Source organism: Ranitomeya imitator, chromosome 2 (genome assembly GCF_032444005.1).
Source record: "Ranitomeya imitator isolate aRanImi1 chromosome 2, aRanImi1.pri, whole genome shotgun sequence".
Classification (NCBI taxonomy): domain Eukaryota; kingdom Metazoa; phylum Chordata; class Amphibia; order Anura; family Dendrobatidae; genus Ranitomeya; species Ranitomeya imitator.
In genome coordinates this window covers 489,844,937-489,914,296 of record NC_091283.1, presented here as the reverse complement: position 1 = coordinate 489,914,296, position 69,360 = coordinate 489,844,937, and the positions used below count along the sequence as shown (strand labels likewise).

The 69,360-nt window shown below is 44.8% G+C and overlaps 1 protein-coding gene across 1 annotated transcript; it reads left to right on the top strand.

The window, feature by feature from the left end:
- The first annotated feature begins 8,621 nt into the window (after positions 1 to 8,621).
- On the top strand, positions 8,622 to 48,939 carry SLC35B1 (solute carrier family 35 member B1). The gene is made up of 10 exons (XM_069751431.1): positions 8,622 to 8,764; positions 31,293 to 31,508; positions 34,322 to 34,425; positions 35,359 to 35,492; positions 40,007 to 40,037; positions 41,353 to 41,513; positions 42,480 to 42,606; positions 46,418 to 46,524; positions 46,855 to 47,008; positions 48,688 to 48,939. Exons 1-10 carry the CDS (start codon positions 8,637 to 8,639, stop codon positions 48,738 to 48,740), a joined length of 1,215 nt encoding a protein of 404 aa, XP_069607532.1. The 5' UTR covers positions 8,622 to 8,636; the 3' UTR covers positions 48,741 to 48,939.
- The last annotated feature ends 20,421 nt before the right edge of the window (positions 48,940 to 69,360 follow it).

The window sequence follows — 69,360 nt, the reverse complement described above, 5'->3', positions numbered from 1 at the left end:
CATTACACCATATAGAAGCCTATGGAGAGTGCATTATACTATATGGAGGCCTATAGGCAGTGTATTATACCATATGGAAGCCTACTGGGAGTGCATTATACTATATGAAGGACTATGGGGTGTGTATTATACTATATAGAGACCAATGAGGAGTGCAGTATACTGTATAGAGGCCTATGGGGAGTGCATTATACTATATAGAGGCCTATGAGGAGTGCATTATGCTATATGGAGGACTATGGGGTGCATATTATACCATATGGAGGCTATTTATGGGGTAATCATACAGTGTGGGAGCCAATGTGGGGACTTTGTACAGTGTGGGGGCCATCATACAGTGATGGGGCCATCAAACAGTTGGGGCTACTAAGGGGTCAGTATACTGTGTATTGGGTACAATACAGTGAGAGGTCATTATACTGTGTATTGGGTACAATACAGTGAGAGGTCATTATACTGTGTATAGGAGAGCTGTGCAGGGGGAGACGCGGGACATTACTAAGTGTTAAGTGGGCACTTATTGTTATAGGGGAACTCAGATTACTGTGACTGTGAAAGGGGCACACAGAGGGCATTATTACTTTCTAGGGGACCAAACATGTGCACTGTTTTCTGTGGTACTTGCACAGGGCATTAATATATTCCAGAGGGTTCTTTCACCTGTTAGAGTTCACACTGTACCACACAGTAGGTGCAGTAATAGGGACAGATATATCAGCAGCGGCTCAGCATTGGGATACCAGCAGGATAAGGAGTTTGTACCGGTTGGGATTTCATTGGGACGGTGCTGGAAATGTGAGAAATCAATTGTGACTTTGTTGTAAACTTTGCAGACGAGTCGTGGCTGGAAGAAGTTGTCATGTCAGTCTGGGCCAGATGGAAAAGATGAAAAAAGTGAACGATTCCATCAGAAAGAACATCAGCAGTAAGTCATCATCTATAACTGTGCTGTGATCTCTTATATATTCTGCAGCACTGGTATCTACCACTATATGTCACCGTATCGCAGTAATATCAGTGTTGGTCTTTTTACAGAGATTTTTCTTAGTAAAAATCTGTACAGTTTGCTGAGGTTCGTCTGCTGAGGTTCTCCTATACCCACAATTGGGGTGCGCCAACATAGTTGTAATCAGGGTTACCTGGTTAGGGGCCCACGCAGAAGTTTTGCCCCCCAAAACAAAACCCTAGCTACGTCTCTGATGATAATATTAATACATTCAAACTTCATGACATGCACATCTAATATATAATTGCCTAGAATACTACTTCCTGCAATTTGTGCCAATTTCCTGTCCGGAGCTAATGTCCGGAGATAAGTGACGTCAACAGTGTCCAGTGTCTGATTGGTTGCCGCCTGCTGCGAGCGACCAATCAGAAACGTGCCGTACTGTGACACACTCCGCCCGCCATTTTGGTGTGATTTTTGAATTTTTACCTCACAGCAAGTTTCTACTGCGTGGAGGCGGGCCCAGTGACGTTGCTCTTCAAGCTCCTGCCGAATTTCAAGTATATATGGATTCTAGACTCCCGATTCTTTAGAATCGGGCTGCCATCTAGTATACACATATTTAATTAAAAAAAATTTGTGTAAGGGCTTTTCAAGATGAACTTATTAAACTTCCGTGTGCCGCATGCAAAACTGATAGCATTCGGACAGCATGGTAACCAATGCAAGTCAATGTGTTAGATCATTGATGTTCTGTGTGTAACCAAAAAATTGCAGCATTCGCTACTTTGATTCTGGATCAGACTCACTTATTACAAGGCTTACAAGGCTTATTACAGACTCACTTATTATAAGGCCAGGTTAGCACAAGCTTATGGAAAAGATTCTTTTTACTTTCCAAAAAAACTGACAATTCTTCATCGGTATGCCTATTCTGTACATCTGTACGGCATCCGTTTTTATATGAACAATTTAATAGATAATAAAGGACAAATACAGTTTTCTATCTTTACCATTGTTATGTATCTTTTACGCCGCTATCTCATACTTACCTGTCTGGCCGGCGCGCTCCCGAAGCTCCTTCCTGCTCTCCGTCTTCCAGCTTCTTTGGCGCTCGTCCATTCTGCATGCGCAGACGCGCAACTTTCGTTGCTGGGGCTTCTGGGAGGTCGTGACCTGGTGGCTCCACCTCCAATATGGCGGCGCCCGTCCGGTACTTCTTCCCAGCCCCTGCCCTGCTCAGACGCCTTTGCGTCTATTGCGTTTGCTGGTTTTTCGCCAGCATCTCTGTAGGTTCTTTGGCTCCGGTTCCTGCATCCTTTGCTGTGTCTTTCAGTCCAGTGTTCCTGCCATTCCTGTCAGTCCTGCTGTTCCTGCCGAGTCTTCCAGTCCAGTGTTCCTGCCATTCCTGTCAGTCCTGCCGTTCCTTCCAGTCCTGTGTTCCTGCCGTTCCTTCCAGTCCTGTGTTCCTGCCGTTCCATCCAGTCCTGTGTTTCCTGCCGTGCCCACCAGTCCTGTGTTCCCATCGTACCTACCAGTCCTGAGTTCCTGCCATGCCTACCAGTCCTGTGTTCCTGTCTTGTTCCGTCAAACGTGTGTTTTCATCTTACCGGTCAGTACTTTGTCTTTGCTGCCGCCGTCCGTATTGTGCCTCCGCCATATTGGTCTCCTCTGTAGCACCTTCCCCCATCTTCTGTTCTCCTTCAGTCCTTTCCTCAGTCATCCCTTTGGCTCCAGCAGTTGCGGCTTCACCCTCCTTGGGCCTGTCCCTAACGCTCCCTGTACAGGGGGTGGCTCCATCTGGTCCACTCACCCTCGGGGGGTTCTGAAGCCGTGACCCAGAGGGTCCACTTCTCTAGTCCTCATAGTATCTGTGTAAAATGCATGACGTATGGATGGTAACCCCTGTATGATCCTTTTCTTTACACACCCATTGTCTTATAATCAGTGAGTCTGATCCAGAATACGGATCAAAGTAGTGCCTGCTGAGATTTTTTTCACGCAGGCTATCGATTCATGTGTAGAAATGTTCATGTGAATTACCCCACTGACTTGCATTGGTCTGTGTGGTGTCCATATCCTATCAGTTTTGATCATGCGGATATAAAAAAGACACACGGATGGCATGCTGACATAAAAAAACACACAAAAGGCATATGGACATAAAAAATGGACACACGGATGGCATCCGGACATAAAAAATGGACACCTGGATGGTATGCAGACATTAAAAAATTGACATACAGATGGTATGCAGACATAAAAAATGGACACACGGATGACATACGGACATTAAAATGGAAACCGGGGTGGCATGCGGACATAAAAATCGGAAACATAGATGGCATGCGGACATAAAAAGACATACGGATGGCATATGAACATAAAAAAAACAGACACGAATGGCATGCGGACATAAAAACGGACACCCGGATGACATGTGGACAAAAAAACACATGGATGGCATGCAGACAGAAAAAAACACATATGGATGGCATGTGGACAAAAAAACACACGGATGGCATGCAGGCATAAAAAATGGCCACACGGATGGCATGCAGGCATAAAAAATGGCCACACGGATGGCATGCGGACATAAAACCGGACACCTGAATGGTGTGCAGACATAAAAAACTGACACACAGATGACATGCAGACATAAAACCGGACACCCGAATGGTGTGCAGACATAAAAAATTGAAACACAGATGGCATGTGGACATAAAAATGGATAAATGGTATACGGACATAAAAACGGACACACAGATGGCATACGGACATAAAAACGGACACACGGATGGCATACGGACATAAAAACGGAAACACGGATGGCATACGGACATAAAAGCGGACACACAGATGACTACACGGATGAAAAATCAACATTTTTTTCTGGAGGTAAAACGGACGATTTTATATACACTCATGTGAACACGGCATAACTTGTGCAGTGTGTACCCAGGACACCATGGACACCATGACCCTTCAGTCCCTGACATTTGCCCATGAATGACACTACAATTGTGCAATATTTTTGGTGAATTTGTCCTTATGTCACATACAAATTGCACCAAGTTGCCAATAAGAAAAAAAATATTGTTGAAATGACACTTTTTTTTAGAAATGCGCCTTGTTGTGTCAATTCAGCTTATCTGAGAAGGAGTCATTAAGGCGAGTCGCCTCGTACCTATTACTTCCTTTTTCTCTCCCCGGTTCTCTAATATTTAGCAGTGTAAGTTGATGGCTGAGAAAGCGTTTCTGCTTCTGGTTTGTTTTTTTAATTTCTCTTTCTCTCTTAATTAGTTCCAAAAATACCCAGGGGGCGTCTGCTGTGCTCTGAGACCACTCTTTTGAATGCAGAATGAGTTTGCCGTGTACATAGGGGCCTCTGGGAGCAAAGATTCAATTGAAATTGTAATACAACCTCATGATCTGTGTCTGGCTCAGCTTCCCACAGAAACACAGCCGCAGTACCTGCAATGTCACGTCTGTGCCGGCTCCCAAGTTAACTATTACCTGCATGCACTCCTGTAGTTTAGATTTGGCTTCATTCACAATGCGTTTTTTGATGAAAATGTTAAAGCAGATCTGCTCCAAAATCCACATCCTAAGCCAAAATCTTTTTTGTTTCCAATAAGGTTTTGAAAACTGCAAAAAAAAGCAGGCATGCTGCTTATTTTAGGGTATTTTCAGAGCAGAAACTCTCCATGGGTAAGAGAACACCGTCAATTTCAGAGGGATTCTGCCCGAAAAATAGCCCCATAAAGTGGGCATAATGCATAGCAAGGTCAAAATGACATAGCCGTTTTTAAACTGCTTCCCAATTCAGCAGTTAAAAAGTGACGCACATTAATCTGTCTATAAGGGCGCTGTCAGACGACCGTATAAATCGGACCGAGATCGGACCAGAATGCACGGACTGGTCAGTTGGTCTCCCAGCTCGAACGTGACAGCTTGATATATTTTTATGAAGAAGTCATGCTTGGGTCAGGAGACCCTCCGACCAGTCCGTGCATTATGGTCTAATTTATACGGTCACCTAACTGCGCCCTAATTAACAATATAGACTGAAAGCCACCTCCGGCAGAGATGCAGCAAGAACGACAGAGAAGCCACCTCAGGAAAACGACCACCAGCATTCTCCTGAAGAGTTTTGACCAGGAAAAAATTATGAAGTGTACACATAATCCAATTCTCAAAAAAAAACTCAAGGTTTTTGAACTCCTCATAATATTTGGAGAGTTTCTTCCCCGAAAACTCATCAAAAACACCTCAATGTGAACACTCTTTAATGCACAAAAACTGTCAAGTCAAAATACTACAAAAAAAGTTCATAGAAAAATATGCTTCAAAAATCTCTTCAAAAGTGCTTCACGGAAAACATGACTTCCAAACCAAAATTCCCTGTGACTATATTCTCTGAAGTTTCTGAAAGCTTCTTTAGGGTATGTGCACAAGATCTTATTGAACAGTTTTTAGAGCAGAAACTTGATTTTGAGGAGTTTTGAGATTTGAAGGAGGATTTGGAGAGTTTCTGCACCAAAAACTCTTTATGAACTTGCCCATAAAGAGTGCTTGAAGAAGTTTTTGATAGGAATTTTGCAGCAGAATACATGTCAAAATCCTCATAAAAAAGCATTAATGTACCTTCAGAATCTGTACATGGATTTCGGAGAGGACTCTGCTGCAAAATCCACATTGATCAACAGGGCTTCAGAGGGGCTACATCATGTCAAAAAAGTAGTGAAAGTTTAGTTAAACTTTAAGTGATGACTTGCATTCATTTTTTTATAGAAGGAAAGGGTCAGATAGAAGTGGTCATAATGAATCTGGCCTTTATCAGTCGGGTCAGCGTGATCCCTGTGTGTAGAGGGAGGTGACACCGGGGACTCAGAACAGCTCCTGGAACACTGTGACTTATGAAATGAACTGGAACAATGCAAGTGTCTGTAAATGCAGAGAAGAATAGACACTCCCTGTGATATACTGCTCAGGTAAGGCAGAAGGGGGCTGCAATGGGGGCCAGCCATGTCTCATCATAGGTAGAAGTAATTTTCTGCATCGTCTCTACCAGGCAGCCAGTCAGTCGGGAAATTAGAAAGTTAATAATAGAAAAATTGCTTAGATTACAAAAACCTCCAAATGAAATGACCGAGTCTTCATATCTGCTCCTCTGTGTGATGGTGGTTTAAAGGGGCGCAGCATCCGTAGGAAGAACTGGGGATGAGATAAAGTAGATCAAAGGAACCATAACTGATTTACTACCTGGTTGATCCTGTCAGTAGCATATGCTTGTCTCAAAGATTAAGCCATGCACGTGTAAGTACACACGGACGGTACAGTGAAATGGCTCATTAAATCAGTTATGGTTCCTTTGATCGCTCCAAACCGTTGATTGATCACTTCAAAGTTGAGTGCCGGGTTTCTTATTATTATTGGTAACGGTGTTGGAGCCTACCCTGGCACCTCATATAGTGGTGCGCACGGTTCTCTTTCTCAGTTACAAAATAAGAGTAGACCTCCTAAATGTTATGTCTCACCTGACGAGGTGGATCCTCAAAGTCTTTGATCCAGTTGAGAAGATGGAATACAGCAGGCACCAAAATTTGAGGAAGAGGAATCGAGGAGAACTAGCCGGAACAAAGAAGGTTGAAGTAGCTGATGATGGCTAGAGGTAAGCTGGCTGAAGTGTCGAGAAGGCACCTGGAGCTGAGTATACTGGATGGCACCTTGGTTGAGGAACGGCAGAACTAAATATGCAAGATGGTACTTTGAAACTGCAGAGCACAGAATGCGGACAGGGACCTTAGAACAGCTGAGCTCTTTTTAAATCATGACAACCAAAAACAGCCAAATGACCCTGATCAAAATTTCACATACCCTGGTGATTTTGGCCTGATAACATGACCAGAAGTTGACACAAATGGGTTTGAATGGTTACTAAAGGTAACATCCTCGCCTGTGACCTGTTTGCTTGTAATCAATTTGTGTGCATAAAGCTGAGCGAGTTTCTGGGATCCAGACAGACTCTTGCATCGTTCATCCAGCCACTGATGTTTCCGGATTGTGAGTCATGGGGAAAGCAAAAGACCTGTCAACGGATCTATGGAAAAAGGTAGTTGAACTGTATAAAACAGAAAAGGGATACAAAAATATATCCAAGGAATTGATAATGCCAGTCATCAGCGTTCAAACTGTGATTAAAAAATGTAAAAATCAGGGGCTCTGTGAAAACAAAACCACAGACAGGTAGACCACCAAAAATTTCCTCCACAACTGCCAGGAAAATAGTTCGGGATGCAAGGAAAATCCCATAAAAAACATTAGCTGAAATACTGGACTGTCTGAAAACTAGTGGTGTGGCGCTTCAAGATGCACAATAAGGAGGCACTTGAAGAAAAATGGGCTGCATGGTCGAGTCGCCAGAAGAAAGCCATTACTGCACAAATGTCACAAAGTATCTCACCTATAATATGCAAAACAGAACAGAGACAAGCCTCAAAACTTCTGGAACAAGGTAATGTGGAGTAATGAGACCAAAATGTAACTTTTTGGCCACAACCATAAAAGTTACATTTGGAGAGAGGTCAACAAGGCCTATGATGAAAGGAACACCATTCCCACTATGAAATACGGAGGTGGATCGCTGATGTTTTGTGGATGTGTGAGCTACAAAGGCGCAGGAAACTTGGTCAAAGTTGAAGGAAAGATGAATACAGCATGTTATCAGCAAATACTGGAGGAAAAATTGCAATCATCAGCCCGGAAGCTGAGCATGGGACGTACTTGGACGTTCCAACATGACAACGATCTAAAACACAAGGCCAAGTCGACATGTCATTGGCTACAGCAGAACAAAGTGAAGGTTCTGGAGTGGTCATCTCAGTCTCCTGACTTCAATATCATTGAGCCACTCTGGGGAGATCTCAAGCGCACAGTTTATGCTAGACAGCCCGGGAGTTTACAGGAACTGGAGGATTTTTGCCAAGAAGAGTGGGCAGCTTTATCATCTGACAAAATAAAGAACCTCATCCACAACCATCACAAAAGACTTCAAGCTGTCACTGATGTTAGAGGGGGCAATAAACGGTATTAAGAAATGGGGTATGTGAACTTTTGATCAGGGTCATTTCGATGTTTTGGGTTGTCATTATGATTTAAAAAGAGAAAACACAGTAGTTTGACAATAAATGGATTAACCTAACCACTAACCATGAGTGGAGAAAAAGTTTTGGTGTTATCATTCATATTCTCTGGAAAAAGGCTAAGAAAGCAAAAATTCTGCCAGGGTATGTAAACTTTTGAGCACAATTGTAACCTTGCTTAGGGTGCAGTCACGGGTTAATGGTTCACATTACGTCCCCATTGCTCAGCACAGTGATACAAACATCTCTAGCGCCAGTTCATGTGTACATAGATTTCCATTTCTCCCCACAGCTTGTTGTTTGCTATTATATAGTTGGCAGGATCTTCTCGAGTCCTCTGTAAGCAGGAACAACACTTGCCAAAGAAGAGTTACACTGTGGGTTCTGTACTGTATTCACGCAGCTAAATAATGGATGGGTTACAGTCAGCGGCCAAATGTGCACCCCCACCCAAAGTACACAGCTTACGTATCCTCATGCTTCTACAACTTTCCTTAAAGTTTTCTGGCAAACAACCTGTTAGGAGTTTATAGAATCACGTAATTATGACTGACGGTCTCTTCTCCGGCAGTCGCTGTTCACTTCCTGTTCAAGAAGGAAAACACATTTTAGAAAGAATGGATGGCAAAGATGTGGACCTGGGCGTCTTGGATCCGGCTGTTGGTGATGTCAGGTGAGTGGCTGGTTATCAGCATGACATCCCTCTTGGGTAGCTTTATAAGTCCTTGTAGTAAAGGGGGTAGAAAGCTCTATGGAACCCCTTTGTTTCAGAAATCAGTAGTTATCCAAGAACATAGACATCACCAAACCTTCTTAATATGGGCAAAATGTAACACTAGACACAAATGCATGGACGTTTCCGCAGGTATAGGGCCACACTGTCCTGTGGGGTGAGTCAGTTGGGTGCATGGGATGTAGTCGCACGCGGGCCATAGAGCCTAGTGGACCCAAAAGATCCTCGTAGCCCATATTTTTGTACTCAGAATATTAGGTCCAGCCCTTATTCCACATATCCACAAGTCTTAGTTCCTCCTGTTCTCCATGCGCACGGTATCTATGAAGTCCCATGAGCAAATTCCCTCCGATACTTAATATTATACATCTTGCCTTCACTGTGCCTCCGCCCGCCACACCATCGTCAGTGCTCTGCCTCGTCTACCCCCGAGGTGCCCAATTTTTCCATGCAACCCACAAAGGCTCAAATCAATTCTCTTGCTTGCAAAATGATATCTGCATGATCCCGCTTTCTCAGGATGTGCGTTACAGTTTCAATTAGATGGCTCCATAAATGTGCCTTCCATGAAATCACCAGGTTTATATGCCGGCGGCACACAGATGCCTGCTTTAATACAATGGAATGAGAATTGGTAGGGGCGATGTAACGAGAGACCTTGCGGATTAGAATCATATTATTTTAATCCAGCGGTGTAAGTGTAGGAAAAGGCAGAAGTTGCAGTTGTAACTGGTGACCAATAGGGGGCCCCAGTGTTACACAGAATGAGTAGAAAAGCAATAACTGTAGTAAGAGCCATCTTCATCAAAGAGATGCAAATCGATTCTCTGGATTCAGGTTCAGTGGCCACATCAGTAGTCCGTGGCCCCCAGACAGGAACCTTGAAAACTTACTACTACCTGCATCATTCCAAACACCTCATCTAATTAGTAGCCCTGCGCAACATTATGCGTGCATCACAACAAGCTTACTAATCAGAAGAGGCACCTGGGATGCCGGCAGATAAGATACAGTATTCAGGGCAACCATCCACGGCCATGGAATATTGACACAGCTCCTGGACCAGGGTCCTGCAAATCGATTTGCTTATCTCTACTGGATATGCCATAAATGTCTGTGATGGGAATACACCTTCAGGCTATGTGCACGCGTTGCGGCTTAGGCTTAGGAATTTCTGGTGCGAATTCTGCCTCTCCTGGCAGAAAACGCACCTGCGAATTTGTTGCATTTTTTGTGAAGTTCCGCAGCGTTTTTTGTGCGTTTTTGCTGCGGTTTTCTTTGCGGATTTTGTTGTGAATTCTGTGGTCAAGCTCCCTCCTGTGGTCATGAGTGGTACTTCGGCTGCTTCTGTCTATGAGCTTCCTCTGGTGGATGTGAGTGGGGCTGCGGCTTCTGAGTTTCCTTCCTCAGGTGACGAGGTTAAGTGGTTAGGTGCTGCTCTATTTAACTCCACCTAGTTCTTTGTTCCTGGCCTCCAGTCAATGTTCCAGTATTGGTCTTGCTCTCTCCTGGATCGTTCTTGTGGCCTGTCTGCCCTGCATAAGCTAAGTTTTGCTTGTGTTACTTTTGTTTGCTATATTTTCTGTCCAGCTTGCTATATTGGTTTTTCTTGCTTGCTGGAAGCTTTGAGACGCAGAGGGAGCACCTCCGTACCGTTAGTCGGTGCGGAAGGTCCTTTTGCGCCCTCTGCGTGGTTGTTTGCAGGTTTTTGTGCTGACCGCAAAGCTATCTTTCCTATCCTCGGTCTATTCAGTAAGTCGGGCCTCACTTTGCTAAAATCTATTTCATCTCTATGTTTGTATTTTCATCTTTACTCACAGTCATTATATGTGGGGGGCTGCCTTTTCCTTTGGGGAATTTCTCTGAGGCAAGGTAGGCTTATTTTTCTATCTTCAGGGCTAGCTAGTTTCTCAGGCTGTGCCCGAGGCGCCTAGGTCTGGTCAGGAGCACTCCACGGCTACCTCTAGTGTGGTATGATAGGATTAGGGATTGCGGTCAGCAGAGTTCCCACGTCTCAGAGCTCGTCCTATGTTATTAGTAACTATCAGGTCACTTTGTGTGCTCTTAACCACTAGGTCTATTGTGGTTCTGAATCACCAGTTCATAACAGTACTGGAGGCCCAAAGTACTAATGCTTCTCAATAGAGGGAAAAGAGAAGTTCTGAGACCATTTTTTTTTCTCTGTACTGTGTTTTGTCTTTCTTTTCCCCTAGACATTTGGGTGGTTCAGGACACAGGTGTAGTGATGGACATTAAAGGTCTGTCTTCTTGTGTGGATCATCTCACTGCAAGAGTAAAAAATATTCAAGACTTTGTGGTTCAGAATTCTATGTTAGAACCAAGAATTCCTATTCCTGATTTGTTTTCTGGAGATAGAGCTAAGTTTCTGAGTTTTAAAAATAATTGTAAACTGTTTCTGGCTTTGAAACCCCGCTCCTCTGGTGACCCAGTTCAACAAGTTAAGATCATTATTTCTTTATTACGTGGCGACACTCAAGACTGGGCATTTTCCCTTGCGCCAGGAGATCCTGCATTATGTAATATTGATGCGTTTTTTCTGGCGCTCGGATTGCTTTATGATGAACCTAATTCAGTGGATCAGGCAGAGAAAAATTTGCTGGCTCTGTGTCAGGGTCAGGATGAGGTCGAGATATATTGTCAGAAGTTTAGGAAGTGGTCTGTGCTCACTCAATGGAATGAATGTGCGCTGGCAGCAATTTTCAGAAAGGGTCTCTCTGAAGCCCTTAAGGATGTCATGGTGGGATTTCCTATGCCTGCTGGTCTGAATGAGTCTATGTCTTTGGCCATTCAGATCGGTCGACGCTTGCGTGAGCGTAAAACTGTGCACCATTTGGCGGTATTATCTGAGCATAAACCTGAGCCTATGCAGTGCGATAGGACTTTGACCAGAGCTGAACGGCAAGAACACAGACGTCAGAATGGGCTGTGTTTTTACTGTGGTGATTCCACTCATGCTATCTCCGATTGTCCTAAGCGCACTAAGCGGTTCGCTAGGTCTGCCACCATTGGTACGGTACAGTCGAAATTTCTTTTGTCCGTTACTTTGATCTGCTCTTTGTCATCCTATTCTGTCATGGCATTTGTGGATTCTGGCGCTGCCCTAAATTTGATGGACTTGGAGTTTGCTAGGCGCTGTGGGTTTTTCTTGGAGCCCTTGCAGTATCCTATTCCATTGAGAGGAATTGATGCTACGCCTTTGGCCAAGAATAAGCCTCAGTACTGGACCCAGCTGACCATGTGCATGGCTCCTGCGCATCAGGAGGATATTCGCTTTTTGGTGTTGCATAATCTGCATGATGTGGTCGTGTTGGGGTTGCCATGGCTACAAGTCCATAACCCAGTATTGGATTGGAAATCAATGTCTGTGTCCAGATGGGGTTGTCAGGGGGTACATTGTGATGTTCCATTTCTGGCTATTTCATCATCCACCCCTTCTGAGGTCCCAGAGTTCTTGTCGGATTACCGGGATGTATTTGATGAGCCCAAGTCCAGTGCCCTACCTCCGCATAGGGATTGCGATTGTGCTATCGATTTGATTCCTGGTAGTAAGTTTCCTAAAGGTCGACTGTTTAATTTGTCTGTGCCTGAGCACGCCGCTATGTGGAGTTACGTAAAGGAATCCTTGGAGAAGGGTCATATTCGCCCATCGTCGTCACCATTGGGAGCAGGGTTCTTTTTTGTGGCCAAGAAGGATGGTTCGCTGAGACCTTGTATTGATTACCGCCTTCTAAATAAAATCACAGTCAAATTTCAGTACCCCTTGCCGCTGCTGTCTGATTTGTTTGCTCGGATTAAGGGGGCTAGTTGGTTCACCAAGATAGATCTTCGTGGTGCGTATAATCTTGTGCGTATTAAACAGGGCGATGAATGGAAAACAGCATTTAATACGCCCGAGGGCCATTTTGAGTACCTGGTTATGCCATTCGGGCTTTCTAATGCTCCATCAGTGTTTCAGTCCTTTATGCATGACATCTTCCGAGAGTACCTGGATAAATTCCTGATTGTATACTTGGTGATATTTTGGTCTTCTCGGATGATTGGGAGTCTCACGTGAAGCAGGTCAGAATGGTGTTCCAGGTCCTGCATGCGAATTCTTTGTTTGTGAAGGGGTCAAAGTGTCTATTTGGTGTTCAGAAGGTTTCATTTTTGGGTTTCATTTTTTCCCCTTCTACTATCGAGATGGACCCTGTTAAAGTTCAGGCCATTTATGATTGGACTCAGCCGACATCTCTGAAGAGTCTGCAAAAGTTCCTGGGCTTTGCTAATTTTTATCGTCGCTTCATCAATAATTTTTCTAGTATTGCTAAACCGTTGACTGATTTAACCAAGAAGGGTGCTGATGTGGTCAATTGGCCTTCTGCTGCTGTGGAAGCTTTTCAAGAGTTGAAGCGTCGTTTTTCTTCTGCCCCTGTGTTGTGCCAACCAGATGTTTCGCTCCCGTTCCAGGTCGAGGTTGATGCTTCTGAGATTGGAGCAGGGGCTGTTTTGTCGCAAAGAAGTTCTGATGGCTCGGTGATTAAACCATGCGCCTTCTTTTCCAGGAAGTTTTCGCCTGCTGAGCGTAATTATGATGTTGGCAATCGAGAGTTGCTAGCCATGAAGTGGGCATTCGAGGAGTGGCGTCATTGGCTTGAAGGAGCTAAGCATCGCGTGGTGGTCTTGACTGATCACAAGAACTTGACTTATCTCGAGTCTGCCAAACGGTTGAATCCTAGACAGGCTCGTTGGTCGCTGTTTTTCTCCCGTTTTGACTTTGTGATTTCGTACCTTTCGGACTCTAAAAATGTGAAGGCGGATGCCCTGTCTAGGAGTTTTGTGCCCGACTCTCCGGGTTTGCCTGAGCCGGCGGGTATTCTCAAAGAGGGGGTAATTTTGTCTGCCATCTCCCCTGATTTGCGGCGGGTGCTGCAAACATTTCAGGCTAATAGACCTGACCGTTGCCCAGCGGAGAAACTGTTTGTCCCTGATAAATGGACGAGTAGAGTTATCTCTGAGGTTCATTGTTCGGTGTTGGCTGGTCATCCTGGAATCTTTGGTACCAGAGATTTGGTGGCTAGATCCTTTTGGTGGCCGTCTCTGTCGCGGGATGTGCGTTCGTTTGTGCAGTCCTGTGGGATTTGTGCTCGGGCTAAGCCCTGCTGTTCTCGTGCCAGTGAGTTGCTTTTGCCCTTGCCAGTCCCGAAGAGGCCCTGGACACATATCTCTATGGATTTTATTTCGGATCTCCCCGTCTCTCAAAAAATGTCGGTCATTTGGGTGGTTTGTGATCGCTTCTCTAAGATGGTCCATTTGGTACCCTTGTCTAAATTGCCTTCCTCCTCTGATTTGGTGCCATTGTTCTCCCAGCATGTGGTTCGTTTACATGGCATTCCGGAGAACATCGTTTCTGACCGAGGTTCCCAGTTTGTTTCGAGGTTTTGGCGAGCCTTTTGTGCTAGGATGGGCATTGATTTGTCTTTTTCCTCGGCTTTCCATCCTCAGACAAATGGCCAGACTGAACGAACCAATCAGACCTTGGAAACATATCTGAGATGTTTTGTTTCTGCTGATCAGGATGATTGGGTGTCCTTTTTGCCTTTGGCTGAGTTCGCCCTTAATAATCGGGCCAGCTCGGCTACTTTGGTTTCGCCGTTTTTCTGCAATTCTGGTTTCCATCCTCGTTTCTCTTCAGGGCAGGTTGAGTCTTCTGACTGTCCTGGTGTGGATACTGTGGTGGATAGGTTGCAGCAGATTTGGACTCATGTAGTGGACAATTTGACATTGTCTCAGGAGAAGGCTCAACGTTTCGCTAACCGCAGGCGCTGTGTGGGTCCCCGACTTCGTGTTGGGGATTTGGTTTGGTTGTCATCTCGTTATATTCCTATGAAAGTTTCCTCTCCTAAGTTTAAGCCTCGTTTCATTGGTCCGTATAGGATTTCTGAGGTTCTTAATCCTGTGTCTTTTCGTTTGACCCTTCCAGCTTCTTTTTCCATCCATAACGTATTCCATAGGTCATTGTTGTGGAGATACGTGGCACCTGTGGTTCCATCCGTTGATCCTCCTGCCCCGGTTTTGGTTGAGGGGGAGTTGGAGTATATAGTGGAGAAGATTTTGGATTCTCGTATTTCGAGACGGAAACTCCAGTACCTGGTTAAGTGGAAGGGTTATGGTCAGGAAGATAATTCCTGGGTCTTTGCCTCTGATGTTCATGCTGCCGATCTGGTTCGTGCCTTTCATTTGGCTCATCCTGGTCGGCCTGGGGGCTCTGGTGAGGGTTCGGTGACCCCTCCTCAAGGGAGGGGTACTGTTGTGAATTCTGTGGTCAAGCTCCCTCCTGTGGTCATGAGTGGTACTTCGGCTGGTTCTGTCTATGGGCTTCCTCTGGTGGATGTGAGTGGGGCTGCGGCTTCTGAGTTTCCTTCCTCAGGTGACGAGGTTAAGTCATTAGGTGCTGCTCTATTTAACTCCACCTAGTTCTTTGTTCCTGGCCTCCAGTCAATGTTCCAGTATTGGTCTTGCTCTTTCCTGGATCGTTCTTGTGACCTGTCTGCCCTGCATAAGCTAAGTTTTGCTTGTGTTACTTTTGTTTGCTATATTTTCTGTCCAGCTTGCTATATTGGTTTTTCTTGCTTGCTGGAAGCTCTGAGACGCAGAGGGAGCACCTCCGTACCGTTAGTCGGTGCGGAGGGTCTTTTTGCCCCATCTGCGTGGTTGTTTGTAGGTTTTTGTGCTGACCGCAAAGCTATCTTTCCTATCCTCGGTCTATTCAGTAAGTCGGGCCTCACTTTGCTAAAATCTATTTCATCTCTATGTTTGTATTTTCATCTTTACTCACAGTCATTATATGTGGGGGGCTGCCTTTTCCTTTGGGGAATTTCTCTGAGGCAAGGTAGGCTTATTTTTCTATCTTCAGGGCTAGCTAGTTTCTCAGGCTGTGCCCGAGGCGCCTAGGTCTGGTCAGGAGCGCTCCACGGCTACCTCTAGTGTGGTATGATAGGATTAGGGATTGCAGTCAGCAGAGTTCCCACGTCTCAGAGCTCGTCCTATGTTATTAGTAACTATCAGGTCACTTTGTGTGCTCTTAACCACTAGGTCTATTGTGGTTCTGAATCACCAGTTCATAACAGGATTTGCTGCATTTACCCCTGCGGTTTTCTAGAATGGAATGGGTACAAAAACGCTGCAGATTCACAAAAAAGAAGTGACATGCTACTTCTTTTAAACCGCAGCGTTTCCGCACAATGTGCACAGCATTTTTTTTTTCTCATTGATTTACATTGTACTGTAAATCAATTTGCAGATCTGCAGCGTTTCTACACCTCAAAAAACGCTGTGGATCCGCAGAGAATCCGCAACGTGTGCACATGCCCTCAATGATCACACTCGTTTCCTCAACACCATCGCTGCAGGTAAACCAAGCAAGGCCATGGTGCCAGCTGAGATAAAAGGACATCTATCTATGCGCTGGCATCCCTGACGTGTGCCAGTGCCAATGTGAGACAAGGACAGCATGTCACTATTCACATTAATTTCTTATGGGGCCACTTGTACAAAGTTGGCAACCAATCAGATTGCTGATCAAATTTCCCTGTAATAGATAGCCATCAATACCCCATTCTGTACTACTCCCCTTCATGGAAGGTTTGTCTACTTTCATATACCCATTTTCATTAAAGTTATTCCCTATCTATGCGATACGGGACAACTTGCAGGGGGTCAGACCACTAAGACAACCACCATATCCTCGAACAGAGCTTCAGAACCTGAGAATGGGGCTCTGAATCCCCCCTAAATGAAGCAGAGTTGTGCAAGCGTAACCTTTGCTCCATTCATTGTCTATGGGACTAGTTGAGCACTGCACTCAGCAGAGGCCGAACATGCACATGTCTGCTCTAGTGATGAGTGAACGTGCTCAGATAATGTGTAATCCGAGCATGGATTGCCCGAGTAGGCTGTCTAACCGCCGCAAAATATGCAGCCGCAGAGTCTCCAGCATATTAATTGAGCACACCGAAGTCATTTGGTTAGCACAGGAGCATGCTCGCTCATCACTAGTCTGCTCTATTTTGGGTGGGCCTGCAGAGACCCATAGGCCAAGTTCACACATTGAGTATTAGGTCACTGTTTTACCTCAGTAATTGTAAGCCAAAACAAGGAGTGAACGTGGCCTTATTCAGGATTCATAGGATAACCTTTTTTGAAAAAATAACCCTTTAACCTTCTAGTGAATTCTGGTTTAATTTAGGGGAAGGTCCCCTCTCCAGGAGCCCTGACCATTGGTCACTGGAGTGAGAGGTTACAGTGTCTTTCACTCCGCAGGACCTGTCCTTATCAGCATTATTCAAACCATTTACATGAATGGACACTGTGTAAGGGTACCGTCACACTATACCATTTCGATCGCTACGACGGTACGATTCGTGACGTTCCAGCGATATCGTTACGATATCGCTGTGTCTGACACGCAGCAGCGATCAGGGATCCTGCTGAGAATCGTACGTCGTAGCAGATCGTATGGAACTTTCTTTCATCGCTGGATCTCCCGCTGTCATCGCTAGATCAGTGTGTGTGACACCGATCTAGCGATGCGATCCAGCGATGCGTTCGCTTGTAACCAGGGTAAACATCGGGTAACTAAGCGCAGGGCCGCGCTTAGTAACCCGATGTTTACCCTGGTTACAAGCGTAAAACTAAAAAAAAACAAACAGCACATACTTACATTCTGGTGTCCATCAGGTCCCTTGCCGTCTGCTTCCCGCACTGTGACTGCCGGCTGTAAAGTGAAAGCAGAGCACAGCGGTGACGTGTGCTTTCACTTTCACTTTACGGCCGGCAGTCACTGAGTGCGGGAAGCAGACGGCAAGGGACCTGACGGACACCAGAATGTAAGTATGTGCTGTTTGTTTTTTTTTAGTTTTACGCTTGTAACCAGGGTAAACATCGGGTTACTAAGCGCAGTCCTGCGCTTAGTTACTCGATGTTTACCCTGGTTACCCAGGGACCTCGGCATCGTTGGTCGCTGGAGAGCTGTCTGTGTGACAGCTCCCCAGCGACCACACTACGATTTACCTACGATCACGGCCAGGTCATATCGCTGGTCGTGATCGTAGGTAAATCGTATAGTGTGACGGTACCCTAACACATAGTTTCTGGAGCAATGGAAACGTGTTCTGTGAAGTGATGAGTCACACTTCTGTTTGTGGTGTCTGATGGACGAGTCTGGGTTTGGCGAATGCCAAGAGAGCATTACTGGCACTGTGCCAGCTGTAGTTTGGTGGAGGAGGGATAACGCTATGGGGTTGTATTTCAGACAATAGTAGATCACACTAGATCGCTCCACGCACATAGGCTGCCATTGTTATCGACAACAAGAGATCTGATGTCACGGTACGACGCGCTGCCGAGAACGATCATTTCACCCAATGAATGCGCATTTTGCTCCTTTACGGATGATCTGCAGCCTGTTTACACGACAAGAAATGAGCATTCTTAACATCACTTATTCCCGATTATCGCGTTCACGCGTTCAGTATTTGGTCAGTATTTTACCTCAGTATTTGTAAGCCAAAACCAGGAGGGAATAATCAGAGGAAAAGTATAATAGAAACACGTCACCAGATACAGACTGGGACTGAAATTCAGCCCTGGCATTTGAAATGACACACAGGCCCTTGGTGTCCTCGTCCCCCAGCACCGCATGATTATATATTACTAATATTACCCTGGATGGAGGAAAGTAAGATATACTACAAGACCAATATTTCTATTAATACCAGCAATACCACTATAAAAGATTAAATAATTATAATATAAAAATAATATTTCAATATTACAGACAAATACCAACAAACCATAACCAAATCTTACCAGCAGATACCGTTATAATAATACCACCATACTGATTGTTAAAGGGGTTTAAGTTAAAGTCAAGTAACTTCAGACTTCTGAATCCTGTGAGGATTAACTGGTGTCGGCATTGGGAGCGGCTGTTATGTGCCCGTAAGCAATTTTCACACCTCCGTCCACATTCCGACTAATTATACTCGGCTTGTATTGAGCAAGGCCGCATACGTCTAGTTAGCACGTGACCGGCCGCATATATGTAAATCTCATATTTGCGGTTACATGATAAGGGAAGTATCTAGAGTAGGTGCGAGGGTTGCAATCGCACCCGAGATTGGAACCTAGTGGGACTCAAAAGTCCCTTTGGCCTAAATGAAAAGGCCAAAACTATTAAAGACTTTCAATAATTAAGGGCCGGGCCCCATGAGAGCTTTTGCATTGGGACCCATGTTGTTCAAGTTACACCACTGCACATGATCACCAACTTCCAGTGCCGGCCCTGGAGAATCCTCACAGCGCATGAGCTCTGTGAGGATTCAGAAGTCCACAGTCACATAGTCACTGGAGACTTTAACTTCAAGTCCACCCCACAGCTCCTTATATACCGTATTATGGTGATATACCTCACAGCCCATATACAGTATGACGATAGCACCAACAGCCTCCCATATAGTATGATGCTTCATCTCGTAGTCTCCTATGTAGGCCGGGATCACACATGCGCGAAACACGTCCGTGTGTCGCATGTGATATCCAAGCTCTGGCGCCGGCACTTGGGAGCGGAGCGTGCAGCTCCATGTGTTGCTATGCGGCCGCATGCTCCGCTCTGGAGTGCCGGCGCCAGAGCTTGGATTTCACATGCGAGACACGGACGTGTTTCTCGCATGTGTGATCCCGGCCGTAGTATGATGGTCCCCCATCAGTACACTACATGCTATGGTTGTATACCCCACAGTACCTTATATACTATGATGGTCTAACTCACAGCGTCCTACACAGCGTAATGATACCCCACAGCCCCCTCGAAAAATACAAAAATCCCTATACTCACATAATCCAGAGTCCTCATCCTCCGCAAAAGCTGTCTCCTCTTCTATCCATTCTCGCAGTGGATGCTGGCGGCACCCTGCAGTGACGTCATTGCACTGCTGACATTCCCTGCTTGGTGCTGGCCTCCAGCAGACTGTAGACAGAAGGTACGCCCGCCAGCGACTTTGTGTTCCTCACAACTATTAACAGTATAGGCATCTTGAGGACACAGATTCTGTTAACAATGCAGCAGACAAGGCGGCCCAGGAACAGAGAGGCCCTTCTGGCATTTGCCAGAATTGCCAGATGGCCAGTGCAGCCCTGCACATCACCACTTCTGTATCACCCACTCCTGGTTTTGGTTTACAAATACTGAGGTAAAATACTGGCCAAATACTGAACGTGGCCTAAATGTGCTTGTCTACATATACTCTCCCACCTGTCCTGACCCCAGGACTAGAGATAAGCTAGTGGCGACCACCCCAATGCCCCCACTATAACATAGTGTATTGCCAAGTTTTTAACACTAAAGTTCAGATACGGCTTTACAAAAGACTACTACTTGCGATAAAACGCAATTTTATTTGAAAGTACAATATTAAAAGAATAGTATGATTGTGTACACTTTTGTATATTTTAACATACAAAGGTTAAGTACATATAAAGATTAAATACATATAATGATTAAGTACATATACTCACATCATCCATCACCAAGAGACTTTTAAACATCATCTGTCTGGAAAATCGGAGAAGCTACACCAAGACAGAGAACTCCTGGGAGATTACCTACACTGCATGGGCGTCCCAAATTATGCAGGTATCACAACACTGTACATGTGTACAGGTACCCAACTATCTGCTTATGTCATAGTTATGTTTCTCTGGCCTTAGGCTAGGTTCACATTAGCGTTTCTGTGGGCAGCATATCATCTGCATGTGCAAACGCATGCTTACGTCTCTGCATCATCTTACGCATGACGCAAAAAAAGCTGCGTGTGCATGCGTTTAAATGCGTTTTTGCATGCGTTTGCTTTTTTATGTACATAGTGGAGTTGGCGACATCATTTCCTGGACATGCGCTGTCTAAAGTATGCATGCGTATCGAACGCATGCGTACAGATATCCTTGCATACCAATGCGTTCCCATAGACAGTAATGCATTTCTTGACGCACTCATCCGCATGTGCATGATTGCGCAATATTTGATGCCTCAAAAAATGCAACGTTGCATTTGCCGAACGCCGCGAAACGACGCATGCGTATGCATCCGCATGTCCCTGCGTACACCACGTTAAAGATATGTACGCATGACGCATGGGGATCTATGCAGATCATACGTTGCGCACAGAAACGCTCATGTGAACCTGACCTTATATAGTGATTTGTACTATGTGTAACTCTGGTTTCACCCTGCCCTTCAAGTGGCCAGCTTTCAAGATGGGATGAAACTGAGATACCATGGAATCATCAGACAACGGGCAAATAAAGCCTTAGAATATAAAAGCCACAAGGGTTAGATAACTCCACCACAGACAGAGGTTAAATAAACCTTAAAGTTTTACAATAACAAACAAACATAGAACTGTTTGTGAGGTGAAAGGGCTTCAGACAACAAGTAAACAATTCTTAAGATTGTGTCACTATGAGCATTGTCTGTCTGTAAATGTATGACCAGTATAATGCTGCTCTGTCAGGGTCTGAATGCATTCTGTATATTTCAACATGGACTCAAAATAGCCATTTTTATATTCACATTACACATTGTCCTCCGGGTCTCCTTCCAGTCGTAAAAGCAAATAACGGCCATTTGTCAGGCAGAAGATGCTTCTTGAGTCGCTCCTTTTCTCTGGAGTTTCGCAAACCTGAAGCGCCTTTTTATCATCGTTTTTTATTGTTTCTTTTTCAATGTTTTTTCCACCTGCTCTCTATCTAGCATTTTTTAAAAATCCATTAACCCCTTTCTGCCGTCAGACATACTTTTCCATCCATGTGACCCGGGCCCTAATTCTCATGGACAGAATAGTACGTCATACGCGATCAGTCGCGCTCACGGGGGGAGAGCGGCCGGGTGTCAGCTGATTATCACAGCTGCCATCCGGGACTATGTGCCAGGAGCGGTCATAGACCGCTCCCGGCACATTAACCCCCGAAACACTGCGATCAAACAAGATTGCAGTGTTCCGGTGGCATAGGGAAGCATCACGCAGGGAGGGGGCTCCCTGCGTGCTTCCCTGAGACCCTCAGAACAACACGATGTGATCGCGTTGTTCAGAGGGTCTCCTTCCTCCTCCCTGCAGGCCCCGGATCCAAGATGGCCGCGGGGGTCCTTCCGGATCCTGCAGGGAGGTGGCTTTCCGGCACCTGCTCAGAGCAGGCTCCGGCAAGCCTCCTGCACTGCCTGTCAGATCACTGATCTGACAGAATGCTGTGCACAGTGTCAGATCAGCGATCTGACAATATATAGTGATGTCCCCCCCTGGGACTAAGTTACCGTAAAAGGAAAAAAAAAAATCATGTGTAAAAATATTTTTTAAAAATTCCTAAATAAAGAAAAAAAAGTAAATATTGTTCCAATAAATAAATTTCTTTGAGTAAAAAAAAAACCATAAAAGTAAACATATTTAGTATCGCTGCGTCCGTAACGACCCGTGCTATAAAACTGTCCCACTAGTTAACCCCTTCAGTGAACACCGTAAAAAAATAAATAAAAAACGAGGCAAAAAGCAATGCTTTATCATCATAACTCAGAACAAAAAGTGGAATAACACGCGATTAAAAAGACGGATATAAATAAACATGGTACCGCTGAAAACATCATCTTGTCTCCCCAAAAAATCAAGCCACCATACAGCATCATCAGCAAAAAATTAAAAAAGTTATAGCCCTCAGAATAAAGCGATGCAAAAACAATTATTTTTTATATAAAATAGTTTTTATTGTATAAAACCGCCAAAACATAAAAAAAGATATAAATGAGGTATTGCTGTAATCGTACTAACCCAAAGAATAAAACTTCTTTATCAATTTTACCACACACGGAACGCCCCACCCAAAAGAAATTCATGGATTGCTGGTTTTTGTTCATTCTGCCTCCCAAAAATCGGAATAAAAAGCGATCAAAAAATGTAATGTGCCCGAAAATGGTACCAATAAAAACGTCAACTCGTCCTGCAAAAAACAACACTTCATATGACTCTGTGGACCAAAATATGTAAAAAATTATAACTCTTAAAATGTGGTGATGCAAAAACTATTTTTTGCAATAAAAAGCGTCTTTTAGCGTGTGACAGCTGCCAAACAAAAATCCGCTATAAATAGTAAATCAAACCCCCTTTCATCAACCCCTTTGTTAGGGAAAAATAATAAAATTAAAAAAATGTATTTATTTCTATTTTTCCATTAGGGTTATGGTTAGGGCTAGGGTTAGGGTTGGGGCTAAAGTTAGGGTTGGGGCTAAATTTAGGGTTGGGGCTAAGGTTAGGGTTGGGGCTAGAGATGGGGTAAGGGTTTGGATTAGGTTTACGGTAGGGATTATGGTTGGGATTAGGGTTAGGGGTGTGTCAAGGTTAGGGGTGTGGTTAGGGTTGGGATTAGGGTTAGGGGTGTGTTGGGGTTAGAGGTGTGCTGGGGTTAGAGGTGTTGTTAGGGCTATGGTTGGGATTAGGTTTAGGGGTGTGTTCAGGTTAGGGTCGTGTTCGCGTTTGGGGTGTGGTTAGGGTTATGGTTAGGGTTGGGATTAGGGTTAGGGGTGTGTTCGGGTTAGGGTTGGAGTTAGAATTGGTGGATTTCCACTGTTTAGGCACATCAGGGGCTCTCCAAACGCGACATGGCGTCCGATCTCAATTCCAGCCAATTCTGCATTTAAAAAGTAAAACAGGGCTCCTTGTCTTCTGCTCTGCCATGCGCCCAAACAGTGGTTTACCCCCACATAAGGGGTATCAGCGTACTCAGGACAAATTGGACAACAACTTTTGTGGTCCAATTTCTCTTTTTACCCTTGGGAAAATACAAAACTGGGGGCTAAAATTCATTTTTGGGGAAATAAAAAGATTATTTTCACGGCTCTGCGTTATAGACTGTAATGAAACACTTGGGGGTTCAAAGTTCTCATAACACATCTAGATAAGTTTCTTGGGGTCTAGTTTCCAATATGGGGTCACTTATGGGGGGTTTCTACTGTTTAGGTACATCAGGGGCTCTGCAAACGCAATGTGACGCCCGCAGAACATTCCATCTAAGTCTGCATTCCAAACAGCGCTCCTTCCCTTCCGAGCTCTGCCATGCGCCCAAACGGTGGTTCCCCCCCCCACATATGGTGTATCAGCGTACTCAGGATAAATTGGACAACAACTTTTGGGGTCCTATTTCTCCTGTTACCCTTGTTAAAATACAAAACTGGAGGCTAAAAATCATTTTCGTGGAAAAAAAAAAGATTTTAATTTTCACGGCTCTGCGTTATAAACTGTAGTGAAACACTTGGGGGTTCAACATTCTTACAACACATCTAGATAAGTTCCACTGTTTAGGCACATCAGGGGCTCTCAAAACGCGACATGGCGTCCTATCTCAATTCCAGACAATTTTGCATTGAAAAGTCAAACGGCACTCCTTCCCTTCCGAGCTCTGCCATGCGCCAAAACAGTGGTTTACCCCCACATATGGGGTATCTACGTACTCAGGACAAATTGGACAACAACTTTTGGGGTCCAATTTCTCCTCTTACCCTTGGTAAAAAAAAAATTGGATCTGAAATAATTTTTTTGTGAAAAAAAGTTAAATATTCATTTTTTTTAAACATTCCAAAAATTCCTGTGAAACACCTGAAGGGTTAATAAACTTCTTGAACGTGGTTTTGAGCACGTTGAGGTGTGCAGTTTTTAGAATGGTGTCACACTTGGGTCTTTTCTATCATATAGACCCCTCAAAGTGGCTTCAAATGTGATGTGGTCCCTAAAAAAAACATGGTGTTGTAAAAATGAGAAATTGCTGGTCAACTTTTAACCCTCATAACTCCCTAACAAAAAAAATGTTGGTTCCAAAATTGTGCTGATGTAGACATGTGGGAAATGTTATTTATTTAGTATTTTGAGTGACATATCTCTGTGTTATAAGGGCATGAAAATTCAAAGTTGGAAAATTGGAAAATTTTAAAAATTTTCGCCAAATTTCCATTCTTTTCACAAATAAACGCAAGTCATATAGAGGAAATTTTACCACTAACATGAAGTACAATATGTCACAAGAAAACAATGTCAGAATCCGGTGAAGCGTTCCAGAGTTATAACCTCATAAAGGGAAAGCGGTCAGAATTGTAAAAATTGGCCCGGTCATTAACGTGCAAACCACCATTGGGGCTAAAGAATTTTAAAAAGCGCAAACATTCTGTTGAAGCAAAAACACTGACAAAATGCTCAGCAAAATGCCCGGACGTCTTTTCAGCCATCCCATTTACTTGTACTGAGCGTCTTCAGAGTAGAAGCCACTAGAATTATTATTTCTTTTAAAGGGAACCTGTCACCCCCAAAGTGGAAGTTGAGCTAAGCCCACCGGCATCAGGGGCTTATCTACAGCATTCTGTAATGCTGTAGATAAGCCCCCGGTGTATCTTGAAAGATGAAAAAAAGAGATTATACTCACCCAGGGGCGGTCCCGGTCCAGTCCGATGGGCGTCGCAGTCCGGGGCCTCCCATCTTCTTAAGATGACGTCCTCTTCTTGTCTTCACGCTGCGGCTCCGGCCTCTCTGACCTTTCCTGGCGCCTGCGCACTGCAGTACTTTGCTCTGCCCTCAACAGGACAAACTACGCCTGCGCCGGAGCGAAGACAAGAGGACGTCATCGTAAGAAGATGGGAGGCCCTGGACCGCGACACCCATCGGACCAGACCACAGCAGGACCGCCCCTGGGTGAGTATCATCTAACCTCTTTCAGGTTACATCGGGGGCTTATCTACAGCATTCCAGAATGCTGCAGATAAGCCCCTAATGCCGGTGGGCTTAGCTCATCTTCGATTTTGGGGGTGACAGGTTCCCTTGAAAGCTTGACGTGGTTAAAAGAATTGAAATACCTAAATATACAAGCACCAATTTCATACCTCCCAACCGTCCCGGATTTTGACAGTCAGCCCCGCGATCCCGGGCGGGACATTAATTGTCCCGCATTGGTTGGGAGGTGCGTGTATCAGCCGGTCAGCTTAGAGCTCCCTGAGTCCCTGCACCAGGCCTGCACAGCAGCACACCACATAATGGCTGCTCTGTGCACAGGACCTGTGATGAGGTCACAGGATGGGAGGAGTCAGGGGTCACATGATCGGGAGGAGGACCTCCGTGTACAGGACTTTGCTGGTTGCCATGGCGCCGGAGGAGGGTAAGGCAGCGTATGTGTGGGGTCAGGAGGTGTTTACAGGGTGGATGTAGCAGAGCCGTGTGTGTACGAGGTGTATGGATCAGAGCAGCGTGTGAAAGGTCTATGGAGCGGAGTCGTGTGTGTACGATGTGTACGGAGCCGTGTGCATGAGGTGTACGGAGCGCAGCCGCGTGTGTACGAGGTGTACGGAGCAGAGCAGCGTGTGTATGAGGTGTACGGAGCGGAGTCGTGTGTACAAGGTGTACAGAGCGGAGCCGCGTGTGTACGAGGTGTACGGAGCGCAGCCGCGTATGTACAAGGTGTACGGAGCGGAGCAGCATGTGAAAGGTGTACGGAGCGGAGTCGTGTGTACGAGGTGTACGGAGCGGAGCAGCGTGTGTATGAGGTGTACGGAGCGGAGTCGTGTGTACAAGGTGTACGGAGCACAGCCGTGTGTGTACGAGGTGTATGGATCAGAGCAGCGTGTGAAAGGTCTATGGAGCGGACTCGTGTGTGTACGATGTGTACGGAGCCGTGTGCATGAGGTGTACGGAGCGCAGCCGCGTGTGTACGAGGTGTACGGAGCACAGCCGCGTGTGTATGAGGTGTACGGAGCGGAGTCGTGTGTACAAGGTGTACGGAGCGGAGCCGCGTTTGTACGATGTGTACGGAGCGCAGCCGCGTATGTACAAGGTGTACGGAGCGGAGCAGCATGTGAAAGGTGTACGGAGCGGAGTCGTGTGTACGAGGTGTACGGAGCGGAGCAGCGTGTGCATGAGGTGTACGGAGCAGAATCGTGTGTACGAGGTGTACGGAGCGGAGCAGCGTGTGTATGAGGTGTACGGAGCGGAGTCGTGTGTACAAGGTGTACGGAGCACAGCCGCGTGTGTATGAGGTGTACGGAGCGCAGCCGCGTGTGTACAAGGTGTACGGAGCGGAGCAGCATGTGAAAGGTGTACGGAGTGGAGTCGTGTGTACGAGGTGTACGGAGCGGAGCAGCGTGTGTATGAGGTGTACGGAGCGGAGTCGTGTGTACAAGGTGTACGGAGCACAGCCGCGTGTGTACGAGATGTACGGAGCGCAGCCGCGTGTGTACGAGGTGTACGGAGCGCAGCCGCGTGTGTACAAGGTGTACGGAGCGGAGCAGCATGTGAAAGGTGTACGGAGTGGAGTCGTGTGTACGAGGTGTACGGAGCACAGCCGCGTGTGTACGAGGTGTACGGAGCACAGCCGCGTGTGTACGAGGTGTACGGAGCACAGCCGCGTGTGTACGAGGTGCACGGAGCACAGCCGCGTGTGTACGAGGTGTACGGAGCGCAGCCGCATGTGTACAAGGTGTACGGAGCGGAGTCGTGTGTAAGAGGTGTATGGAGCCATGTGTACGAGGTGTACGGAGCACAGCCGCGTGTGTACGAGGTGTACGGAGCGGAGCCGTGTGTACGAGGTGTATGGAGCCCTGCCGCGTGTGTACGAGGTGTGCGGAGCACAGCCGCGTGTGTATGAGGTGTACGGAGCACAGCCGCGTGTGTATGAGGTGTACGGAGTAGTGCCGTGTGTGTACAAGATGTATGGAGAGGAGCCGTATGTGTATGAGGTGTACGCAGCGGAGCTGTGTGTGTGCAAGGTATGCGGAGCAGTGTGTGCAATGTGTATGGAGCGGAGCGGTGTGTGTATGAGGTGTACGGAGTAGTGCCGTGTGTACGAGATGTATGGAGCGGAGCCGTGTGTGTATGAGGTGTATGGAGCGGAGCCGTGTATGAGGTGTATGGAGCAGAGCCGTGTATGAGGTGTATGGAGCGGAGCTGAATGTGTACGGAGCGGAGCCGTGTGTGTATGAGATGTATGGAGTGGAGCCGTGTGTACGGAGCGGAGCCGTGTATGCAAAGTTTACGGAGCGCAGCCGCGTGTGTAGGAGTAGCTATGTGTGGCCATTATCATGTGCGGCCAATATACTGTATGGAGCATCATGTGTGGCCATTATACAGTATGGAGCATCATGTGCGGTCATTACACAGTATGGAGCATCATGTGCGGTCATTATACAGTATTATTGAGCATCATGTGCGGTCATTATACAGTATGGAGAATCATGTGTGGCCATTATACAGTATGGAGCATCATGTGCGGTCATTATACAGTATGGAGCATCGTGTGCGGCCATTATACAGTATGGAGCATCATGTGCGGTCATTATACAGTATGGAGCATGATGTGCAGTCATACAGTATGGAGCATCATGTGCGGCTATTATACAGTATGGAACATCATGTGCGGTCATTATACACTATGGAGCATCGTGTGCGGCCATTATACAGTATGAAGCATCATGTGCGGTCATTATACAGTATGGAGCATGATGTGCAGTCATACAGTATGGAGCATCATGTGTGGCTATTATACAGTATGGAACATCATGTGCGGTCATTATACAGTATGGAGCATCATGTGTGGCCATTATGCAGTATGGAGCCTCATGTGCGGTCATTATAAAGTATGGAGCATCATGTGTGGCCATTATACAGTATAGAGCATCATGTGTGGTCATTATACAGTATGGAGCATCATGTGTGGCCATTATACAGTATGGAGCATCATGTGCTGTCATTATACAGTATGGAGCATCATGTGCTGTCATTATACAGTATGGAGCATCATGTGCAGTCATTATACAGTATGGAGCATCATGTGCGGCTATTATACAGTATGGAGCATCATATGCGGTCATTATACAGTATGGAGCATCATCTGTGGCCATTATGGAGCATCATGTGCGGTCATTATACAATATGGAGCATCATGTGTGGTCATTATACAGTATAGAGCATCATGTGGGGTCATTATACAGTATTGAGCATCATGTGGGGCCATTATACAGTATTGAGCATCATGTGGGGCCATTATACAGTATTGAGCATCATGTGGGGCCATTATACAGTATTGAGCATCATGTGGGGTCATTATACAGTATTGAGCATCATGTGGGGCCATTATACAGTATTGAGCATCATGTGTGGTCATTATACAGTATTGAGCATCATGTGGGGTCATTATACAGTATTGAGCATCATGTGTGGCCAATATACAGTATGGAGCATCATGTGTGGCCATTATACAGTATTGAGCATCATGTGGGGTCATTATACAGTATTGAGCATCATGTGAGGCCATTATACAGTATTGAGCATCATGTGGGGCCATTATACAGTATTGAGCATCATGTGGGGTCATTATACAGTATTGAGCATCATGTGGGGCCATTATACAGTATTGAGCATCATGTGTGGTCATTATACAGTATTGAGCATCATGTGGGGTCATTATACAGTATGGAGCATCATGTGGGGTCATTATACAGTACTGAGCATCATGTGTGGCCATTATACAGTATGGAGCATCATGTGTGGCCATTATACAGTATTGAGCATCATGTGGGGTCATTATACAGTATTGAGCATCATGTGAGGCCATTATACAGTATTGAGCATCATGTGGGGTCATTATACAGTATTAAGCATCATGTGTGGCCATTATACAGTATGGAGCATCATGTGTGGCCATTATACAGTATTGAGCATCATGTGGGGTCATTATACAGTATTGAGCATCATGTGGGGCCATTATACAGTATTGAGCATCATGTGGGGCCATTATACAGTATTGAGCATCATGTGGGGTCATTATACAGTATTGAGCATCATGTGGGGCCATTATACAGTATTGAGCATCATGTGGGGTCATTATACAGTATTGAGCATCATGTGTGGCCTTTATACAGTATGGAGCATCATGTGCGGTCATTATACAGTATGGAGCATCATGTGGGGTCATTATACAGTATTGAGCATCATGTGTGGCCATTATACAGTATGGAGCATCATGTGGGGCCATTATACAGTATTGAGCATCATGTGGGGCCATTATACAGTATTGAGCATCATGTGGGGCCATTATACAGTATTGAGCATCATGTGGGGTCATTATACAGTATTGAGCATCATGTGGGGCCATTATACAGTATTGAGCATCATGTGGGGTCATTATACAGTATTGAGCATCATGTGGGGCCATTATACAGTACTGAGCATCATGTGGGGCTATTATACAGTATGGAGCATCATGTGGGGTCATTATACAGTATTGAGCATCATGTGGGGCCATTATACAGTATTGAGCATCATGTGGGGTCATTATACAGTATTGAGCATCATGTGTGGCCTTTATACTGTATGGAGCATCATGTGGGGTCATTATACAGTATGGAGCACTGTGTGGCCATTATACAGTATGGAGCACTGTGTGGCCATATTTTTTTTTTATAATTATTCTTTATGAACAGTGTGATCAGCAGTGCTAAATGGGTGTGGTTGAGACATGGATATGGGTGTGACTAGTGAATGGGTGTGGTCAGAGGTGTGGCCTAAAATTTGCCTCGGCGCGCGTTGCGCGCTGCAAACTTTGTCCCTCTTTCCCAGCTTCAAAAGTTGGGAGGTATGCCAATTTGTTTTCCTATATAAACTATTAGGACAATTCTTTTGACCATTTTAATAGAGCTCCTTCTGCCTTTTCTTTTTTAAACAAGAGCCACAAAAAACTGCAGAAAAAGACGCAGTGTGAACATGCCCTAATGGTTAGAACATAATGGGGGTTTATTGACCACAGAAAAATGTCTCCTGCACAAGAGACAGCGCGCACTTCGGCCTCTAGGGATTCGTCCCCCTCCAGTGATCCGCGTCTCTGCCGCTCATTTGGGACACTAGTCACTGCGGAGCAGTTGGTTCCTTACACGTGTACCCAACAGCCAATCAGAGCTTTCCACATGAGACTACGTCACCTCACGTCTGATCAGTAGCTCCATGGGTCCTTACATAGGCGGCAATGTAGATGCCTGATGTTTATAGTCTGCACTGTCTGCTATGGAGGAGTTCGCGCCACAGCCTCACAGTTATAACGAGGCAGTCACCAAGTCAGGGAGTACAGTACCAGCCTCTTCACCATATCAGGGTTCACTGACTTGGCATGGCGCTAACATTATTTACTTTCCCAGCTGTTGGGTATACCAAGATGGCTGACAGAGGCTTCACCTGCATGGATTCACACTATGAGATCCATCATGGCTGCAAGTGCCAGCCAATCTGCCTGAGCTAATAATTTACCCGTTACCGATCCGTGTGAGCCGTATAAGCGGCGCCATGTGAGCTGGACTTTATCCTATTGATGTCGTCTCCCCGTGTGTTCTCTTCCGGCAGTGCAGTGGGCAGCCCCAGTCGGGTCCTTCCGTGGTGTGGGCACGCTGTGGGTGTATGAGGTCCCCGGCGGCGGAGAGAGATGTGCGGCTGGAGGTGCCGGTGACAGCTGGAGGCGACATGGACGGAGGGGGAGTTCTCGGCCACGGGGGGCTGAGGCTCCTGGCCTGTTTTCTGGGGGTGTTTGTCTGCTACTTCTACTACGGAATCCTGCAGGAGACAATGTGAGTGACTGGGGGAATTATACCAGCCTGTGCTAGAGACCGGGGGGCTCCAGCCACCAGAGGGGGCGCTCTCCGTCTGCCCTGATCACTGTACAGACTACTATGCATTGCTTCTATGCTTCTTGTGTTGTATGCTCCAGAGCTGCAGTCAATGCTGCCTTCAGAGCCGAGCTCTGCCAGTGCCATGGGCTAGCTCAATGTGTGCACTGAGCTCTTGGCAGTAATTGCACGTACCCCATGACTCCACCAGCAGAATGGTGAGTGCTGCTCTGGAGTGTAAAGCGAGAGGTAACTGAGGATATGTAATGTATGTACACCATGTAGTGACTCCACCAGCAGAATAGTGAGTGCTGCTCTGGAGAATTACACAGTGTGTAACTCACTGTCGGTACTGGGTAAGATATAGATTATACACATTATATATATATATATATATATATATATATATATATATATATATATATATATATATATATATATATATATATATATATATATAGTGCCTCTCACAGAATTAGAATATCATCAACAAGTTAATTTATTTCAGTTCTTTTATACAAAAAGTGACACTCATTATATAGAGTCATTACAAACAGAGTGATCTATTTCTAGTGTTTATTTCTGTTAATGTTGATGATTATGGCTTACAGCCAATGAAAACCCAGAAGTCATTATCTCAGTAAATTAGAATACTTTATAACACCGGCTTGAAAAATGATCTTAAAATCTGAAATGTTGGCCTACTGAAATGTGTGTTCAGTAATTGCACTTAATACTTGGTCAGGGCTCCTTCTGCATCAATTACTACATCAATGTGGCGTGGCATGGAGGTGATCAGCCTGTGGCACTGCTGAGGTGTTATGGAAGCCCAGGTTGCTTTGATAGCAGCCTTCAGCTCTTCTGCATTGTTGGGTCTGGTGTCTCCCATCTTCCTCTTGACAATACTCCATAGATTCTCTATGGGGTTAAGGTCAGGCGAGTTTTCTGGCCAATCAAGCACAGTGATACTGTTGTTTTTAAACCAGGTATTGGTACTTTTGGCAGTGTGGACAGGTGCCAAGTCCTGCTGGAGAATGAAATTTCCATCTCCAAAAAGCTTGTCGGCAGAGGGAAGCATGAAGTGCTCTGAAATTTCCTGGTAGACGGCTGCACTGATTTTGGCCTTCATAAAACACAGTCAACCTACATCAGCAGACGACATGGCTCCCCAAACCATCACTGATTGTGGAAACTTCACACTAGACCTCAAGCAGTTTGGATTGTGGCCTCTCCACTCTTCCTCCAGACTCTGGGACCTTGATTTCCAAATGAAATGCAGAATTTATTTTCATATGAATATAACACCTTGGACCACTGAGTAACAGTCCAGTTCTTTTTCTCCTTGGCCCGGGTAAGACGCTTCTGGCATTGTCTAGTGGTCATGAGTGGCTTGACACAAGGAATGCGACACTTGTAGCCCATGTCCTGGATACATCTGTGTGTGGTGACTCTTGTAGCAATGACTCCAGCAGCAGTTCACCCCTTGTGAATTTCCCCAAAATTTTTTAATGGCCTTTCCTTAACAATCATTTCAAGGCTGCGGTTATCCAGGTTGCTTGTGCGCCTTTTTCTACCACACTTTTTCCTTCCACTCAACTTTCCATGAATATGCTTGGATTCAGCACTCTGTGAACATCCAGCTTCTTTAGCAATGACCTTTTGTGGCTTACCCTCCTTGTGGAGTGTGTCAATGACTGCCTTCTGAACATCTGTCTAGTCAGCAGTCTTCCCCATGATTGTGGAGCCTACTGAAACAGACCAAGGGACCTTTTTAAACACTTAGGAAGACTTTGCAGGTGTTTTTTGTTAATTACTCCAATTTACTGAGAGAATGACTTTTGGGTTTTCATTGGCTGTAAGCCATAATCATCAACATTAACAGAAATAAACACATGAAATAGATCACTCTGTAATGACTCTATATAATATAGGAGCTTCACTTTTTTGTATTGAAGAACTGAAATTAACTTTTTGATGATATTCAATACTCATAGGGGATAATACTTTAAATGGAGTGAAGGTGGTAAGAGGTATGTCTGCGCTGGGGTATGATGGCTGAGCACTTCCTGACTGTGGCTTTCAGCCACCATACCTTATTAGACATACCTCTTACCACCTTCACTCCATTTACAATGTCATCTCCTATGAGTACTGACTACTCATCTTCCACTCATCGAAACGTTACCCATTAGCTGTTGATCAACAGACTGTAAATAAATTCACCTTGTTTTGCAACATATCCTCTTTTGAGTGCCAAGTTTCATAATTACTACTGGTACAGATTGGGACCCTACTCGGGCACCTCATCTATTCTTCTCTGGAGCACAGTTTATGAATTTTCATCAGGATAGGGCTAGGTCCACACTGACCATTATCAGGTGCATACTCTGGGGAGGTATGCGCCCCACCAGTGGGCACAGTCAAGAAGGATGCTGAGCCATCTGTCCAGCATAAGACCCAATGTAAAAAAAAACATATATACCTTTCCTTTGTATAAGAAAGCCATATCCCCTATGGTTCCACATACAGTGAACAGTCACTGGCCAGATGGAGAACTCAGTCAGCCTCCTGGTGTATGGTCGCCTATAGCGATGGTACAGTATACATCGGGGGGGCGCTCCTGGAGAACACTGTAGGCCAAGTGCATAGATGCATTGTGCACCTAGTGTCAGTAATGCTTGTACACATGAGTGCAGCTCTGGAGCATAATGCAGGATAAGCACTGTAGACTAGAGCTGAATATAACATGTGTGATGACCCTTTTGCCTTTGCAGTACACGAGGGACGTATGGTGAAGGAGAAAACAAGGAGAAGTTTCGTTATGCGCTGTCACTGGTCTTTGTTCAGTGTGTGGTTAATGCTCTATTTGCTAAGTTATGTGAGTATCTTCTGGTAGCCACAGACGTAGCCATCATCATTAGATTTGTGGCTCTGACTATTAAAACCACAAATATATTGACCCCCAGTGCTCAGATACATATCACCGATCTCATAGGTCATAAATGTGATTCATGGAGCAACCCCGTAAGATTAGTTAGCCAAGACTGCCTTTATCCAGACTCCGCACCAAATATCTCCATGGGTTATGTCCGCTGTTGCAGCTTGGCTCCATTGAAGCAAATAAGGCTGACCTGCAGTACCTCTTGTAACCCTTGAACGGATGTGGCGCTGTTTGTAATGGAATGTAGACATGTGCCTTTATCAGATGCACAGCTGTGGGGGTTGTAGTTGAGACCTGACCTTGTGTTTTCATTAGGTGACACTGCACGGCCCAGGTACTATAGTAGTCCCCTCATTTGTACTCTCCGCCTGGACTGTAGTCACTGATTCTCCATGCCTGAGCCCAATGCGACAGCACCCAGGGCTGAAGGGCACATGGTGGCAGAATTTCCACGTTGGCTTTCTAGTCTGTGGAATATATACCTCTTTGTAGTACAGTATTTTCCACTAAGTTACCCCGATGATTAAGCATGCAAAGGATTATTAATAACGTGATAGAATGCCCAGTTGGGAATAACCCCTCTAATTGAGCAGCCGTGCTGCATGTTATGGAGGCGATTCCTCCAAACTGCAAATATTGGAGCTTGCTTACCACAAAATGTCATGGCCGCCAACTGTGACCTCATCAAATCATTGCAGTTCCTCCATAGACTCTATTTAAAGGGACTGTATAAGATTAGGAAAAAAAGGTTGCTCCATCTTCTGCTTGTAGATGGCCAATTAGATAAAGCTGCCATACCAGAAATAGCCATAAGACGAGTGTGGCGCTGTATGATGGATCTACACTGACTTCTGTTATGTTCTTTTGCAGTGATTCAATTCTTTGATGCTAAGGCTAAGCCTGACCGCACTCAGAGCTGGCTCTATGCTGCCTGTTCTCTCTCCTACGTTGGAGCCATGGTGTCCAGTAATTCAGCACTCCAGTATGTGAACTACCCCACACAGGTGAGTTATGGCTTATTCTAGTCTGCCAGAGGAGGCGCCTCTCTTGCCAAGTGTCTTTCCGCTCTGGTTCATGACGTGCATGTGGTGGGACAACCCCTTTAAAGAGAATCTGTCACCAGAAAAAAAACGCTACTAACCTGCAAATTGGGGTTGATCTGCAGGTTAATAACGTTATTATGCTGGCCGGCGCCTGCACGCAGCCTAAGGCCGGCGTCACACTCAGCGTATAAAAATACGGTCCGTAATTTATTGCTGTAATACACAGAAAAATCCCCAAAATAGTGGTCCGTATCTCCTCCGTAGGTAGGGTGTGTCAGCGTATTTTGCGCATGGCATCCTCCGTATGTAATCCGTACTGCGAGATTTTCTCGCAGGCTTGCAAAACCGACATACGGACATACAATGGATCCATGTTCTCAAAAAATTGGCCTGGGCTCCCACGCAATTTTCTCCGCCAGAGTAGTAAAGCCAGTGACTGAGGGCAGATATTAATAGCCTGGAGAGGGTCCATGGTTATTGCCCCCCCTGGCTAAAAAACATCTGCCTCCAGCCACCCCAGAAAAGGTACATCTGGAAGATGCGCCTATTCTGGCACTTGGCCACGCTCTTCCCATTCCCGTGTAGCGGTGGGATATGGGGTAATGAAGGGTTAATGTCACCTTGCTATTGTAAGGTGACATTAAGCCAGATTAATAATGGAGAGGCGTCAATTATGACACCTATCCATTATTAATCCAATAGCATGAAATGGTTAAAAAAAACACACACATTATTTTAATGAAATAAACACACAGTTTGTTTTAATATTTTATTGCTCTCTCAATCCACCTGAAGACCCTCGCTCTGTAACAAAGGAAAAATAATAAACCAACAATATACATACCTTCCGATGATCTGTAACGTCCCACGATGTAAATCCATGTGAAGGGGTTAAAATATTTTACAGGCAGGAGATCTGCTATAATGCAGCTGTGCTCGTGCCTGTAAAACCCCAGCGAATGAAGGTAATGTAGGTCAATGACCTATAGTTACCTTCAGTCGCGGTGATGCGCCCTCTGCTGGATGTCCTCATATGAACTCGAGCGTGGGACATTATTACCCCTTATCCCACCGCTACACGGGAATGGGAAGAGAGTGGCCAAGTGCCAGAATAGGCGCATCTTCCAGATGTGCCTTTTCTGGGGTGTCTGGGGGCAGATGTTTTTAGCCAGGGGATGGGCGGGGGGGGGGCGGCAATAACCATGGACCCTCTCCAGGCTATTAATATCTGCCCTCAGTCACTGGCTTTACTACTCTGGCGGAGAAAATTGCGCGGGAGCCCACACCAATTTTTTCCGCCATTTAACCCTTAAATTTAATAGCTAGAGCGCCCACATTTTGCATATACACACTACTAACATTAGTAGTGTGGAATATGCAAAAAAAATGGTGATATGAGATGGTTTACTGTATGTAAACCATGTCTCATATCATGTCGGGTTTAGGAAGGAGATAGCAAAAGCCGGCATATATATAGCGACGATGATGTCATAAAGGACGTAGACATCCCGCGTCTCTGATTGGTCGAGGCCTGGCGGCCTTCGACCAATCAGAGACGGGCACAGCGACGATGATGTCATAATGGTTGCCATGGCGACGATGATATCATAAAGGTTGCCTCGACCAATCAGCGACGGGCACAGTCTGCCGCGAATTCTGGAATCATCATTGTCCATATACTACGGGGACATGCATATTCTAGAATACCCGATGCGTTAGAATCGGGCCACAATCTAGTATGTATATATGTATATATATATGTATATATGTGTGTATATGTGTATAGAGAGAGATATATATATATATTATATAATATATACACACTAGATTGTGGCCCGATTCTAACGCATCGGGTATTCTAGAATATACATGTCCCCGTGGTATATGGCCAATGATGATTTGTGTATGGTTGTCTGTTGTGCGACCTTTATGACATCATCGTCGCCATGGCAACCATTATGACATCATCGTCGTTGTGCCCGTTGCTGATTGGTCGAGGCCTGGCGGCCTCGACCAATCAGACGCGGGATATCTACGTCCTTTATGACATCATCGTCGCTGTGCCCGTTGCTGATTGGTCGAGGCCTGGCGGCCTCGACCAATCAGAGACGCAGGATTTCTACATCGATTCTGTGACCGTCTCTGATTGGTCGAGGCCTGGCGGCCTCGACCAATCAGAGAGCCGGGATTTCCAGGACAGACAGACAGACGGAAAAACCCTTAGGCAATTATATATATACTAGATTGTGGCCCGATTCTAACGCATCGGGTATTCTAGAACATGCATGTCCCCGTAGTATATGGACAATGATGATTCCAGAATTCGCGGCAGACTGTGTCCATCGCTGATTGATCGAGGCAACCTTTATGACATCATCGTCGCCATGGCAACCATTATGACATCATCGTCGCTGTGCCCGCTGCTGATTGGTCGAGGCCTTGCGGTCATGTGGTCATCCAGGCAATAAAATCCACATTTCTTTTTATTTTTTGTGCTGCTTCACTTTTTTTCTTTATATTGCTGGAAGTCATTGGACTACTGACTGGGGAAGCTTTGCACTTTATCAGGTACTTTGTAGATGCTGTTCCAATTTTTATATATAATTTTTATATATATATATATATATATATATATATATATATATATATATATATATATATATATATATATTATATATATATTTTTTATATATATATATATATATATATATATATATATATATATATATATATGTATAATGTACCTATTCTATGTGTACACATTTATTCTACCTATTCTATTGTAACCTATCAGTGTGATTTTACTGTACACCGCACTGAATTGCCGGCTTTTCTATAGAACACCGCTGCGTATTTCTCGCAAGTCACAATGCTGGTCCGTGTGTAATCCGTATTTTTCTGGCCCCCATATACTTTCATTGGCGGATTTTTTGCGCAATACGGTGACAAACGCAGCATACTGCGATTTTCTACGGCCGCAGAAGACCGTATAATACGGATCAGTAAAATACGGCTGATAGGAGCAGAGGCATAGAGAAGCATTGTACCGTATGCAATCCGTATTTTCAGCACCTCTCTTACGTCCGTAAAACACGGTAGTGTGACGCCGGCCTAACACTGCGGGGAGAAGATGCACTTTATTCTCCCCAGCAGCATTCCCTTTTCAGTCACGGGGTGGCACTGGCGCTGGTTCAGTCACTGCTCCGAGGCCCTGACTGACAGCCGGCTCCAATGCAGAGCGACTGACAGCCGGCCCCAATGCAGAGCGAGTATCAATCAGGGGCACGGTTTCAGTCTCGGGGGTGGCGCTGGTTCAGTTACCGCTTTGAGACCCTGACTGGCGGCCGGCTCCAATGCAGATCGAATGTCAATCAGAGCCGGGGGCACACTTTCAGTCACAGGGTGGCTCTGGTTCAGCCATGTCTCTGAGAATACAGAGCGGTGGCTGTAACCGTGGCCCCGGCATTAGGGCCGCATGTCGGGCAGAGCTGGGGGTGCGGTTACAATCGCCTCTCTGTATACTCAGTGCCGTAACTGCGAACTGCGCCGCCCCCGTGACTAAATGGTAACACTGCAGGGAAGAATAAAGTTCATTTTCTCCCCCGAGTGTTAGGCTACGTGCAGGCGCCGGCCAGCATAATAACTCTATTAACCTGCAGATTAACCCCATATCGGCAGGTTAATAGCGTGTTTCATGGTGACCGCTTCCTTTCAAGTAAGTGTTACATTTTGATTTAATCAGGAGGCTGAAGCTGCATTTACACTGTAATATTATCGTACCCCAGTGTTCTTTAAAACGCTAATTTCCCGATATTGCAGTGTACACAGGTTGACCGTTACCCAATGAAGGGGCAAAACACTTGTTGATTGGGTGAAATGATTTTGTTCTGTGCAATATCCTCATTCTCGGCGGTGCATTGTCCTGTGTAATCGCTCAGAACTATGGCAGCCTATGGGCACAAGGTGACTTTTACAGATTGCTCAGTGCCCATCGGTTACTTTGATCTGCCTGTGGAAACAGGTAATTAAATAACCGGGGATCGTTTAGTGCCGCTGGTCGGTCCATGTGAAAGCATTGGTGACAACCAGGTTGTAAACCATGCCATATTGGTTATTGCCCACCGTATTATATATTTATTTTATTTTTTTTAGTAGGACAAATGATATATAAAATTGAACATCAGTTATTTTTGTACAGATAAAAAAAAATCTTCTAGGATGAAAATGGTGAATTGCATTGGATGTGGCTGTAGCCTGTTAATTCGCATGGCGTGGGTCACAAGGGGTTAATCGATAACTCCTAATGAGCGTCTTTCTCCCTGGGGAAGATTGTAACCAGGTGTCCTAAAATGCGTCACAAAATACATTTAATAGTTTCTCCCCTGCGGCAATAATCTTGTCCAAAAAATGAAAATGTAGTGATTTTCTTTCTTTATTTTTTAATAGTTTTGTACAGCGTCTGCTTTGTTTTGTAGGTGTTGGGGAAATCCTGTAAGCCTATCCCAGGTAAGGTGATCTGCTGTGCTGCTCCCATGTAGGATAACCTTCAGGCCTCACCGCTGTGCTGACGCTCTGCCCTTTAGGGGATATGCCTGCTGTAACCCAACACCCGCTTTTTTCCTGTCTTCTTAAAGTCAATACATTCGCTTTGACCTTTGCCGGAACATGTGCCCCTGTTCTAAAATAAGCCTCCTGTGTCTGCACGCGTGCTGGCGCTGTATACTGCTACCTGCTGCAGGTTTCTGTGCGCGCTTGTGGAAATGTACGTCATAAAGACGTGGCTGTTGCTAGATGCGTTTTACCTGCGGATTTACCGCTGTTTTTGTGCGGAATTCGCCTGCGTTTTCACACCTGCAGATTCCAATTATGGAGCAGGTGTAAAAACGCTGTGGAATCCGCACAAAGAATTGACATGCTGCGGAAAATAAACCACAGCGTTTCCGCGCGGTATTTTCTGTAGCATGGGCACAGCGGATTTGGTTTCCCATAGGTTTACATGGTACTGTACAACGCATGGAAAACAGCTGCGGATCCGCAGCCAAATCCGCAACGTGTGCACATAGCCTTACTTGTTTACCTGGCGCCTGCACTTAGCCAAACGCTGCCTGGAGAAAATGAAGTGGCAGCGTTCAGGTTTGTCATGGGCAGCGCTGGCGCTGACTGACACTCGCTCTGCATTGGGTCTGGCTGTCAGTCAGCGCGGGGGGCACAGTTACCGTAACCGCTCTCTATTCTTATAGCGGTGACTGAAGCGGCGCCGCTCCCGGGGAGAATAAAGTTCATTTTCTCCCAGCAGCATTCGGCTGGGAGTTCCCAGTAGGTTAGTAACGCGGTTAACCCCATATCTGCAGGTTAATAGCATTTTTTTTTTTTCTGGTGGCAGGTTCCCTTTAGCATGGAGCACAGGGGCTTTAAGCTTGGTGTAGAGTCTCGCTTCCATATCAGACGTGACAGGAATAATGTACCTCAGTGTTTCACTACATGGGTTCATTTTTCCTTATAATTATTCTGACTCTAATTCCACTTATGATAGTAGATCATTTAACAGGAATCTGTCAACAGTTTTTTTTTTCTATTTAATCTGAGAGCAGCATTATGCAGGGGCTGAGAGCCTGGTTCAGGCAATGTGTCACTTACTAGACTGTGTTTCAATAAAATCAGTGTTTTATCAGCAGGAGATTATCACTACAGGACCAGTTTTCTCATGCTTCCTTTTGGGTTGGCGGTATTGACTACACCTGCTTGTGTCCAGTGCAGGGCATCTTGTATAATATTCCACTTTCTATAAAGATGATGATCTCCTCTTTGTGTCTCTCTCCAGTTATGCTCTTAGGAGTCACCCTCCTCCGGAAGAAATACCCGCTGACCAAGTATTTGTGTGTCCTGCTCATAGTGGTGGGAGTAGCTCTGTTTATGTACAAGCCCAAGAATAGCGGTGCCACCGGTGATGACCATGTGTTTGGCTACGGAGAGATGTTGTTGGTACGGTATGGTTTACGGCTATTTTGGGGCATTGATCAAGATGAGCTGGAAATATGCCGGTGTCCTTGTCCCATTAGTGTTATTTTCTGTCCATCTTATCAATGATGGAGTGAAAAGAACAACTCGGACAAGTATTAGGCCTTATACTAGTGTATGAATCCAAAATCAATGGTGACTTGTGCTATATACAGCTTTCTAAGAGAGAGCATTTCTCTTTGTGTGCCAAGGTGGCATAAGGAGACTTATTGGCCAATTTAAATGTGCAGTTGGAAAAGGACAGGGACTCTAGTGTCACTTATTGAGTGTAGCAGCCCTAAAAGGTGGTCTACAAACCTTAGGATAAGAGTCCAGACCGGAAACTCAATTTCCAGACAAGTATTTTGGGGTGTTTGACCCTCATTGGTGCAAACAAGGAGGACTGCGTATTTTAATACCCAGGGGAGAATTGCATAGCCCATAGCCGAATTGGCAGTCTCCACAAAGAGAAAGTTTACCCCTTACATTCCCTGTCAGTTTCTTACCCAGCCACGCTAGTCTTCCTACTGTGCACTGATGAGGGGCAAATACTCCTATTTGCAGACCCATGTTTTAGGGAATCTGGTTTGGCTCACGTGGCAAGGCCCTTTATAGGGTCATTATTGACGTTTTAGGATTGCTATCTCCGATAGGTGGCACTAGAGGTCGAGTCCTCTTATGAAGAGGCGGTTTGCATATATAGCTGTATTTCAGAGGTATATGGTGCTACATACAATCATGTGTGGGTGACATATGCAGGGGCCCAGTCATACACCATGGTATCTGTTCCCACCTTCCTTTGGCTGTCTCATTGGAAGTACCACCAGCACCAGAAAGTAAATGGTACCTCCAGCATGATATGGATGTCATACTGATCTGTTGTGCCTTTTATCCAATATTTTAGCACGATCTGGGGAGTTAATGTTGTCTTCCTGTATCCTCTTTTTCCAGTTGCTCTCCCTCACATTGGACGGACTGACCGGAGTCTCTCAGGATCACATGCGTGCACATTACCAGACTGGCTCCAACCCAATGATGTTTCATATCAACCTCTGGTCCAGCTTGTTTCTAGGAGCAGGTAACTGAGTTATGTTCTATATTCAGGGGCAATGAACCAATCTGCTGGCACCTGCAGTAGTTTATTTGGGTTGTTCTCCATTGCTGTCTGTAGAAGTTCGCTTATAACTCACATATATGCTACTGTAGAGGGCCAAAGTGACACCCTGTACATCAGACCTGGGCAAAGTGCGGGCCACATCTGACCCTCTAGCTGTTCCGGATCGAGACAGCCAAAAGGCTGAAACAGTGGCCCGCGAGCTGCACAGTGCCCTCCCCTGCCCGCCATCCATCACCGCTATCAGCATATTCGGGATGCAGGCTGCAGTGAATACATTGGTGGAGCAGGGACTGCTGGCCCCTTCTTCCACCAATCGGCGTGTGAGACAGCTGGTGTGCACTGCGGAGAGTCAGCAGAGTGCTGGAGGAACGGGAGTGAGGTGAGCATGTGGTAGGTTTTTGGTTTTTTTTCTTTCATGTCTGAGATGTTTGTATATACATTGGAAGCTATGTGGGGTGCACAGTGTATATATGGGGGCTATGTGCAGGCTTATGATTGTATATAGAAGGATATGTGGGGGCTCATACTAAATATAGGAGGCTATGTGCAGGCTCATGATTGTACAGGTCCTTCTCAAAAAATTAGCATATAGTGTTAAATTTCATTATTTACCATAATGTAATGATTACAATTAAACTTTCATATATTATAGATTCATTATCCACCAACTGAAATTTGTCAGGTCTTTTATTGTTTTAATACTGATGATTTTGGCATACAACTCCTGATAACCCAAAAAACCTGTCTCAATAAATTAGCATATCAAGAAAAGGTTCTCTAAACGACCTATTACCCTAATCTTCTGAATCAACTAATTAACTCTAAACACATGCAAAAGATACCTGAGGCTTTTATAAACTCCCTGCCTGGTTCATTACTCAAAACCCCCATCATGGGTAAGACTAGCGACCTGACAGATGTCAAGAAGGCCATCATTGACACCCTCAAGCAAGAGGGTAAGACCCAGAAAGAAATTTCTCAACAATAGGCTGTTCCCAGAGTGCTGTATCAAGGCACCTCAATGGTAAGTCTGTTGGAAGGAAACAATGTGGCAGAAAACGCTGTACAACGAGAAGAGGAGACCGGACCCTGAGGAAGATTGTGAAGAAGGACCGATTCCAGACCTTGGGGAACCTGAGGAAGCAGTGGACTGAGTCTGGTGTGGAAACATCCAGAGCCACCGTGCACAGGCGTGTGTAGGAAATGGGCTACAGGTGCCGCATTCCCCAGGTAAAGCCACTTTTGAACCATAAACAGCGGCAGAGGCGCCTGACCTGGGCTACAGAGAAGCAGCACTGGACTGTTGCTAAGTGGTCCCAAGTACTTTTTTCTGATGAAAGCAAATTTTGCATGTCATTCGGAAATCAAGGTGCCAGAGTCTGGAGGAAGACTGGGGAGAAGGAAATGCCAAAATGCCTGAAGTCCAGTGTCAAGTACCCACAGTCAGTGATGGTGTGGGGTGCCATGTCAGCTGCTGGTGTTGGTCCACTGTGTTTCATCAAGGGCAGGGTCAATGCAGCTAGCTATCAGGAGATTTTGGAGCACTTCATGCTTCCATCGGCTGAAATGCTTTATGGAGATGAAGATTTCATTTTTCAGCACGACCTGGCACCTGCTCACAGTGCCAAAACCACTGGTAAATGGTTTACTGACCATGGTATTACTGTGCTCAATTGGCCTGCCAACTCTCCTGACCTGAACCCCATAGAGAATCTGTGGGATATTGTGAAGAGAAAGTTGAGAGACGCAAGACCCAACACTCTGGATGAGCTTAAGGCCGCTATTGAAGCATCCTGGGCCTCCATAACATCTCAGCAGTGTCACAGGCTGATTGCCTCCATGCCACGCCGCATTGAAGCAGTCATTTCTGCCAAAGGATTCCCGACCAAGTATTGAGTGCATAACTGAACATTATTATTTGATGGTTTTTTTGTTTGTTATTAAAAAACACTTTTATTTGATTGGATGGGTGAAATATGCTAATTTATTGAGACAGGTTTTTTGGGTTATCAGGAGTTGTATGCCAAAATCATCAGTATTAAAACAATAAAAGACCTGACAAATTTCAGTTGGTGGATAATGAATCTATAATATATGAAAGTTTAATTGTAATCATTACATTATGGTAAATAATGAAATTTAACACTATATGCTAATTTTTTGAGAAGGACCTGTATATAGGTGGCTATGTGGGGGCTCATATTGTGTGTATATAGGAGTATATGTGTGGGCCCTTACTGCATATATGAGGCTATGTGGGGCTCATACTGTATATAGGAGGATATGTGTGGGCTCATACTGTATATAGGAGGTTGTGGGGGCTCATATATAGGAGGATATGTGGGGGGCTCATACTATGCATATGAGGCTATTTGGGGTGCAGTGTATATATGTGGTGGCTCATGCTGTATATAAGGGGCTGTGTTTGGACTCCTATTATATATAAGGTATTGTGTACGCGGGCTCATATGTTATATAGGAGGATGTCAGCATACTTAATTCTGCTCAATATTAAGTGATTCAATGAATAATATATTAATATTGAGCACAGTTAATTTTAGCCTATTGGTTCGGCCCTCCATGACAGTCAAGGTATCTCATGTGGCCCCACAGGAATATTAATTGCCCACCCCTGCTTTTCATTGATTCGTAATTGTCACTTTGAGATGACCCAAAGGCCCTTTACACCATTAAGTGGTGGTCCTGCCATCTATCAGACATTTATGATGTATGCTGCGTACAATACTAAATATTTGCACATAGTAGAGGAACTTCCGTGCAGTCCAAGAGTATGTGCACACGTTACAGATTTGGCTGCGGATCTGCAGCAGTTTTCCATGCGTTGTACAGTACCATGTAAACCTATGGAAAACCAAATCCGCTGTGCCCATGCTGCGGAAAATTCTGCACAGAAACGCAACGGTTTATTTTCCGCAGCATGTCAATTCCATAATAGGAATCCGCAGGTGAAATCCGCACAAAATCTGCATAAAATCCGCGGTGAATCCGCAGGTAGAACGCAGGGCGTTTTACCTACGGATTTTGTAGAATCCGTGTGGAAAAATCCGCAATGGAATCCGCAACGTGTGCACATAGCCTATAGAGGAACGTCCTTGTTCTCGGGCTCAGAGCTTTGTCCACTATATGGACTGTAGAGGAGACCCTTAAGCATGTGACTGAGCAGGACTAAGCCTGCAGACAAGTGTGGTGCTATTATTTTGAGTAAGACTTTTGTTTTTCTAGTAGTGTAGTTTTGCATAAAGGTAGTTTCCATGTACCCTTCCTTCTTTATTTCAATTCAGACTGTTGTCTGCCATCGTTTTTCGTGCTACTCATATATAGTTTGGGTTTTGCCACAGTTTTTTATATGCTTTGTAGCAGTAATCTACCCATGTTTCTAAAGAAAAATGATTCTTGCGCATCCCAGGTATGGCATATGTAGCAAGAAGGTGGCGCAAGCGCACACTGCCATATCTCTGAATGTTCTCTAGAATTCTTTAGAAACCCACCTATGCAATCATGTGCCTTGCCAGGAATTTACCTCTGGCCATTTCATCAAATGCTTTGTGATATGCTATACCCTGTCCCGGGGTCACGATCCCAACGCATGCTGGGAGTTTCTCGCTGCAGGTTGGGGATCGCTGCTTTATCCCATATACTCCTGCACTCGGCAGTATTTTGTAGGGGGCAGTGACCAGGCAATCCATGACACAGTGCATGCACATGGTTCATTGCTGTAAATTAGACTATGATTGGTGTTTCTCCACCGCAGGTATTATATTTACAGGAGAAGTGTGGGAATTCGTAAGCTTCACTGAACGGTACCCAAGTATCATCTACAACATTCTGCTCTTCAGTCTGACCAGCGCCTTAGGACAGGTAAGTGCATTGTCTGAAAATTGGGGGAACTTCTTGTGATCCATCATCTTTCCTGGTTTCATCAGGACCCCTCTCTGACCGTAATCTCCATGTTGTACAAGCACTTCATTAAAGGGTTTGTCCAGGAATAGATAAAAGGATTCTTGTTTTTTTTAAATTCCATAAAAAGCGCCACTCTTATCAATGAAGGCAGAAACTGGTATTACAGCTCAACCCCTCGCTTCCATAAGGGTGGGCTGCAATACCAAAGACGGCCTTTGTGTCAGAATGGCGCTACATCTATGTGGTTTTCTGTCTGTCTCATAGAATGCCCTTCACTTTTTCTCATAGACCTTCATCTTCATGACTGTGGTCTACTTTGGTCCTCTCACTTGCTCCATCATCACCACCACCCGGAAGTTCTTCACCATCTTGGCCTCTGTAATTCTCTTCTCTAATCCGATCAGTGGCTTGCAGTGGGTCGGCACCATGTTGGTGTTTTTAGGTAAGTAGCAGGATCCTGAAAATGGGATTAGGTTTGACAGGTTAAGTTTTACAACTACACACTGTTTAATGTCAAGACCAAGGCTTTTTTTTCCACACTTAGCCCCCAACTTTCTGATCTGAGGATTCAAACACTGCTATCCCCAATGGTCCAGAGAACAGGGCTCTGGAAGGCCCCATGTGACTAGAGCAGAGGTCAAGCATGCACACCTCTGCTCCATTCATTTTGAGTAGGTCTGGCAGAGGTAGCTGAACTCTGCACTTGGCTTCGCCAGCCAACCCGTTAGGAGTGAATGGATGGAGCGGAGGTGTGCATGTGCGACCTCCATACTATTCATACAGGACCCTGGAGATCACTGTTCCCTGGATTAGTGGGGGTCCCAGCAGTATTACCTGCTGCATTCATAAAGTTAGCCTATATTATTATGGATGGAGGATAACTTTCAAACTTCGAACAACTTCTTTACATGGAATCACCTAGAAAATGTCTATTGTGTACTTTTTTTAATAAGGAGACCATGGATGACACACTATTGCTTCTATCACCTGTAGGAATCTATAGATAGATATATAGGTATAGACTAGCACAACGGCACTGATTCATAGTATACTGCAGAGAAGAATGGGACCCTGGCCACATGGAAGCCACATTGGCCTTTATCCAGTGATCAGGGGTCTATGGATTTGTTTAACACTTTAGGAGCTTTTCAGGTGCATGCAATTGGAGATAGAGAGTTTGAAAAGACCCCAAGCAATAGTCATGATAGAACTAAAGATGGAAGGCCCAATGTATTTGTGAACCGAGACTACTGACATCCAGAAGCTCAAACATTAGAGAATCTTGCAATCTGTTATCTCTTCTGCATACACTAGGTGGCAGGGTAGAGCAGGGAACTGCAAATTCCTGGCAGATCAATGACTGGCTTGATACTGGTTGTGACAGTCCGTAGTCAGTGGTTTATTGATGGGATCCTGGACGCTGCCCTGCTCCTGCTGGAGGTGGAGCTCGTGCACAGATATCTGGAAGTTTCATATAATAAGAGAAACCAGTTAAATGATATGCTCGCCTTTAAAAACGTTATAGATAGAGCGATCGATCTTGCAGAATGCAGCTTTCCGAATCTGTCAGCTAGAGTACAGCAGGCAGCTATCAGATATTCTATAATGTCTGGTGTATAGATGACGCTTCCCAGAATGCAAATCACTAGAACAAGCACTGAGCAGACTCTGAACAAGCAGGTACTGTCAGAAGATTACAAAGCAAGTACACATCTGCAAAGTGTAATACTGTGGTGACTAAAGTCATTTTACTGTATATGAAATACATTGCAGGCTTTAGCTCTTTTTTTGTTTGCAGTAAAGTGAGATAATGTTTAGTTCCAATGCCCCCAACGTGATCTGCAGGAAACTAGCACTGAGCCAGCTGGTGAGTGGTGCCGTGCCAATGTTTGATCTGACCCTGCTGATATTACCGGTGACTTAACACTGGCAATGTGCAGTCCTAATGTTTCTGCTTAGTAATATGGGGAGGAGGCTGGGTTTAGGAGTGTTGTCAGCCGGCCTTGGCACACAGTCCGACAATGAGCCACGTGCACCTACTCATACTATATGACAGTATAGCTTGCGCTCTGTGCCCACTCTCTTCCTGCCACACTCACCACTCTGTTTTGTTTTCCACAGGTCTAGGACTGGATGCCAAATTTGGCAAAGGATCCAAAAAGCCGTCCCACTGATACCCTTTTTACAGGAGCCTTCAAATGACGTATTCAGACCTCACTCACTGTTTGTCTATAGAAATATGTATTATTATTTTGGGGGGGTTTTGTTGTATTTTTTTTTCTATTTTCTGATATGTGAAACTATTTTATTAATGACGGAAGGGCTAAAATTTTAAGCTGAGCGAGTGGGAGTATTAAATGCGAGAAGATGGAACGCGTCTCTTTGCCTTTTACTTCTGCTTGGGTTAATTATTGTGCAGCAGCAGATCCTCCATCTCCAGATGCCCAAACAGTGCCCAGCTCTAGGAAGTCTCCAGCCTATCCCCTTTAATAAAAGATCTGATGACTATTACAATGCAGAGATGCCAGGCTTCATCTTGGCTCTGAATTGTACCATTTGCATAACTGCGGCTTCAAAGTTGGAGAATCGGGCCCTCCACAGACTTCACCCACCACACATAAAAGCAGAGGGAGCAGCTGGGTAGAGTTTTCCATCTGGTGCCAACAGCCTTCAATCTTATCCCAGCCCCTGGATCTCATTAATACCCAGGACTGGCACAACTAGGCTGAGGACCAGTTTGGCTGCTGGCGGTGGAACGCGACCAAGGACAAGAAAGATTTAGAAGAACTAAGAGCTGAAGGAATATTAATAGACAGGCTGATGTTTTTATTACGGCTGTGACAGCGTGGAGCCTGGCGGGTCAGATCTGGCATGAATGATGGGCATTTATAGCTAAAGATGTCGCTTTCAGAGCGTGACTTAAGACTTACTACATAATTTTATAGATATAACCCTATATTGGCTGCGGAGCTTGAAGTCACCCTCTCGCCCTGCGTAGTGAAAACTGGTGTAATATCCGCAGAAAGTGTCAGAATCGATTATTAATACTTGATAGGCACCTCACATTTTTAAAGAGGGCGTAACTAATCAACGGCTGCGCCATTTTATAAACTGGTACTTGTTTTCTTTAGCGCAATATACTGTTGTGTACATAGAATATCATTTGGTGACATGTGCCCAGCATGCCGCAAGTCATGCAAAATACGTAGATGTGCACCATTTATATAGAAAGACTATAGCATCCAGCAACATCCCAGCTCTTATTTATTAGGACTATTTAAAAATGAAGCTTCCTCCCCCCCCCCCCCATACTAGTTTTTAAGAGATGCACACAGTGAAAATGCTCATCCGCACAAGGTGGCACCGCCTTCTGTGCTTAGGAGGTTTAACTATGTGCTGTACTACCAGCCAAATTATTGTTTTGGGTTTTTTATGTGTTTTTTTTTTTTTCTCCGGTCATAAGACCTTTTTCATTGCAGTCTGTGAAGGGCTAGCCTAAGAAGAAAATTAAGATTGTATTCAGACCCACATAGGTAGGAAGGAAGACGGTGATGGTTGGTTGGGAAAGCAATAATTGATATTAACAAATCTAATTATTAATTATATTAAAACATAATACTGCAGTAATGCTGTACTCGTGTAGAATTTCTCTGCCATCTTATTCTCTCAGTGGTCTATTCTACAGTATCAAAGCTTTTGTGCTGCACAGTGTAAGGCAAGGTTCAGATGGCTTATTTTAAGGTTTGCAATGCTTCGACTGACTGCGACTTTCACCCTTAAGGCTATGTGCACACGTTCCGGATTTTTTGCGCGTTTTTTCGGCGGCTTCTCGCAGCAAAAACGCTTTAAAAAAAAAAAGCATGCATTAAGCATCCCATCATTTTTAATGCATTCCTCAACTTTTGTGCACATGTTGCGTTTGTCTGGACCCTGACTAAGGGTGCACGTTGTAGGTGAATCGTGAATTTTGCAACAGTTGCACTGATTAGGGAAGAGTCAGAGAGTCAGACCGGCGTCTGTCTCGGACGAGGGTGACGGTGCGATACTCGGACTGGCCGGCGTCTCTCCCGACCCGAGCAGGACAGCTGTATAGAAATACATGTCACGTCGGAACAGCGATGGGCACTCTGAGCATTGCACTGCGATCCTACACTTGTACGGTTGTCTGACTCTTCTCTTAGATTGTGAATTAGCATTCACACAACCGGTGCTTCCAACCTGCTTTATTATTAACCACATGGTGCCATGGTCATTGTTGACGTAGGAGCAATACCTTGCCTTTCCTCCACCGTCCCTGATCACTTTGTCCATGCATTGCTTCCATGATCATCCTGTCCCGTCCAGAGTAGAGTTGACAGACTGCAGCTTAAGCTAAATCCACAGTGCGCCTGAGCACTTAGCCTACAGTATATGGCAGGCACTTTTCCCAACACATACTGTAATGGGGCAATAGGCGATTGCCCGCAGGAAGGAGGTCGAAAGTGTAGTTTTTCGGCCTCTGTCTGGCTGGTATTTGCTTCCATACCGTTAAAGTTGTCCACTACTTGGACTACCTCTACTCATACCCCATGCTCTGCCCCGCTAAAATAAAAAAGCTTATACTCCCTTCCCGTTCCAGCGATGTCATTACTCGCGGTTATCACACGTGAGCCCGGAGCCCATTCAGTGCTGGTGTCACTTACCCCTCCTTCATACGGGCAAGAAATGAACAGGAAGCGCAGACAGCCAGGAGGTGAGTATAGGCGCTTTTATTTTATCGGCACCAAACATTTAGAACAAGAACAGCCTGTCCTAGTAGTGGATAACCAATTTAATTGTAACTGTATAGGAAAGTAGCGGACTGCGGTTTCTTATAGAGAGGACCGCACACAGGTCCATCATCCTCCATCCATCCAACCATCCTGACTGCACAGCCATGGCCTCCTGAGCATATGCTCCCAACCATGGGCACAAACGCACTGTAGACGAAGCCAAACTCCACGTTTGCCACTGGGCAGCACTACTTACATAAATGGTTTAATTGCATCCTAGTTTTTAGTTCTCATATAACACATGTAGTTTTGTGAACCTGGTGGACATTTTCATACAGATTAATCTGTCGCCAAGTATTTGCTACCTTATCTGACCGTAACTACACCAAAATTTCTCTATTCCCTATTAGTGCAGCCGAAAAGAAGCATGAAACAACGAAAAACACTTAAGGATATAAAACATCTCTATAAAGGGCAAAAAAGTCTTTATTGTAAATGAGTAAAAAAAAAATTTAAAAATAAATGAAATATATATATCTCCAGTATTAGTTTGAAACCAGGGACCCATCACACCCGACGCGCGTTTTGCAATGAAATGGTTCCTCCAGCATTATCTGACAGTAGTATAATGTAGGGAAAGAGACCCTGAATCCAATGTACTGCAGTTCTGATGCAATCAGAGTTCCTAGATGCAGCAGAGTGGAGAGAACTGCCTCTGCCCACACGAGGCTTTCTATATACAGTACATAGTCTAGCGGCAGTATTGAGGGGTGGAGTCAGACCATCGCTTGTGCACCAGCTAGTCACAGCAATGATAATGTCCTAGTGATAAAACCTTCACTGTAAGTAAAAACCGCACACCGCCTAATAAGTGTCACATCGCTGCATTTTGTGTTACAAACCTGCTGTCAGATTCCCGTTAAAGGATATCGAGGAATTTTTTTTAACTCGATGTATTTTGAACTAAAAATAATTTTTGCAATTGGGTTTCATTAAAATATGTGCTTTGCCCAGCTTTCCTTCCATATCCTCAGTGTTGTACTGCCTACTGCTGGCTGTAAAATGAATTAACGAAGAACCCATTAGTGAGCTCATTTTCATAGGTTAAGCTGTTTATGATCTTGTCTTTTTCTGAACGCTGAGCTGATTTCTGACCCCATGAAAGATGAGCTGAATTTTGATTTGGTTATAAATTTTCACAGTAGCTAAGATAAAAAAAACACAAGTTACAAGCTCCCCCTTTAGACCAAGTTTACTGACTGATTCTTAGTTAACTCGTTTTGCAGCCAGCAGTGTTCAGGGAAACAAAGAGCCTGTAAATGTCAAACAGTGCAATATTTGTTCATGAAAAGCATTTGTAAAAAAAAAACTTAACTAAAAATACTTACCGTATATTTAAGGAATAAAAAATGTCCCCAACAGTGTCCCTTTTTTTTCAAAGGGGTTTTCCCATGAAAACAATTGATCATCTGTCCACAGGATAGGTGATAACTAAATAAATGGATGGTGGGGGGGCGGTCTGACTGCTGGGACCTCGACCAAGTGGCAAAATGGAGACATTTTTATCCCCATTAGATTGGAGCAGTAGTGCGCATGCTCGACGGCTGTTCCATTCATTCGCTATGGCGCTGCTGAGCGATGTGTTCAGCTTTTTCCTACTGCCCCATAGAGAGTCTCCATTCTAATGGGGATAAGTTCCCCATTCAGCTTATCATTGGCGATCCCAGTCTTCGGACCCCCAATAATCAAGTAGTTATTCTACTTGTTTTCATAATAATTGCTTCCTGTCCGTTATGCATTGATTTCTATGCATTTACTCATTCAGTAGCTGTACACTTCAGAGTGCGATTTTGAGCGATCGGTGAGAGTCTCACTCTGATCGGAAGCACTTTGTAGTCTATATACATTTAAAAAAATAATAATTACCCTTTAAAGGTCAGTCTACTTAACGGCCCTTTCTGGACCAGCTGTAGCTGTCTGATTATTAGTGGTCCGCTCAATGCTTTTGGTTTGTGTTGGTTGGCGTGTTCCTTCCAAAGTCTCTGTTTGGGGGACTTGGCATGTTGCGCATTGCATGGCGATCAATAGGTTGTCCATGTGTTGCTTCATTTCTGTGATGGCTCTGCATAGAGTAAAACCCTCTCCTCAATGTTCCCCTGATCGCAGGAGGACTCTGCAGCAAAGCATCCTATGATCAGCTTATTTTCAAAGAACTTTTCTGAATATAAAAATGTCATAATGGAAAACCACTTCTAAAAGGAACCTGCCACATTGTACGTGCAGTCTGATCTGTGGACAGAGAAGGAGAAGATGAGCAAAAAAATCAGTTTGTTGGAAAATATTCAGTATAACTTGTATTTTAATAATTGAAATCCCTGGCGTTTGTATGTAAAGGAGTCCAGTGGGCGGTCCTACTAGTGACTGACAGCTATCTCTGCATGCACAGTCATACAGGGCAGACTGATAGTCACTGAATAGAGGATATGGACGCAACAGGATAAACATTTTCCAAAGTATAGTATGTAGGATAAAACTTTTATTAGGCTACGCTTTTCACAGGTTTGCCTTTCAAACACGTAGCCTAATAAGTTTTATCCCAAATATTTAACTTTGTAAATATGTATCCTATAGCGCCCATATCATCTCAGCTTTTTTTTTTTTTTATTCCTGATCACTTGCCTTTACAAAGTGGAACACCCGGATTCCATGCCACGATCACTGAACAGTAGTGATGAGCGAACGCGCTCAGATAAGGCTCGTGCGCTAACAGAGTGCCTTCGGCGTGCTTGAAAGATATGTTCGCGTCCCCGCAGATGCATGTCTCGCGGCTGCCCTGTGGGGATTGCCTGTTGGTCAATCTTTGCCTGTGTTGAGGCTGTCAAGCAGCCACGGGGACTTCACCATATTATTCGAGCAATCCGAAGACACTCGGCACACGAGCCAACGCCTTATCCAAGCACGTTCACTCATCACTACTGTTCAGCGGAAGCGTTATAACGGCGGAGTTGTGGCCATCGATGCACAACTTGCTCAGGTGAGTGTTTAAACCACCTCACCATTGTATATAAAGTTTCCCGTCTGGACCTACTACCTTAGACGAGCGCCACAGCTTATTATTTTTTCTATTTCTAGAAATCTGCATAGGACCGCCCACTGGACTCTTGAAGGCAACTTTAAGGGATTTCAATGCATAAAATTCAAGGTTTACTAAAAGTTCCTGCACAAAAATGTCTGTCAATCTGATCATCTCCTCCTGTTCTTACCCTCCTGCCTGCAGATCAGATGACATTTTCAATGTGACTAGTTCCCTTTAAGACGTCTCATCCACTTGTGTTCTATATTCGATACTTTCTGGGCTATTTTCTGTATGTAATGGTTCAGCCATTAATTTATGAGTTAGGACCTTGTGCAGATGGTGTTTCCTTCTTTCTGCTAATGAACGCACCTTTCTCCACGCTGTAGAGTCCCGTACGATTGTTCCAGACCTCTGCAAGGCAAGCACCTCTTTGCCCGCCGCTCTCCTGAGAAGCCTTCTTTCCAAAGCAGATGCTGAGATGGTGGTGCGGAGGAGCGTGGCTATATTAGTAATTGCCAGTACGCAGGTGCTGCCTGTGTGCAACCCCTTCCACAACTCATAAGTGCTGGTCTAATATGGCTTTGATTTATAGGCAGCCATGGCTGGAGGTGGCAGACCTTTCATGCTTAGGAGACCCTTTATAATGCAAATGGATGTGGGGTATTAATACTCATTAGAAGCTGCCAACAAGACCCCGCTTCTCCATGTCACGTTACTTCTCATTAGTTTCTCAACTGCAGTAACCTGGATAGAATAAATTAATTGATGCTGAAGGTAACCCGTGTTCATTAACCAGACTAAGGTTATTGGGACTGGAAAATCATTGGGGGCAGGAAAAGTATCGGGTGACTGAAAATGCTTGGAAGCCAGGAATTACAGCAAGGGATTAGAATTGTCTGGCTCATTGCATTTCCCCACTTTGGATTGCAGCTTCTGGCTACTTAAGGTACCTTCACACTGAGCAACTTACCAACGATCACGACCAGCGATACGACCTGGCCGTGATCGTTGGTAAGTCGTTGTGTGGTCGCTGGAGAGCTGTCACACAGACAGCTCTCTCCAGCGACCAACGATGCCGAAGTCCCCGGGTAACCAGGGTAAACATCGGGTTACTAAGCGCAGGGCTGCGCTTAGTAACCCGATGTTTACCCAGGTTACCATTGTAAAAGTAAAAAAAAAAACACTACATACTTACATTCTGATGTCTGTCACGTCCCCCCGCCGTCAGCTTCCCTGCACTGACTGTGTCAGCGCCGGCAGTAACAGCGGTGACGTCACCGCTGTGCTCTGCCTTACGGCCGGCGCTGACACAGTCAGCCGAAAGTAGTTTCCTGTGGACGCTGGGGGACGTGACAGACATCAGAATGTGAGTATGTACTGTTTTTTGTTTTTTTACTTTTACAATGGTAACAAGGGTAAATATCGGGTTACTAAGCGCGGCCCTGCGCTTAGTAACCCAATATTTATCCTGGTTACAAGTGAACACATCGCTGGATCGGCGTCACACATGCCGATCCGGCGATGACAGCGGGTGATCAGCGACCAAAAAAAGGTCCTGATCATTCCCCAGCGACCAACGATCTTCCAGCAGGGGCCTGATCGTTGGTCGCTGTCACACATAACGAGATCGTTAGCGGGATCGTTGCTACGTCACCAAAAGCGTGACGTCGCAACGATATCGTTAACGATATCGTTATGTGTGACTCTGCCTTTAGGAATTAGCAGCCAATTTGGTGGTATAATCAGCAAGGTATGGGGTGCAGGGACATTTCCTGCAATATAGTATTTACTGGCTCCAAAGTGATCAACATCTATAGATGCCATAGGTCTGTCCCTTATACAGTGGAATGTAAAAGTTTGGGCACCCCTGGTCAAAATTACTGTTATTGTGAACAGTTAAGAAGGTTGGAGATGAAATGTTCTCTAAAAGGCCTAAAGTTAATGATGACACATTTCCTTTGTATTTTAGGCAAAGAAAATAGTCTTTTTTTTTTTTTTCATTTTAAAGATTACTAAAAGGAAAATGGTCCAATGCAAAACTTTGGGCACCCTTGGTGCATTGTGTGCTCAGATAAGTTTGACCAAGGTTTCAGATCTTAATTAGCCTGTTAGTGTTATGGCTTGTACACTATCATCCTTAGGAAAGGCCAGGTGATGCAAATTTCCCAGCTTTATAAAAATCCAGCTTCCGCTAACTTTGTTCCAAAAACTGCAGCCCTGGGTTCTCCTAAGCAGCTGCCTAGCACTCTGGAAATGGTGGAGGCCCACAAAGCAGGAGAAGGCTATAGGAAGATAGCAAAGCGTTTTTAAGTTGCCCGCATTTTCCTCAGTTCGAAATATAATTAAGAAATGGCAGTTAACAGGAACAGTGGAGGTCAAGATAAGGTCCGCAAGACCAATAAAAATTTCAGTGAGAGCTGCTCGTAGGATTGCTAGAGAGGCAAATCAGAATCTGCACTTGACTGCAAAATACCTTTTAAAAAGACTTGGCAGACTCTGCACTTGTAGTACATTGTTCAACTTCAGAGACACCTGCACAAATTTGGCCTTCATGGAAAAGTAATCAAAAAAGAAAACCTTTACTGCATTCTCACCATAAAATTCAGCGTCAGAAGTATGCAAAAGAACACTTAAACAAGCCTGATGCATTTTGGATACAAGTCCTGTGGACCGATGAGGTTAAACTAGAACTCTTTGGCCACAATGATCAAAGGTACGTGTGGAGGAAAAAGGGCATCGAATTTCAGGAAAAGAACATCTTGCCAACCATTAACCCCTTCATGACCTTGGGATTTTTTGTTTTTCCGTGTTCGTTTTTCGCTCCCCTCCTTCCCAGAGCCATAACTTTTTTTATTTTTCCGTCAATTTGGCCATGTGAGGGCTTATTTTTTGCGGGACGAGTTGTACTTTTGAACGACATCATTGGTTTTAGCATGTCGTGTACTAGTAAACGAGAAAAAAATTCCAAGTGCGGTGAAATTGCAAAAAAAGTGCAATCCCACACTTGTTTTTTGTTTGGCTTTTTTGCTAGGTTCACTAAATGCTAAAACTGACCTGCCATTATGATTCTCCAGGTCAGTACAAGTTCATAGACACCTAACATGACTAGGTTATTTTTTACCTAAGTGGTGAAAAAAAATTCCAAACTTTGCTAAAAAAAAAAAAAAATTGTGCCATTTTCCGATAGTCGTAGTGTCTCCATTTTTCATGATCTGAGGTCGGTTGAGGGCTTATTTTTTGCGTGCCGAGATTACGTTTTTAATGATAGCATTTCAGTGCAGATACGTTCTTTTGATCGCCCGTTATTGCATTTTAATGCAATGTCGCGGCGACCAAAAAAACGTAATTCTGGCATTTCGAATTTTTTCCCGCTACGCTGTTTAGCGATCAGGTTAATGCTTTTTTTTAATTGATAGATCGGGCGATTCTGTGCGCAGCGATACCAAATATGTGTAGATTTGATTTTTTTTTATGGATTTATTTTGATTGGGGCGAAAGGGGGGTGATTTTAAACTTTTATATTTTTTTTATTTTTTTAACATTTTTTTTCAACTTTTTTTTTTTTTTTACTTTTGCCATGCTTCAATAGCCTCCATGGGAGGCTAGAAGCAGGCACAACTCGATCGCCTCTGCTACATAGCAGCGATCTGCTGATCGCTGCTATGTAGCAGAAATGCAGGTGTGCTGTGAGCGCCGACCACAGGGTGGCGCTCACAGCCACCGGCAATCAGTAACCATAGAGGTCTCAAGGACCTCTATGGTTACAATGGAGATGCATCGCCGACCCCCGATCATGTGACGGGGGTCGGCGATGACGTCATTTCCGGCCGCCCGGCCGGAAGCGGTAGTTAAATGCCGCTGTCTGCGTTTGACAGCGGCATTTAACTAGTTAATAGGTGCGGGCAGATCGCGCCTATTACGGGCACATGTCAGCTGTTCAAAACAGCTGACATGTCCCGGCTTTGGTGCGGGCTCACCGCAGAGCCCTGCATCAAAGCAGGGGATCTGACCTCGGATGTACTATCCCGTCCGAGGTCAGAAAGGGGTTAAGCATGGGGGTGGATCAATTATGCTTTGGGGTTGTTTTTCAGCAAATGGCGCAGGGAACATGTCACAGGTAGAGGGAAGAATGCATTCAATGAAATTTCAACAAATTCTTGATACAAACATAACACCATCTTTAAAAAAAGCTGAAATTGAATAGAGGATGGCTTCTACAAATGGATAATGATCCTAAAAACACTTCAAACTCCACAATAGACTATCTCAAAAGGCGCAAGCTGAAAGTTTTACAATGGTCCTCACAGTCCCTGGATCTGAACATCATTGAAAATCTATGGCTAGACCTCAAAATAGCAGTGCATGCAAGGCGACCCCAGAATCTCATAGAACTGGAAGAATTTTCCAAGGAAGAATGGATGAAAATCCCTAAAAGTAGAATTGAAAGACTTAACTGGCTACAAAAAGCGTTTACAAGCTGTGATTCTTGCAAGGCTTGATCTCTAACTTTAGGGCTTCATTTCATCTTCAACTTGGTTAGCTGTTCACAATAACAGTAACATTGACCGGGGGGCCCAAACTTTTATATGCCACTGTATGTGCATTAGACCCTAGGATGTACTATATGTGCCCCTTCTGTTACCTACCCTAGGTGACCAAATAGCCCCAGTAGAAAGCTGTCCTTAGGTCTCTGGGCAATTTGCAGGTCTATAGCTTGTCCTGATACACAATTCCACCTTCTTTGGAGGTGGAAGTAGCCTCATTACCTCCTGAGCCCCTGTGCACAGGTTGCATCATTCCTGACATCACCCGTTTTGTCTGACTGCCGCTTATCTCCATTTTTCTATAGGCAAGCTGAATGGTTACATTTATGGGGGGGATGTAAGTGGATATTCTTCAGCAGGACAATGTTAACAGCCAGGATTACAGCCACCAATGCTGCATAAAAGTTCACCTATTGATGCCAATTGAATACCCACCACCCTACTATCAGTCAGAACTACAGGGTCCCTCCTCTGTCTGTGTACGCTCCTGGGTGATACCTATCTTCAAGAAAACAAAAAGAAAAGACTAGTTAAAATCTAATTTTTTGTCACAAACAGGATGGCATCTGGACAGTTACCTGTTAGGCTCTTCCCAAAATGTTTGATTTTTGGAAAATCCCAATCCAGAGCATATGAGGGTAATGGATGGATGTGAATACATCAGACGTTCAGAACCTTTTCCAATGTATAATCCATATAATGATGCCCTTTCTCCCATTATGAGAATATTAAAAGATAACGCCTTTTCATTCATATGATCAAATCCTGGGGATTAAGGAATTTCGGGGTTGATTGAACCTCTTTTAAAGTCATCTTTTGTTGTTTAATCAGTTTTCAAATGTAAGGGCTCCTCCTTCTCACTTGCGAGAAATACCGCCGAGTCTCGCAGGTTAAAACCCAGCTCTGCCACCGGCACTTGGGAGCGGAGCGTGCAGCTCCATGTATTGCTATGCAGCCGCACGCTCCGCTCCGAGACATGCACATATTTCTCGCAAGTGAGAAGGAGCCCTAAGCCATGAACTTTGGCGAAAAAATTCTTCGCTTCACCCCTTCCTTTCCCTTTGAGTGATTTTCTGTACACAAGTGATTTTGGTGCACTTTATAAAACATAAACTTTTTTTTATTGTGAGCAAAATTCAAGAAGCTCTTGGCGCAAAACACAGCGATGAGAATCGCAAAAGATGAAAAAGAAAAGTGACACCAAAAGAAAAATGCAAATAATGAATTGGGGCCAATGTGGATTTTGTTAACCCCTTTTAAGATAAGTTTTAGAGCTTTCATAACTTAAGCTGTACCTCGTCCAAGATCACGTCAATCATGAACGTAGGCCTTCATTATGACAATTTCACACTGGCCTTCATTGACCTTTACCCTTCATTTAGACACGACCCGTGACCCTGTGGCCAGTGATCGCTCCCCCTATAAAACACTGCATGGTAAAGCGGTTATCCCATCACATTGTATCCAGGCGTCCTTGGGTGATGTGTATTTCCGCCATGCGTTCGCTCCATCAGCTCTGGGGCTCATTTCACCTGCTGTCTTCCCCTCCTCCACTCCTCATTGCCCCCCTCCCCAGTCTCAGCCGTCTGTGCTGCTGTTTAATATCTTTTCCTCTGGAGTCAGCGGCTGCTGATCGGATTTCTGTTCCCTTGTAAAGGTCGTGTGATTAATAGCCGCCGCCAGCGCTGCCCCTGTATCAGCTCCTTCTGAGATTGCGGAGTGTTAATCTGCCAAACAGGCAGCTGCCTCCCAAGAGGGGACACAGGGGAAGACGCATGTCAGCGCACCTTGTCACCTGTAATATGTTGGACAGGGCCTCCGCTGACCTGACACGTCCCCCGTAAACCGATTTGTATCTGACCCGCCATGATTGACGCTATGTTCTCTTTTCGCGCCTGGACCTGTTGATCCCAGGATAATATCGAATTAATAGAAATAAGCTCGGGCACGACAGACATGACTGCTGCCATCTGGCTTACTCTTGTGTACACGGTGCCAGTCCAGTAATTTATTATTGGTTGCTATGGATGCACTTTTTACATGTGGTTGCTATGCAGAATGTCTATAGCAACAAGTCTGTCTCAGATGGCCCATATCTGAAGCAAAACTGCTCAATTCACAATTTTGTGCCACGTGAGCACTGCAGCCAATCAGTGCTCCCTTATGAGCTGATTCACATACACTTCCTTCAAAAAACTTCAAATGTCTTAAGGAAGTGTGAGAACTGCATCCCTTAGTGGCCGGTGATTGGCTACAGTGATCACGTGGTATAACAATGTCACGGGTGACCTGGCGCTGATCGTGCTGGAAAGGCGCCTGTGCCAGAGGGTGAGTATCTGTTATCATACTCCTAGTGTAAAATGAAAGTATTTAATGAGGGATTGTCTGGGTAGTGAACAACCCCTTTAAAACTCCACTACAGTGTTTTCTGGGGGTTTTTTTCCAGTCATGCTACTAAACTAAGGTCCCTGCCCCTGTCTTATACTTACTCGCCACCGTCTTGACCTATCGGCACCCCTCCAGTATCCCCGATGCCATCTTGTGACCACATCTTCTTATGCAGTGGATTATTATTATTATGCTTTTTTTTTTTTTACTTTTTATGCATTTTGTTTTCTGCAGAAACACTGGAATTCTGTACTTAAAAACGCAATTTCTTTTTTTAACCGGGTTATTTTTTTCACACAAGCCTAAAGGGGAAAAAGTACATTAAGGAAATAACTTAAGAAAAAAGTAAAAGGTTCTTCAAAGCTTCTATCAACTGCACAGTGAAAATCTGACAGCACACGTATTGGAAATGGATAATATCCAAGAGCTATCCATTTTTTTCTGACTCACCTCTTGAATTGGTGCGTTTTATTTTCAAATTGGTCCACAAAAAAAGCAACAGATACATGACTGTGTGTCAATTAAGGTTATATGTCCTATTCATAAAAAAAACACCGATAGAGCACGTATGAGAATATGTATGAATGAGGTTTTAGTGCTAGAGCTCAGCGTCGGGTTCGATCTGTAGTCCAAAGTTCGGATTGAGTACCAGAACTTGACCCCGAACCCCATAGAAGCCAATGGGGGCCAGAACTTTAGTGCTGTAAAATGGCTGTATAATAGTCAGAGTAAGGGCTAGGGGCTCCAAAAGGAAGCAAAATGGGGATAAAAGCAGGACAATTGACCCACAAACAAATGTGGATAGGGAATCTACTTAAAAATACAAGCCCGCAGCCTTCCCAGAATTCTGACACTTTGCTTAGCTCTTGCCGTTTGCCTTGGTGCATAGGCAATCGGGTTAATATTTTTGGGGGTTGATGTCAGCTGTGTAATGTCATCTGGCATCAAGCCGAGTAGTTAGTAATGGAGAAGCGTCTATCAGACACCCCCATGTCTAACCCCGTATTTAAAAATAAAAAGACACACACACAGGGAAAAAGTTTATTTCAATAAAGACTCCCTGTCACTTTCCCTGGTTCACCCATTTATTATTAAAAAATAATCACCGCAGGTCCAACATAATCCATTGTGTTCCCATGACGTCCACCTAGTCTCTACTGCAATCTATGGAGTAGTTTCTGAAAACATCATCATAGGTCACCCCCGGTCATGTCTCATGAGCAATGACATCCGTAATGTCATTGTCTGTGAAACATGACTGGGAGTGACCTATGGGGCCTCGAGAGCAACTGATAATAGATCATTAGTGGTTATGTCTCATGAGCAATGACATCAGTAGCCTAGGACGTCATCACTCGTGATACATGACCGAGAGTGACCTATGAAGCCTTGAAGCCATTTCTAGGGCGGCTGAGGCCTTATTAGGCTGGGAAGGGGCCAATATCCATTGACTTTCCGAGCCTTTTGATATCAGCCCCCAGCTGTCTGCTTTGCCTTAGCTGGTTATTAAAAATAGGGAGGACCCTACATCATTTTTTTAAGGTCCACCCCTTTTTTTATTAAACAGCAAAGGCAAAACAGAAGTGAGCTGATATTAATAGGCTAGGATGCGCCATGGTTATTGGGCTCCTACCTACCAACATAATAAGAAAAATTTGCAGCTGTCTGCTTTCCCTTGGCTGGTTATTAAGTGTTTTATTTTTTTTTAATTATTTATTTTACACTGTCCCTCACTCGAGCAGTGTCCTGTCCCTGTGATGGCTGCGGAAGTGCCCACAGCCTAAAAGCTTGTTGACTGGCTTCACTGCAGCCTTTCAACAAGCTTTATTGAGCATCTAAGCTCCAAACAGGAATTTCAGGGAGAAGTCTGTGTTCGGAGTTCAGCACTTTGCAGTTTTGGGGTTGCTCATCGCTACTTAGAGCTCATTCAGTGTACGCAATGGAGAGCACACAGAGCCATTATAGCCAGTGTATCAGTGCACACGGCTCATTTTTTACCAGTCCTCTTGGTAAAAACTGCAGCATGAAAAATGTAGTTTTTATATTATGGACCCAAATAGTGCATGTAATGTAAAGGTTGCTCTGTCACCTGTTTGCAATGCAGAAGAGCGCCCCGACCTGCAAACAGAAGCGGCCATGTGCACAATTTGCAAATATGGTCTGGGTTCATATGAGTGTATTTCACACTCCGTATACAGACCACAATGCTCGGACTGCCGGAAAGGCCCTTAAATAGAACTTGGAGCTTCGTAGAAAAATACACATATGAAGCTGTAAGTTTGGGTTGGGAGAACCACGGTCGTTCCGGCCATTGTGATCCATTTGTGGACTGTGAAATAGAGCCGTAAGAGCCCAACTTTAGACTGTACAGGAGCTCACCCCCAACTAATAACACTGAATTGCCTTTTTACTCACACTTTTTCGGGAGGATTTGCAGAGTAACGTCACAATATAGGGGGGTGGATATACAGTACCAGCCACGGTCACTTTTCCATCGACAACGCTGTGCTGTGCATCTCCATAACAGAGCAGTTCTGGCCTCTGCTGGCGCCGCGAACAGCTAATTGACGGTGTGCTCGGTGTCATACCCCAAAATGTTCAGACATTGATGACCTGTCCTAAGGATTGGCTATCAGTGTTAAACTCCCAGACAACCCCTTTAATATTTATGGGGAATATAAGCATTTAATAAGACAGACTCATCGGCAGAAGTCACAGTTCCTTTTTAAATGTGCTAGCTTTGACGCCAATGATACGCCATGAGCTGTTTATGTCCGCCATCCATGTATGGGAGAGATATGTGTCTTACATGATTAGCGCACTACAACAATTATGCTATGCCACACTCACATTTTCTGTATATTTTGTGCCACCGGCGATAAACCTTTTTTCAATGTATTTTAAACCCCTGCAGACAATGATTTTTATGATATATTATACAACACAATAACTATTATAAGGGGTGTAGAAATAAACATGTCACCTAGTAAAGTTCTGATCGCCTTGTTGACAGGATATATATAAATGATTGGCATTTAACGACTCCATTGTGCTGCAGGATTAGCCGCCCTCGCTTCTAGAGCTTTTCAATTACAAATTCCATACAAGCACTGCCTTGTGTTAATGTGGCCACCGGGGGCAGCCTTCCACCAGCGTCCAGTGATGATATATGATTATACTCTGCCAACTGATCGATATAACAACGCCCTCGTGTTGATACAGTCATCATGAGAAATACGTTTATTTAGAGAATTTTTTTATCTACATATTTAACCCCTTCAATATAAATACAGCGTTGGCTCAGTAATACCATTTAGATGCCTATTATAGTGTGTTCCGTAAGTACAGAGAGGAAGAATTCTTATTGCAGAACTGGCAGCTTAAAGGGGTTGTCTGTGCTTATTATATTCTTAGCATAAGTCATCAATATCAGAAATGTGGGGGTCTGACACCTGGCACCCCCACCGATCAGATGTTCCTTGTTCTTGGTTGATCGGCAGTTGTACAATGAACAGACCTATGCTTATCAGCTCCGTTTAATATACATCTGGCTATTGCCACAGCTAAAATAATCTGACAGGTGGGGGAGCGTTTTTTAGACCCCTACAATCTAATATTTGTGACCTAAAGTTAAAGGAGTTGTCCCACGAGTTTTATCAATAGATCTTGGAATAATAATAATTTCCACATTTGGATGTGTTTACATAAAATGTTCCTGTGCTGAGATAATCTTATACCGTGCAGTGACATGCTCTGATCATACCACAGCTCCTGGGCAGAGGAGGAAGGAAAAAAGTATACAGACATTACAGCAAGGGGATCACAGCTGCTGCTTTCTGTGAGGTAAAACATTTTCTGCCTGTTTTTAAAGATGTTTTACCTCACATAACTGACATGGTTGCTGGACTAGGGTCCTGTAAATCTTTTGCTCGACTCTAGTCCTAAGCATAGGTCATTACTATTATATGCCCAGAATCCGCACTATAACCACAGTACATTCAGACAAAAGCTTTTTGACCAGCAAGCACTTAGATCTCAATAGGTGCATAATAATAAGAGATGATGTCCATTTTAATGGGTCGAATGCATAGGTAACATAAGAAAAATAACTTAGGCCTTTTTTTATTGTGGATTTAAAATAACAGCTGTTATACAGATGTGAAAAAGGGCCGTGAAACACCATAGGGGCTTGTGCACATGACCATATTTTCGGTCTCAGTGCGATCTGACAAAACATCGAATCGCAACTCGGAACAATGTCATTCTTTGGGTCTGTGCACAGATCACATTTTTTCCACAGTCCAAGCCAGTCCGAAGCAAAAATCACTGCATGCCCGAGTTGGATCCGACATTTGGATCACGCTTGACCATGCAAGTCAATGAGTCCATGGAAAACAGCGGACTGCACTCAGATGCCATTTTAGTGCAGTCTGATTTCGACAAACTGACAGAGTGGAGAAGTTGGAGACATTTTTTTTTCTCCATCTTTTCCAGATCCAAGATCAAAGTGTGATTTAAATAATTGACCCGATTCTATTGGAAGTCTCTTGTGACCCTAGCCTTGGGATGAAAAATTGTGGGGTCGAGGATATCTTTTGAATCCTACAGTTTAAATTTACGTAAAATGCAAATATTAATAGATTTTAACCTTTTTTTCATTCAGATGCATTCATCCATGTGGGAATAACTCGTTAGGGCAATATCTAGCACTGATGGTGTCAGTTAGGGTGTGACAGGTGTCTGAAACACATGCAGGATTACAGCTTTTTTATTTTGTACCTGGTAACTATATATCTGGTGCTTGAGCCATAAGTGGGGGTAATAGAGCATAATACTGTGATATACGTCCTTCATGGCGGTGGCATAATGCCGTCAGGCCATGCCACATAACCATGACACACAATGCCCACATACTATTCTCATATTGTGCCATAAGGTGATCACATACCAAACAGTAGCAAACAGGCGAACAGTGCTCAGGTTACAATACCAAGTTCGTCAATAATTCCACTGCCATGACTTCATTCCAAAAATGACAAAGGAAATCTGGTGGTGGTGGTCCTGGAGCTACCTCTCATTTTACCCATGATAAATTTCCAGCCCTCACTAGTGATGTGAAATACAAACTTTTGTATTCTAATTAGATGACTTTATCTCACTAAAATATATATATATTATAATTATCATAATTTTTGTTTCACTATTGCCCATTTTACCAATTCAGGTTTCAAAGTTCAAGATACCTGTCCCAAAAAATGTGGGTATATAATATATGGCTTTGTGTGAATCTTACTTTAAACCATCCTTCCAGTTTCTTGCTTGCCATACACAACAGACTCACTATTTCAAGTCTATGGTTGCGCAATAGAAAATCCGTATAGCATCTGAATTATACGGATACAACAACCGTAAACAAACACAAAAAAGGGAAAGAAAATGCTAAAATTAAAGCCAGTGGAGAAAAAAAAAAGCTCCAGAACAACCAGAAACCTCTTAAAAAGATGCCTCGCATTTACAAAACTCCAGAAAAAAGGAGCAATATTATTATTATCTATATATATAAGAGGCATAGTGATTACTCACTAATCCCGCCCCCTGCACAGTAGCTCTGCCCCCACCACATCACCACACACAATCCCGCCCCCACCAAATCACCACACACAATCCCGCCCCCACCACATCACCACACACAATCCCATCCCCCACCACATCACCACACATAATCCCGCCCCCACCCCATTACCACATAATCCCACCCCCCACCACATCACCACACATAATCCCGCCCCCCACCACATTACCACAGATAATCTCACCCCCCCCACCACATTACCACAGATAATCCCGCCCCCCCACCATATTACCACACATAATCCCACCCCCACCACATTACCACACATAATCCTGCCCCCCATCACATCACCACACATAATCCCACCCCCCCACCACATTACTACACATAATCCCGCCCCCACCACATTACCACAGATAATTCCACCCCCACCACATTACCACACATAATGCCACCCCTCACCCCATTACCACACATAATCCCACCCCCCCACCCCATTACCACATAATCCCGCCTCCCACATCACACATAATCCCGCTCCCCACCACATCACCACACATAATCCTGCCCCCACCACATCACCACACATAATCCCGTCCCCCCACCACATTACTACACATAATTCCGCCCTCACCACATTACCACAGATAATCCCACCCCCCACCACATTACCAGATAGTCCCGCCCCCCCACCATATTACCACACATAATCCCGCCCACCCACATTACCACAGATAATCCCACCCCCCACCATATTACCACACATAATCCCGCCCCCCCCCACCACATCACCACATAATCCCTCCCCCCCAACACATCACCACACATAATCACGCCCCATCACATCACCACACGTAATCCTGCCCCCCCACCACATTACCACACGTAATCCCGCCCCCCCAACACATCACGACACATAATCTCGCCCCATTACCACACATAATCCCCCCACCACATCACCACACATAATCCCGCCCCCCACCACATTACCACAGATATTTCCACCCCCCACCACATTACCACAGATAATAACGCCCCCCACCACATTACCACACATAATCCCGCCCCCCACCAGTAGGTAGTAATACACAGAGGCTGTGACATCTGTAGTGGGCCTGTATCGCTAAAAAACTGGTCCGGGCAGCGCTGCTATGTCCTGTAGTGACGTGGATGGAGGGTGATTGATGAGCAGCGCTGCTGCGCCTTGCTGCTGCGGCATGTGTCACATGCCCCCCCACATTACCACACATAATCCCGCCCCCCCACATTACCACACGAGGCTCCGTCCCCACACATTACCACACGAGGCTCCATCCCCACACATTACCACATGAGGCTCCGTCCCCCCACATTACCACACGAGGCTCCGTCCCCACACATTACCACACGTTAATTTACCACCTGCGTAAGCGCTATTGAATGTTGTCATTATTTACTTTAGTTTAATCACCAGCAGTGTTAATTAGATAGTAATGAGCGTGCCGAGCGTTAGCTGGCTGGAAACACCTAGTTATATATTTATATGGCGCCATTAATTCTCCTATATGGCGCCCTACATCTCCTCCCTGGTATCAGTCTACCACCCTACCCGTGCCCTCCGCTCCGCTAATGACCTCAGGTTAGCATCCTCAATAATCAGAACCTCCCACTCCCGTCTCCAAGACTTTACACGTGCTGCGCCGATTCTTTGGAATGCACTACCTAGGTTAATACGATTAATCCCCAATCCCCACAGTTTTAAGCGTGCCCTAAAAACTCATTTGTTCAGACTGGCCTACCGCCTCAATGCATTAACCTAACGATCCCTGTGTGGCCTATTTATAATAAAAAAAAAAAAAAAAAGTTCCTCGCATCATGTTCTCATACACTTTATGCAGTATTAGCCCTCTGTGTCTGTACTGCTACATACTTAGGCAGGTAACTGGTTCATGCAGCTTTACATGAACACCTGAGCCTTACACTATAGCTGGTCCGAATAACTAAAGCAATTGTTACCATCCACCTCTCGTGTCTCCCCTTTTCCCCATAGTTTGTAAGCTTGCGAGCAGGGCCCTCACTCCTCCTGGTATCTGTTTTGAACTGTATTTCTGTTATGCTGTAATGTTTATTGTCTGTACAAGTCCCCTCTATAATTTGTAAAGCGCTGCGGAATATGTTGGCGCTATATAAATAAAATTATTATTATTATTATTATTATTAATTCCATGGTGCTGTACATGAGAAAGGGGTTATGTACAGAGTTATAGATATCGTTTACAGTAAACAAATTTACACTGACAGACCGGTACAGAGGGGCGAGGACCCTGTCCTTGCGGACTTACATTCTATGGGATAATGGGGAAGAGACAGAAGGTCGGGGGTGCGGCAGCTCTGGTGGTGGTGACGCGGCAGCTTGGGTGGTGGTGAGGCGGCAGCTCGGGTGGTGGTGAGGCGGCAGCTCGGGTGGTGTTAAGGCGGCAGAAT

What these genes read in the sequence shown, in the direction of transcription:
- SLC35B1 (XM_069751431.1), top strand. Translation starts at nt 8,637, where the DNA reads ATGACTGACGGTCTCTTCTCCGGCAGTCGCTGTTCACTTCCTGTTCAA. An exon ending in TGCTCTATTTGCTAAGTTAT is followed by an intron (nt 34,426 to 35,358) that starts GTGAGTATCTTC and finishes GTTCTTTTGCAG; the next exon opens with TGATTCAATTCTTTGATGCT. An exon ending in TGACCAGCGCCTTAGGACAG is followed by an intron (nt 46,525 to 46,854) that starts GTAAGTGCATTG and finishes TTTTTCTCATAG; the next exon opens with ACCTTCATCTTCATGACTGT.